Source organism: Myotis yumanensis, unplaced genomic scaffold (genome assembly GCF_028538775.1).
Source record: "Myotis yumanensis isolate MYYU_CA2020_CCGP unplaced genomic scaffold, mMyoYum1.0.hap1 SCAF_5, whole genome shotgun sequence".
Classification (NCBI taxonomy): Eukaryota; Metazoa; Chordata; class Mammalia; order Chiroptera; family Vespertilionidae; genus Myotis; species Myotis yumanensis.
This window is the reverse complement of record NW_027223756.1, coordinates 93,751,746-93,803,301: the sequence shown is the minus strand read 5'-3', so window position 1 is coordinate 93,803,301 and position 51,556 is coordinate 93,751,746. Positions and strand designations below refer to the sequence as shown.

Here is a 51,556-nt window from a genome sequence, read left to right as displayed (position 1 = left end):
GGGCTGGGGAGCGCATGGGCAGGCTTCCTCCAGTCAGCCCCTCCTCCCTATCTCCAGACAGCTGCTCTCCGCCACGCCTGCCCTGCGCTGCTAGAGGTGCCGTCAGACCACGCTGGGCCAGGGCATCTGGAGGAGTCTGCACAGAGGCCTGCACGGGAGCACACACACACACACACACTCACACACCCTCCTTGAGCTGGATTGATTTAGAAGACAGCCTTGCTGGCCATAGAGAGCCGAAAGGTGAGGGACAACCTTGGGCTGCAGTTGTCTCTCTATACAGCAGGGGCCCTGAGTTAGCCCTGCTCCAGGGCAGGAAGGGAGGGAAAATGAGGTGGTGGCCACCCAGGGGCACCTCTGACACAGCCAACATATACACATAACCACATCCACTAGTGCTCCCAACACACACACGCACACGCACACGCACACGCACACGCACACGCACACTCCCAGACATCTCCTTCCCTGCCCATTCCTTTCCTCCCGGGCCAGCATCTTTCTGTGAATCCTGGATGGAGTACAGCCCCCACACACATAGCGGGAAGGGATGTGCCTGCTCGGAGAACCCTCACAGTTGCATTTGGCTTCAGTATGTGTCTCTTATCCATGTTGGGAAAAGAGGTGGCTGGGGTCCCAGGCAGAGGGACAAGAAGGGACCATTCCCCAAAGTAGAGAGAGGCCTTCAGGAAGCTGAGCTGAGGTGATTGGCCATAAAACAGCTTGGCCACAGCATCTGGAGGAGATTGGAACCAGATGTTCCTGGGATGGGGGCAGGGAGGATGTGGGGCTGGGAGGGGGCTGGAGCAGGAGAAGGGGGCTAGTCAACAGGAGGCTGGGTGAGGGGCCGCGTGGCTCTCTGGGGAAAACATCTGGCTGCCCTCTGCCCCTCTCCCCGTTGGGCACTACTATTTTTGCAAAATGGAGCAGCAAATCTTTTCCAGGACTCTAGAGTCAGCCCTGTGTGTAGGGACAGTCAAGCACAGGGTGGGACTTGGGAGGTGCCCAGAAAGGCTAGCCAGAAATATGTCCCCTGCTCTGTGAGCCCCGCCTTACTGTGGGTTAAGCATGGTCTTTTCTGACAGTAGTTCTGTGCTACGCTCCTGATGCCCACCTAGAAACTTGTGTGCCAGAAGTCTCCTTTTATCATAGGAAAGGAGTGGTCCAGGAACCGGAAAATTGTCCCGCAGAGGAAAGGAAAAGAAGGCCCATCTACAGGCTGTCTTCAAAGGTTATCTCATTCCCTCCTTGAAACCCTGTGAGGTGTCATCATCCTTTGTGTCTAGATAAAGAATCCGAGGTTCAGAGCGGTGAAGTGACTCACCCAGGGACACAAAGCCACCAAATGGTAGAGCTTGTGTTTGCATTCAAATTTGCTGGGGGGAGGGGGGTGGGGGTGGAAGCGGGATCAGAGAGAAAAAGGAGCGAGGGGCAGTGCAGGGCCAACAGTTAGCCCTGCAAGCCCCCACTGCTGCTGAGGATCCCAGGGGCCTCAGGAGCCTGGCCCAGTCCTCTGGCTGCCAGGAGCCTGGGCCCTGGGTTTTCTCCTTGCCTGTGGCAGGAAAGGTTGCTGGGCAAAGGCAACAGGCTGGGGAAGCAGAGGCCCAGAGAGGGGCAGCTGGCCAACGTCACAGGGCGAAGCCTGGCAGAGCCAGGTCTGCTGACTGCCGGCTCGTGCTGTCATCCTGTCCTCCCGGGCCAGAGAGGTGCTCCCAGAGGGAGGAGTCGGAAGCTCCAGGCTATGCGGTCATCTCAACCTGGGTACCACGGTTGGGAGCACAGTCCGGGCAGGTCCATCCTCGCTCTCTCACTGGTCGTGCACTCAGGATCCAGGGAAACCCAGGGTCCTCGGGGGCTTGGAGACAGTTGGAAGAGCGAGGGTGCCTTCCTCCCACGTGGGACCACCTGAGTGGATGGGCGGCTGCACTGAAGCTGGTCTAGTTTAGAACCCGAAGCAGCCAGAAGGGGAGGGTGAGCTGGGCCCTGAGAACACATTAAGTTGTGGAGTATCAGTGCCCTGCAGGCAGCTCCTAGGCAGCCTCCACTGCCTGGTGGCAGCCTCTGAAGATGGGCCCAGGGAAGACTGGAGAACCTGCCAGCCCGAGCCCCTGAGTCATTATAGGGTCCGAATCTATGGTGGTGATGGTCTTGGGACTGGTGCCCAGGGTGGCTGCAGAGGGCGATCCTGAGCTGCCCCAGCTGTGGTGTTTATTCAGAGGCCCTGTTTGAGGTGGAGAACCAGGGACTCTGGGCTGGAGCCCCACAGTCTAGACGGAGTTATGATCTCGGTTCCCTCTGTACCTGTGGCTTGTGACCTGGGAGTGCGTCCTCCGAGCTTCAGAGGAACCCGGAGGGCTGGTGAAGGGAGCTGTGACCACTGACTACAAATTTGGCCGTGGAGGAGCTGATGCCAAGTTGGCTGGCAAAGTGTCTGGGTGAGATGCCCAGGCAGCTCCAACAGTTTGGGGGGCTTGCCATCTGCTCAGCCCTGTCCACCTGCGGTCAGGGCTGGAGGACAGGGCTGCAGCCTGACCGTGGAGGGGGAACTGTATGCAATCAGATGCTAGCAATGGGTCTGGTTCCCACTGCTGCTTAAAGGGCCAGTGTGGGGTGCACCATGCCCTACTGCTTCCTGGGCATGGGTCCCCACACATAGTCCCTCTATCTGGCACAACACCTGCCCTTGCTATAGGGAGGAGCTCGGAGCCAGTAAAAGAACTACAGCCCCACTGAAGGCCCTCAGGGAGCCCTGGGGCCTGGAGCAGGCTGTCGATCTCCCCGGAAGCTGAGGGTGGCAGCCTCAGTGTAAGAAGCTGGGTTCTTTCCCCCTGAGATCCATGTAGAGAAAAGGCAGAGAGAGACTCCTTTGAAGGGAAGGAGCAGGGATATGGTTTCTCTCCCTCTGGCCTCGGGGAGACAGGTCTGCGCCTCTGGGCTGGCTGGGAGGGAGGCAATGGCAGGAAGGAGGAGGCCAGACAAGACACAACCTTGTCCTGTGGGAGAGGGGGCCAGAGCTGGAATGTTTGCTCAGCGTCTGGCTCTTGTCTCCATGACAAGAGGACCCACGCCTGACCTTCAGGGTGGCAGGCTCTAGTTAACGGGTCTGCTCTGGCTGATGCCAGTTTTCTGGCTCCTGGTGAGGTTCCCTGGTTGGACACCCTGGCAGCCCACACACCCCTTTCTTAGACACAGAGACAGAAAACCCAGATGGACACCGGATGGACAAACACACGCTTCTCCCCTATTCCATACCTCCTCCCTCTCCACGAAAGAGCCTTTTACAGAATGTTCCACCCCTCCCGTTGTGTGGGAGGGCTGTGCAGTGTGTGCATTTGGTGCGCCCGCCTGCAGGCTGAAGTGTGCGAGGTGGCGGTGTTTGTGTGTGCCCAAGTGTGAAATCACACCCGCAGGGGTCCTAAATAGAAGGGAGGAAGGGCAGCCAGGGAGGCCAGATGTCCTGGCTGTGGGCCACTCCAGCAAGCCTGCACATCTGGAATGAGACACCCCCACCCCCTCCCACCATGTCCCAGACAGCATTTGGCACAGGATACTGGCTGTAACACTTTCGGTTTATTGGCTGGGATGCCCTGGTGTGGCTGACCAGCCACTGGGCCTGAGAGAAGGCCTGTCTCCTTCCTCACCCTTCCCCTTCCTCTCCCCACCGTGCTCCTGTGGGACGCGTACGGAAACTCATGCCCCAGGAAACAGTGGGAAGTGGAGGCTCAAAATAAAACCAAGTGAGGCCGGGGAAGGGCCGGGACATGGATATTACAATGAAGATATGCACCAGCTATACACAATCCAGCACGCAGAGGTGGGCAGGACAGGCAGGAGGGTCCCGCTGACAGACCCTCCCCCCACCGGCCGGCCCCCACAGAGGAATGGCCACTTCAAGTGTCTCAGTGAAAGCTCTGGCCCCCCGGCCCCCCGGCCCCTTGCTCAGGTAGGGCCAGCGGGGGAGGGACCTGGGGAAGTGGCTCATGAAGGAGTCCAAGTCCCTGCCTCCTGAGGACAGCCTCGTCCAGACCATCGGGGGTGGGAACGGGTGCTCCCACTGTCCGGTCCAGGTGACTGGGGGCGGCGGTCACTTCCTGCTGTGCAGTGTGTCCTGGAACTTGGTGCTGGTGTAGCGCAGGTGGAAGCCTTTTTTGGTGATGGTGTCATCGGAGTGGAACCTCACCAGGACAGAGTCTCCCGCCGAGTACACCTCCTCAGGGGGCTGATGGAGGAAGGGGATGTGTGAGGCTGAGGACGGGCCAGGGCTGCGGTTTTCCCTCCCTAAGGCCCCCTGCTCTATGGAAGGCAGGCTCCGACTTCCACCAGGTCCCCCGACCCCTTGAAGCAGGAGACTCTTCTAGTGGCTGTTTAAGGGGTGCCTGGGGGAGGGGAGAAAGCAGGGGGCAGAGGAGCTTGTCTTAAGTCCAGAGTAAAATGTCCATTCTCAACCCGGCTCTGTTACTAACTAGTTCGTTGTGAAGTTTTGGCAACGTACTACCTTTCTGGACCTTGCTTCCCGCAAGTACAAACAGGACCAAAGGCTATCTGCTCTCTAAGCCTAGAAGGTCTGGGGGAGGGGGCACATGAGCAGGTGGCTGTGGAGGGTTCTGCAAAGGAAGCAGATTCTCTGAGTGGCTGCCTTCTTGCTGCCCAGCCGACTCCTGGAGAAGACTGGACAGCTGGGTTCCCCGAACCTGGCTCGGCCAACCCCCAGTCCCCTCCCCCACTTCTGACCATCGTCAACGCCAGGTGATGCCCCTTCCCAGGCTCCTGCCAGCCCCTCCTCACTTCTGTACAGACTCCCAGAGTGAGAGCCACCCGTAAAGCATCAGCACAGATGCCCTGCCCTGAAGGCGTAGGAAGGATCATTTCGTAGAACGTTAGGGACATTTCTGGCAACCACGCCAGGAAGCCCTGATGGGACTGGGCTCCTTCCCCAGGTCCCCACCTGCTAGCTTCTGTCTGTGGAAGTCTCTGGAAGAAGCCACCCAGGGCATCCGAAAGTGCCAGATCAAGGAAGTGACAAAGGCCAAAGTGTATGAGGGGTGCCAGTTTGGCAGCCAGGGGACTCCCGAGCCTCTAGCAGGGCAGGCAGGGGGACTGTGTGCCCCGCTTCCCGCTCCACCTCCCCACCTCTCACCCTGCCCAGCCCTTGCCATTCAAGAGGCTGAAGCTCTGCTCGAAAGGAGACTTGCCACAATGTTGGGTCCAGCTCTGGGAAGTTTCACCCTTCCTGGGGCGCCCAGGTGGCCTGGAGCACGGCCCTGAGAGAGGCGGGGACCAGGAGGTGATGGGAGGACAGTCTGGGTATGCGCATGAGGTGAATGCATGTGCAAACGTGTGTGTCTGTGTGTGGTGGTGGTGGTGGGGAATGGGCAGAGAAAGACAGCATTCTCTGAAGGAGGACAAGATTAAAAAAAGAGAGGAGCCACAAGCTCTGACTGGGAGGAAAATAGATCCACCTTTGTGGTTTTCCTGTGGCCTCAGTTAAAACGCTATCGAGCACACTCTTGCCACTGCCTCTAAAAGGCCAAGAAGTGGTGCTCAAGGCCTGGTCGGACAGCAGCACCAACAGCTTGGGAACCACTGGCCTCTCACCAAGAAGGGAAGCTGGCCATGCGAGAGAGGAGGGTGTTTTCGTGGCTCAGCCAGAACGGCTGGTCAGCATAGCTCGCTTAGGCGCTGGTCCCTGGCTCTGGCCCCCACCTCTGAGTCCTGGTGAGCTGCCTTGGGCTGGAGCAAGGGATGGGGTTGGGGCATCCTCCTCCCAGATGCAAGCTATGCTGGAGGCCCAACCAAACTGGTGCTGGGGAGGCTTGAGTCAGGGCAAGGCCCATCCCAGAGGCTGCAGGAACCTGTTTTGCCCTAAAAGGACCAGTTGTCCCGGGTGGGGATGGCCCAGCACAGGGCAGGCCTCTGTGATCAGCCACCCAGCAGGTCTCTGGGCCCTGGCCAAGGGCCAGTAAATGCTGCCACCCGCCATACCGGCACCCCATGCCTGCAGAGGCACAGGGCTGGCACGGGGCCTCTGGATTGGGGCGAGAGTGGGACCTCACCCCGGAGCCACAGTAGCGCCCTAGCCTGGGGGCTGTGCTGTCGTAGCCATCAAAGAGCTCCATGTAGTCGTAGCCACAGTCTGTCTCCTCTTCTACCTCGAAGGTCTGGAACACGAGCTCCACACCGTAGCCTTCCTCTGCCACGATGACCCACTCGCAGTCCACCCCTCCGGGGTAGTTGTTGTCGCCAAACTGGGCGTGGGAGTAAAGGTCCTTGGACTTCACCTCGGCTCGCACCTGGCCTCCGCACTCTGTGGGGACAAGATGGGCCATCACTCGCTGAGCTCAGCCGCAGCGGCCGGCGCCTCACCGCGCAGCTTCCAGGCCGGCTGCAGGCCCTGCGAGGCCACATGGCTAGTGAGGGCTGGGTTTGGACTTGGCTCAGGACTTGGCCCAGAGCATGGAGGCCGGGGGTGCACAGGGTGGGGCGGCTCAGAGCAGAGGCGTGGTGGAGGGCATGCTTGTTGAGAGGGGACACGGCTAAGTCCTCCAGTTGATGGATGTCATGGAAGAATGTGGGCCCTGCGCTGCCAGATTCTATTCTTAAGAGAGAATAGGATCATCTAGATTTTATGTGAAAACTCCTGATTTTTAAATGTTGGCTCACATTTTTAAAAAACACAGTGTGGGCCAAGCACTCTGACGGCCAGATGGGGTTCCGGGCCTCCAGCCTGTGACTTCTGTGCTGGGAGGGGAGAGAGCATGCAGGGCAGGGCCACGGGCAGCGACCTCCTCGGGACGCCCTCTGGCCTCCAGGACACCTGGTGCTCACCCTTCCCTGAGGGGTGGGGACGGGGCGGGGGGGGGGGGGGTACCTGGGGCAGGGACTGAGTTGAACGTATTGAGGGGGGACTGTGACACAGCCGCTCTGGAGAGACCCCAGCAGGTGGCTGGAGGCCCACAAGGAGCCTGCAAAGCCCTGATCCAATGCCCTGGGTCTGACAGACGTTCTAGGCCTCCCACGACTGGCCTCCAGCCTTTCTCTGCAGCCAATGTCCCCACTTCACTGCTGGCCTCACACATCCTTGCTCTGGCCAAGCTGAGTGATTTGCTAGCACCTGTCCCCACTCAGAGCGGCCTGGGCTGGGCTGGGCGTGGGCTCCTCCCCTGTGACCCACCAGTCACACCCTGAGCGAGGCCCTTATCATGTTTTCTCTCCTGCTGTAATCACCTGCGCAGTCTGTCTCTCTCCTGGACCACGAGTTTCCGGGGTGAAGGGCTCAGGTCTGAGGCATAACCATTGTCCCATAGCCTTCTTGCTCATGAACAGAGCTTGGTAAATGGTTGTTAAATAATGAACAAATGAAACAGAGGAAGCCCTTCAAGGGCTGAGTTGTTTGTCTGCTTCATACATTTTGTGACCCGCACTTAGAATGCTGCCTCATACATGTTACGTGTTAGTAAGCAGGTACTGAATGAATGAAGAGTGAATTTGGGGACAAAGTCCAGTGTCCTAGCATTGGGAAATCTGGGGATTCCCTCCCCGACCCAGATTCCCTACCCCCTGTCGTCACTGCCCTCCGAAGGGCCACCTCCCCAGCCCCCAACCAGGACCTCCTCTTCCTCCCCCAGGAAGCTCCCTCTCTGCTCCCCTGGCCTAGTCCTCAGCACACACCGTCTCTCCAGCCAGGCCCAGGCTCGGTCTGTCTGCGCCTTCACAGGCTCTTTGTAAGCCCACCCGAGCCGGGCCTGCCTCTGAGACTGGGACCAGCAGATGCCTCCAGAACAAATGCTGGCCCCCGGGCCAGCTGCCCGGGCCGGTGGCAGGTGTCCTCACCTGTGGAATGGGCCGCTTGGAAGCCCTTCCGCTGGACGGAGTTGTCGGAGTAGAAGCGCAGGAACATGCGGCTGCCCGTGGCCACGACCGGCTCGGGCTTCTTGCTCCCACAGAAGCGGCCCAGAACTGGGGCCTTGGCGTCACGCCCGTCGTACACCTCCAGGTGGTCGTAGGCACACTCGGGCTGGGACTCAATGTCCATCTCCAGGAAGGTCTGGGCATGGGAGCAGGACAGTGAGCTAGGAGTGTGGTGGGGGCCAGTGGGCTGGGCAGCAGGTGGCTCCAAACTCAGGCCTCCTGACCCCTGCTCACTGAGTCCAGGGGGAGCGGCCACGGTTGGTGGACGGCAGTGAGGGGGGATCCAGGAATGGGGTGATGGCAGGAACACCCCCAATGTACACTGAGGAAGGGCCTCTGTTGAGACCAGCCTGGGTTTCTTGCAGGGTGGCAGCCCTGTGGGCTCAGCCAGGCCATCAGCCTGCAGCCTGCCCTGCTCTGGGCAGTAACTCCAAGTACCCAGGGCTTTGGAGCTGACAGGAAAGAGGTGGCGGCTTTGTGGCATGGGGAGCAGGGTGCCTGTGCAGGCGGGGGTGTGGGCAGCTCACCAGCTTGACCCGGTGCCCGGGGGTGCTAGAGAGAGCCCAGGTGCACTCCTTCTTGCTGGGATACTTGTCAGGCCAGTTGGGGCTGGTGATGGTGCCGCTGGCGGATGTCACCTTGTGGTCACAGCCGGCTGTGGGAGGTGAGTTAGGGGAAGGGAGTCATCAATGCTTCAATGCCCCTCGGAAGCAAGGAAGCCACTCCCTCCCGCCTGCCTGCCTTCTTTCTCTTGCTTCCCACATAAAAGCTGACTGCACTTCTATCGCTTGTTCCCATTGTACCCACGCCCCGGGAAACCAAGCTGCTTAGTTCCAAGCGCAGCCGCACTGGCAGCATCCCCGGCACCACCCTCTCAGGCGCCCTGAGCAAACCCCTGGACCTTTGAGGCCACCTGGCAACACCTTCTCTGCCCTCTGAGACGCTGGCATCCTCTGACCTCCTGCCACGCCTCCACAGTCAGAGAAGACTTTGGCACCTGACTCAGTTCTCTCCATCCCACTCCCGCTACCGCCATCCTCGGCGATGTCAACCAACACGAGACGGTCCACCCAATGCCCTGCCCTCAGTGCCTGCCCTCAGCTCCACTGGGCCTTATCTCCGTCCTCTGAGGTGCACCTGCTCGTGACCTCACCCCAGCCTTTGCCATCACCACCGCTTCTCCAGGCTGCACTCACCACCCTCTCTGTGGCCCCTCCCGTCTCCCAGGGCACTCAGGCACTCATTTTCCTGTCCCCGATTCTTCAGCTTTAGAGACCTCCTCGCTGATCCCTCCAGTTTCTCCCAATATCCCTCCTTGTTGACTTCCTTCCCTATCCAGCTGGACTGCAGGCTGAGTCCCGACTGGTCATCCACACGCCATCCTGCTGAACCATCTTGGAAAACCCCATCCGTGGCCCCCCACCTCGGTGGGCCCCAAACCACTGGGTACTCTTTGATTTGTCCTTCACCAGCTCCATCTCTCACCTCCTCAGCAACGGCTCCAAACCTTCAGCCCTCTCCTCAACTCCCAGCTGACCCCCTCACCTCCTGCCTCCCTGAGAAAGTCGGGGCCTCAACGATGAAGGACTTTAACTTCTGGACCCTACCTGCAAACTCACCGCCCCCCCTCCCCCACCTCCACTTCCCCTCCTTCCCTGTCTCAGAGAAGGCGCCCCTCCTCTCGGGCAGGAATGATCTCCTTCTCTGACCTGGGGACCCTGGGAGCACACATTTCCCACCCTCCCTCTCTCTGCCAGCCTATGAGCCTTCCTGAGCTGTGCCCATCCTAAACCAGCCCTCCCACGGCCCAGCCTCTCTCCTTCTCTGCTCAGCCAACCTTCAAGACAGCTATCACCACCTCCTCACTGCTTGTGGCTCCTCGATCCCCTGCAGTCTGCTTTCTGCCTCTGAAAAGCGTGGCCTCACAAACAAATTTAAAAGCCAGTGCTCATTATTCATTATCATCCAATCTCACAGGCCCCTCTAGGAAAAGTGGGCAGAGGTAGACTGCTGGGCTGGGGAGGAGAAAGGGATGGATGTGTGTATGAGGGGCGGGCGCAGGGCGGGGAGGGGAGGCAGGCTGAATAGCTGTGCCTAGTCAGAGGCTCAAGATGCCTGCACGGTCAGGAGGACCTGGAGAAGAGCGGCACCTCGCAGGCGGGTGGAGGCAGGCGGAGCTCCTGGCCCTCCCAGCTGAGCTATGAGCTGTCTCATTACCCCTCCAGGACTTTCCATGTCCACAGACACTGCCCTCCCCCATCCTCCCCTGGTCCTCATGCCCTCGAACATGTCCTTGCACACCAGCTAGACTGCAGTCTCCTGGGCAGAACCCTGCACAGCGCTGTACCCGCAGGGGGTACCCTCTGACTGATCTGTAATTAGCCCATCCTTTAAGGGAGTAAGGAACCATGTGCTTCTAAAGCGAATCAGAGCTACTGTATACAGGCCCCCTTCCCAAGAATTTGAAACCCTCCCCAGCTATCTCGTTGATGTTGATGCTGAGGGTTCTTTAGCAAAACCCTCTTTTTCATGGAAGGTGCAAAGATAAAAACGCAGTTTGACAACATCAGAATTAGGTCCCCTCTAGCTAAACGATAGGGAGGGGGCGGCCCAGGAGTCAGGCCTTCATATTTGGGGAGCCTGAAGTGACCGGGTTGGAAGTCCTGGAGTGTCTGTTGGGTCGCAGTTGGTTGCTTGGATCCTGTTTATTCTGGCCAGCAGTTTGTTTGCACCTTGGTTGTCCATCTACTAATGGTGAGAAGAGGCATTTGCCAGCCGCTGTGCTAAGTGCACAGAGCAAGTTCTCTGAAGCTTAGTACCCTGCAAAATAGGTACCATTTTCAAAAATCATCTCACGGGTGAGGACACTGAAACTCAGGGAGGTGAAGTGACTCACTCAGGCCCCACAGACATTCAGTGGCAGAGGCGAGTCTGCGTTGTGCTGGGAGACAGGAAGTGCTCACAGGCGGGCGCCACAGCGAAGGGAACGCCTTGGAGCAGGCCAGTGCTGTGCGGTGCCCAAAGGGGTATCGGATAATGTCAAGGATGACGTGAGAGCTGTGTTCAAATATCTGCAGGGCTTCAGTTCCTGGGAGGCAGCGGCCCTGTTCTGAGTGTCCCCGGGGTCAGCAGTGTGACCCCAAACGGTGACATGCATGATTGTGCTGGCGATGAGCCAGGTGCTGTGTGGAGCCGTCACAGCCTCACACCTTTACAAGGCAGGTGCTGTCACAAGGAGCAAACCGAGGTACAGGGAGAGGAAGTCATTGGCTCAGGGGCACACAGCTGGCTGGCTGGCAGGACTGGGTCAGGCAGCCTGGCTCCAGTCTGTGCTCTTAACCAAGTCCCATTGCGCCTCTGCCAGAGGGAGGTCGTTACAAAAAGAAGGACCTGGACATGGATTTGAAGAAACACTAACTACAAAAACAGCCCAAAATGGAGCCTGGGGCAGCCGTGAGCTCCCTTTCCTGACATACAAGGAGAGCCCGGAAGTGCATGTGGCTTGGATGTGGCTGGGGCTGGGGAGACCTGTGCGCCAGACACGGGTGACGTGAGGTGACCCCAGGAGTCGCTCAGCTCCCTGAGTCTAAAAACTGACCAGTGGGGAGGGCACCTCTGACCTGGTGCTCCCCAGCCTTTGGTCCTGCAGGTCCAGTTGCTTTGGGCATGGGAGGTGCCCAGCGGGCATGGGAGGTGCCCGGCAGGCCTGGCGCCGGCCCTGGCTCGGCTTACCTTCCTTGCAGTCGTGTTTGTTGGCTCGGCTTACCTTCCTTGCAGTCGTGTTTGTTGTCGTGCAGGACGAAGCCGCTGCGGCACTGGCACTCGTAGCTGCCGAAGGTGTTGACGCAGTCTTGCTGACAGCCGCCGTTGTCCTTGGAGCACTCGTCCTTGTCTGCAGGGGAGCAAACAAGGGCAGACCCCGGGTCTGTGCAGGGCTGAGGTCCGGGCGGTCACCCCAGGGGAAGAGGGAGGCCTGGCTGGGCTTCCTCCCCCCGGGAGCTGGCGGGGGGGTGGGGGGGGTGGGGGGTGGGGGGTAAGAGTTCAAGGCGATGACAGGGTCCGGCTGTGGGGAGAGAAAGTAGAAGTGGGTGGAGGGAGGGCTGGGTCTGGAGCTGACCAGCATGGGAACCCTCTACCATTACCTGCTTACTGGACAGACGGACAAGTGGAAAAACAGACACACGGACAAGCAGACTGCAAGAGAAAGGAGCAGGACGCAGGGGTCCCTTTTTTACTTCACAACAGGAAATGTCACAGACACCATCAACATGGGAGGGTGTGGGGATGGGGAAGGTCCCCTGTCCATGTGAGGGGGACGCGGGGAGGAGGAGAGCACCAGTTCTGTCCGGCCAGAGGGAGGCAGGCCGGAGTGGCAGAGCGGAGGTGGGGGTGGGTGGCTCGGGAGCCCCCAACCCATTCTGTCCAAGGTGAGGTTCCTGAGTAACAAAGGGTCCGGGAGGCCTGGGGGGCCTCATTGGGGGGTCCGGTTTCTTTTCTGTACTCGGAATTTGAGCTGGTGGGGTCGTCCCCGAGGGGGCTGCAGAGCCGGCCTCTTTTCTGAAACGAGAGAGAGAGAAGGAGAAAAGGGACCGAGGGGGTGGAGGGTGGAGGGCAGGGATCAGACAGAGAGAGCAATGAAAACCAGACTCGGGTCTCGAGGCAGAGCCACGGGGCAGGCGGAAGGCAGGGGCACACACATGCAGGAGGCCATGTCTGCGCAGCCAGGGCACCGAGGGGTGGCAGGTGGGAGGAGCACAGCGACAGGGATGGATGGATGGATGGATGGATGGATGGGGAGGAAGCCTGTGGCAGGGAGAAGGCCTGCAGGGCTGGGCACGAGGCCCGTGCACTGGGGGAGAGAAACAGTCTCAGGCAGAGGGGCTCAGTCCAAGGAAGGGGGTGGGGCTTGGGGAGAGCTCTGCTCTCTCACTCTGGATGCTGCAGCTACAGAGCATGTTAGACACACACCCACACCCACAGGCTCCCCTCATGATGTACTGTCGTCCCAACATGGCAGCACAGACACTGACCCATAGGCTCACACCTATGTGTGCACAGGATACATGTCACACACAAACAGGGCAGACAGATACCACACGCGCACACATTATCAGCCATCCACCCATCTGTGTACACGTGCACACAGAGACACACACTCCAGGGTGCCCACTGACACAGACACCTGGTCACAGAGGCATGTGTCGGTCACGCCCACATGTTCGTGGTCACACTGGGGACCATGTGCCTGGCACTGAGGCAGGCATTCAGGAAGGTGTGTGGGCTGAATGGGCACCCAGAATTTCAGAGATGAACCCAAGGTAGAAAGATGCCTGTTGGCATTCACATGGCCAGTGGGGTCTGTGTCAAGGGGAGCCCTGCCTCCCTCAGGAGAGGGGCCCAGGGGCTGGAGCCCTGGCTCCCAGGACCTGCTTCTCCAATCCGTTCTCAGGTGGGCCAGACCCTTTGGGGCCTGCAGGAACCCAAGGCAAAGAGGTAGAGTCTCTTTGAAGGGCTCCTTCTCAGTTAGAACCTCACTGAGAGCCTGACTGAGGGCCTGGGGAAGCTGCCTTTGCATTCGCCCTGCAGGAAAGTGGGGGTGATGGAGACCCGATGACCGTCATGGGGTGTCACTGAGGAACTCACCAGTGACTATGCTGGGAGCTCATGGACTGAGCAAAGATTTCTCTGAAATGTTTTGACCACACCTTCCTCGTATTTGCACCCCAAACACCTAGTATAGGGCCTGGCGGATAGTAGGGATAAAAAACACTTGCCCAATGAATGAGTACGTGAATGGCTGAACGAATGAATGAGGGAAAAGTGAATCCTGAGGAAGACCTGCTCTCGCATCCCTGGGTAGGGCCCTGGCATGGTGGGGGTGGGGTGGGCAGCCTCCCCTTGAAGCCAGGGGGGCAGGTCGCAGGAGGGGCAGGAGCAGGGGGGGTGGACATGGGCCCAGACAAGAAGATGGCACTCACCCTCCAGTGCCAAATGCCCCGGAAGGTGGCTGAGATCAGACTGAAGTTCTTCAGGCTTTTTCTTCTCCTTCTTGGCTTAGAGTCTCCTTGCTCGGTGTCCCAAAAGTCCAAAGAGCCCCCCTCCTGGGGGGCCAGGGTCAGATGCCCCACGCCCTGAGGGCTGGACCTTGATGCCCACTGGTGAGGGTCCTTGGCAGGTTTCTTGTGCGATAGGTCAATACGCACGTGTGTGTGTGTGTGTGTGTGTGTGTGTGCGTGTGTGCCCACATGTGTGTATGGGCATCTCTGTGTGGGACTGAGAGTGGGTGGGCACAGTGCCATGCCAGGGCAGGGCAGTAACCATGGGTGGAGAGCCCTGGGCTCTAGGCCTGACAGATGTGGTGTCAGTCCCCTTCCCCCTCCACGACTGGAGCGACAGAAGGGCAGGAAGAGACGAGAGTAAGCAGGTAATGGTTTCCCTGGGGCCGAGCCCACACCTGAGTAGGTGTTACGTCCCCTCAGCCCTCTGGTGAGCACCTTGTAGTAGTTCCAGGTGGGCGCAGGGAAGAAAGGGGTTTGCACTGGAAGGGGAGGGTCTCAGCAAGCCAGGGGCAGGGACTATGGGCACTTTAAGCAAAGCAGGGTGGCTGGCAGTGCCAAGCAGGGAACCAGTGCACAGGGGCAGTGCATGGCATCCAGGTGGGGCAGGCAGGGGTGCAGGGCGGCCACAGAGGGGCTGGAGGATGCAGGACCCTGGGCAAAGGAGGGGAGAAGGAAGGCAGCGTGGACAGGCCGGGGGCTTCCTGCCTTCCTGCCGCCCGTGCCCCACCCACCAGGTGTGCTGGGGGTGAGGACCCCCCAGCTGCCCCCCACAAAGCCCTCCCCCTGCCCTGTACTGTCTGGGTCCCAGGTCCTACATGCCCCAGAAAGACCACCGGCCACCTCCCAGCCTGGCCCCAGAGTCAGGGGCAGAGGGATTAAGAAAGCAGGGAGAGGTCTCCTGGGACCCCTGGAGGTCAAGCTCAGAGGCTGGGCAGGGGCTGTGACTACCTTTTAGGTCACCTGAAGATGGGGCCATCAAGGGGACTCAACCCCAAGGCAACTCTCAATAAACTAACTAAATATATACAGATAGTACATAAGTAAATATAATAATATGATAAATAATTTTAAATGAATAATTAATCAAATAAATGCTGGCTGAACCTGAGTCCCTGACCTGCAGGCCTGGGGGGAGAAAGGCTTTGGTGTTGGAGGGAGGAAGGCTGCTTCCTAGGCATGAACCCATCTGGAGCCTGCAGGTCTGGTTAGCAGTCTGGCTACAGCCACCCTGTCCATGCAGACGCCCTCCTGCTCTCTGCTCGCAGCTCCTGTCCTCCAGCCACACTGAACCGCCTGTCCCCAGGGCCTGTCCGCTCTCAGACTCCTGACACCTGGCTCACCCTCTCCCTTCATTTCTGCATCTCTGTGTCCTGCCTGTGTCCTGCCCGGCCTCAGGTCAGCCTCCATAGAACCCTGAGGGCTCTGGAATAATGGGGTTCAGGGCGGAGGGGCTGGCCTGGTGGTGGAGGGCCAGTGTGGGAGCAGGGACAGACCCTGCTGCAGGTACCAGCAGGAAGCAAGAGAGCGGCTCGGAGCTGGGGAGTCCATGTTACCTGAGAAGAAGTGGGCCTTGAAGCCCTTTTTGGAGACGGTGTTGTCGGACTTGAACTCCACGCGCATGTTGTTGTACTGGGAGGTGATGACCTCGGGCTTCTCAGAGCCACAGAACTTGCCGTGCAGCTTGGAGTCAGCTGTGAGTCCACTGCGCACCTCCACGAAGTCGTACTTGCACACCTGCAGGGTAGTGCGGCTCCAGGCCCACCTCCTCCAGGAAGCCTCTCCTGACCACCCGGCCCAGGAGCCTTCCTGTCCTGTGGGTCCTTTCTCCTGCAGTTACCTGCTTTACCAAACCTAACAATTCAAATCGGTGCCACCCTGCTGCCATCAGATGGACCCAGCCCTGCCTCACTCCACAGGCTTCCGGACCCCATGTCCTTCATTCCCACATGCCACGGGCTCCGGGGTCTTCCCGCCTCCCCTGAGCGGCCCCTGCTTCCCTGACTCCCTCTCCTCTCTACATTCTTGGAGTATGTTTGTTTCAGAGGGTAGGAAGCAGGCATCGAGCCGAGTTCCCATGCCTCAGGCCTTCCTGCGTCTCCTCAGCCCAGGCAGCACTTACGTCGTTGCCCTCGGTCTCGAAGAAGTCGAACTGCAGGGAGATACGGTACTGGGTGGGGGCCACCAACTGCCAGATGCAGTTTTTGTTGGGCGGGTACTCCTTGGGCCAGCCCGGGCTGGTGATGGAGCCGTTGAGTTTGGTGAGGAATCCGCCACAGGCAGCTGGGGGCACAAGGGAGTGGCATCACCCTCCAGGGGTCCCCGCTCTAGGGAAGGGCACCCGACGTGGGCTGGGGTGCATTAAGGGTCAGGTAGGGGCCTCGGCCTGGTCTCTCTAGGACAGAGGGAAGGAGGCATGGGGTGGGGTCAGGGCGCCTGCCGAGAGGGAGGAGAAAGAGCAAGGGGCTCAAGGAAGGCAGTGAGGGCCGGTGGACAGTGAGGGCCGGTGGGCAGTGAGGGCCGGTGGGCAGTGAGGGCGGGTGGGCAGTGAGGGCGGGTGGGCAGTGAGGGCGGGTGGACAGTGAGGGCCGGTGGGCAGTGAGGGCGGGTGGGCAGTGAGGCCGGTGGATAGTGAGGGCCGGTGGGCAGTGAGGGCGGGTGGGCAGTGAGGGCCGGTGGGCAGTGAGGGCGGGTGGGCAGTGAGGGCGGGTGGACAGTGAGGGCCGGTGGGCAGTGAGGGCAGGTGGGCAGTGAGGGCCGGTGGGCAGTGAGGGCCGGGAGGAACCAGGAGGAACCGGGAGGGGCTGCCCAGAGGTGAGCAGGGAGAAGCCACTCGGCAAGACCAGGCTGAGCTGGAGCCCGTGAGCACAGAGCGCCACCAGCAGCCTCTCGGCAGCGTGTACAGGGAGAGGCTGAGGCTCAGTGCCTGCCCCAGGGCAGGGTTTCCAAATCGAGGATCATGACCTTCCCGTGGGTGATGAAATCAATCAGCAGGTCAAGATAAGCATTTAAAAAACATAGTAAGAATGAAAAAAAAACAACAACACAAAAACCAGAGTACATCAGCCCTGGTAACAGCGTGTTCTGGGGATTAAATTATGAAATGTATTCCTTATGCACGTGGTGAAGAAACTTTTAGGGAGTCCTCACTGTTCCAGGAATGGTTCTGTCCGGGGGCATGAGAGATCTGGCTGGACGGTTTGGGGTGAGGGAGGGGACAGTCATGGGGCGGTCTGGGGACACTCACCCTCACAGCGGCGCTTGTCAGGGGCCAGCTCGTACCCAGGGTCACAGCTGCACTTGTAGCTGCCCAGGGTGTTGAGGCACCGCTGCTCACAGCCCCCACGGTTGGGCCGAGAGCACTCGTCCACTTCTGCGGGTAGGAAGGAACGGGTATCAGTGACTCCCAGGCAAGAAGAGTCCCTCCTCCTCCTCCTGCTTGAGAGTCACGTCCAGGGCCCTCAGGCTTCCTGGGATGGCCCCCAGCCCCATTCTACAGTGGGCAGTCGGTCAGGAGCCACTCAGCTGGGAGGCCGTGGCCTCCTGGCCGCACCCAGCTCTCCATGGCTGCTCAGGACCCACTCAGTCCCCAGGGGGTACTTCTCATGAGAGCCCCGAAGGGACAGGCAGCACCCTGAAGCAGGGGCAGGAGGACCTCACACAGTCTTTTCTCTGACCACACCGTTTACAGGTGCCTCAGGCAGAACGCCGTGTCCGAGGTCGCATGGATGCCTCCTCCACGCTGCCCTGCTTCCTCCCTGAGCCCCTCGGTGCTTCCTGCCTCGCGGCCTCCTCTGCTCTCTGTACAAACTTCTGGGTGTTAAGGCAACGCCTGAATTGTCATTTCAATTCATAGTCGAGCACCTGCCACGGGTCAGCTACTTGTACTTGCTCTGTCATTTACTCAAGGAGGTATGCAGTTTTTCCGAGGGGTTGAGCTTTTCTCCCCATTTAGGCCATACGTTCCAGGGCAGGGCGCTAGGTCTGTGTGTCCCTCACAGTCTTTGTGTTGAATGAGTGAATGAAGAGGAATGAAGTCATCACAGCACTGTCTACAACAGCCAAGATGTGGATGGACACAGACTAAAGGTCCATCAGCAATTGTGCCTGGGGTCAGCCATACTGTATTGTACACTTAAAAATGTTCAGGGGGGTAGTTCACATGCTAAGAGTTCTTATCAAATAAAATAAAATTTAAAAAAAAATAAAAGAAGGAATGGAGAAGATGGATTGGCTGTGGAAGTGGGAGGGGGGAGGGACCAGGGAAGGCGGCACCTTTGAAAAAGTTGACAGCAAAACCGGCTTTGTTAATGGACCCGTCAGAGACGAACTTAAGCCAGAGGCGGCTGGACGTGCTCTTGATGTCATCAGGCTTCTCGTAGCCACAGTAGCGCCCGATGAGGGTGCTGCTCTCACTGTGCCCGTCACGCACCTCCAGGTAGTCATAGGCGCAGCTGTCGTGGCGCTCAATCTGGGGGTCAGGGGCTCAATCAGCAGAGGAGCTCTGGTGGCCAGCACCCAACACCCGGAACCCGTGGAGAGGTGGGCGGTCCTGGGGGCAGCTGGGGCGTGAAAGGATCACAGGGTCTCTGACCTACCTCGAAGGACTGGAAGGTGAGGCCCACGTGGAAGCCCTCGGACACCTGGATCCGCCAGATGCAGACTTTGCTGGGCCGGTAATCATCTGGGTAATTGGGCGACTGGATGTGGCCATTGTCCTTTTTCACATCTCCCCCACAGATGGCTTTGGGGACACAGTGTTAGGTGGGAAAAAAGGGAGGTCAGTGAGAATGCTCTGCCTTGCTTAGGAGTCCTTCTCCCCCCTCCTCCAGCCCTTCCCACATCCCCCCAGCTTCCCAGGGCCCTCCTTCCCATCCCAGCCAATCCCATGGGATCTCTTCTGGTGCCAGGAGGGGGTGGTTCTAGGATGCCAGGGACCCCATATATCTGACCACCCCCCCACCCCACTTTCACCCTCAGTACCTTCATAGACGGCAAAGAAGCCCTTCCCGACCCAGTTGCTACTGCTTCGGAATTCAACCCAGAGGCGGCTGTCGGTGGAGACGATAGGCTCAGGGAGTTTGCCCCCGCAGAAGCGGCCTGTGAAGATGGTGTGGGCAGAGGGGCAGTGAGGCCCGAACTGAGTTCCCCTCTCCTTCTCACACCAGCCTGTCCCTCCGGAAGCCCCACCTCTCCGAGGGACGCAGGGGCTTGGGCTCGGTCTGCACTGGGCACACATTCCCAAGACCGCACACCCTCCAGGGGGCCTGTGCCTGGTCCAAGGGCCAGCTTGGCCTTGAAGAGCCAGAGAGAGACCTTCTAGAGCAGCGGTCGCCGACCTTTCGGACCTCATGGACCACCAGTGGTCCACAGACCACCGGCTGGCGACCGCTGTTCTAGAGGATTTCACGCACTTGATTGAGGGATAAGACAGGAGTCTTTTTCTGGGAGGAAAGGTGATTCCGCACAATAACCAACTGAACATGTGTTTTATTTACGTTTTTTCCTTTTGTTTCTTTTTTTCTTATCCTGCCTCCTCTTCCCCCCCAGTATTTACGTTTTCTAAAGAGCATATTACCTTTGTTACTTATTTTTTCTTATTTGATCTCCATGTAAACAATAACCGAGAACCAAAACAGTTTTCCTTGTACGTTATAAAATGTGTCATTTGATTCAAAGCAGGCATTGCCACAGGACCCCAGATAAATCCCAGAATCCAGAGACTGGTTCAGAAAATGCTTCCTTTGAAATAAAACCCGACAAGAACCCCCCCAGGCGGATGAGGCTGCCCATCTGTGGGGTTCTTCACAGGCAAGGATCAACCAGGGATCTTCCTGGTAAGTGGGTGTTTTCCAGCTTTCAGCAAGGGACAGAGGGCGTTGAACTAGGAATGTAAGTTATGAAAATAAACGGCAGTCTTGGCAAAGCTCACATGTCTGCAGGACAATGTGTCGTAACAACAGCTGCTTTAGGTAATGAATAAGAAGTTTCAAACGCCAGAGACTGGGGGGAAGATATGGTAAGCAAGGATTTGTCAGCCTGTGGAGACACGGGCTGTGGGACAAAGGTCCCGACGCTAACAACTGGTCCCAAGCAGCCTGGGGGCCGGCCCACACTGGAGAACAAATCTCACAGCTCCTCAGGCTGGGCGCCAATACCATCTCATTAAGCCTCTCTTCAGCCTAACTCCATGTTTATTTACTTATTTATTTTGGTTAATCCTCACCCAAGGATATTTTTTCCATTGATTTCTAGAGAGAGGGGAAGGGAAGAGACAGAGAGAGGAACATCGATGTGAGAGAGACACATCGATTGGTTGCCTCCCACATGTGCCCTGACTGGGGATTGAGCCTGCAACCGAAGTACGCGCTCTTGACCAGGATCGAACCTAAACCCTTCAGGCCGAGGGCTGATGCTCTACCCACTGAGCCGAACCGGCTAGGGCTGACCTAACTCTATGTCTATTAAAGCACCTTCTGTTCTGCGGTCTGACCCACTCATTTCCTACTTACTCATCCCCCCTCAAGGAAAAAAGCACCCTCTGCAAATGAGTGTGGGCCTCTGCCACGTGGGGTGGCCCTCGTGGTGGACCAGGCAGCACCGCGGGCACCCTCAGGCCGGACCTTGCAGACAGAGAAAACAAAGCCTCTGAAATTGCCCAGGTGAGGAAGGGGACCCGGGACTTGGGATGTGCAGAATAGCGTGTCCATTTCTGCCAACTCAGGTGCCTCCCTGATCCTTACATTGACGGCCACCAGGAGGGGGGCCCGGAAGCCTGTACCAAGGACTATGAGGTCCAGACTGGGAAAGGGACTTGCCCGAAGTCCCCCCGCTAGTTAGTGATGCAGTCAGCGGGCTGGGTTCCCACGCAGGGTGTCGCCCTTGGCCAGGCGTTGGGTCCCAGGGGAGGATGAGGTAGTTGTAAGGAGCAATCAGCGGACGAGGAGGCCGGGGTGGACTATGCGTTACCTCGGAGGGGCGCCTTCCTCCAAAAGCCATCTCGGACCTCCACGTAGTCGTACCAGCACAGGCGGCTACGGTACAGGTCCATGGATGTGAAGTTCAGAATAATCTAGAGGAGAAGGGAGGAGGGAGAGGGTTATGTGGCTCCTCACACCTCATGGGCCTCGCCCTCCAGCCCCATGACCGCTGTCCCGCTTTTGTGAGGCGGTTTGCTCTGGGTAATAAATAGTTAAAGGTTCCAAAAAGGAGTTCCTGGCACAGAAATATCACCTCTCCCCAGCCGTCGGCCTGTGTCAGTCAGCATCCTTCCAGGTACCACAGGCCAGTCCTCACTTAAAATGCATGGCCTGGTGAGCATGTGTATGAGACCAGCAGGCTCAGCTTACTGATTCCCTTAGGGAGGAGCCGTTGCTTGGGGTGACACCCAGCTCTCCCTGTGGTCAGCTTAAATCATATAAATCACAGCACCTTTAGAGGAAAAAGGTCTCCTCAGTGAGAGGAAGGGCCCAGGTGGCAGGTGGTAGTGGGTGTCTGAAATGGGAAGGAAGGTTCTAGAGAGAAGAGGCACAGGGAGGACTGGCAGCCCCCCGTCATCACATAGTATTCGACACTGGTTCTGGGCAGGGGGTCATGCTAACTGCAGAGGGTTCCCTTCCAGATCTGAATCCTTCCCAGAGTGAGTTTAAGAAGCGTCCCTGTCAAGATGCTTAGGACTTAGAAGGATAAAACACATATGCATGGAAAGATCACTTGGTGACAAAACTCAGACTCCAGTCACACAACCTGGGTTCGAATCTCCCTCAGGATTTCCTGCTGTGAGTCCTTGGGTCAGTCGCCCAGCCTCTCTGAACTGCAGCTACCTTGTGTGTAAAATGAAGAAGAACATCTCACCCTGATGCAGTGCCTCACAGGTCCAGGCACTGACAAGCGTCTCCCACTCATTAACTCATTTCAGCCTCTGAACTCATCACATGTTCACCTAATACTGGAGGACTGTCTGACACCTTGCTAAGTACCAACTCTCCCAGCAGGAGGGCACATTCGTCCCTAGAGAAGCACACTTTTCAGGAGGGAAACGGCCTCCTTGGTAGTTTCCAGAATAAGCCCTAAAGCCTGTTGTGTATTCTCTGTCCAACAAGCAGAGACTCCCGGGAACAGCTCACCATGACTGAGGCGTATGCAAGTGGGCGCACGATGGCCCGAGAGGCCCACCTGCTAGGTGCCAGCTGGGTTCCCTGCTGGAGGAGAAGGGGACCAGGAGGTCTGTCTCCCTTCTGGATCACTGCAGAGTTTCAGGCAGACGGAAAAAGGCCAGAATGAGAAAGATCCCAAAGCAGGTGCTGGGACTGCTGTCCGCAGCCAGCGTCCAGCTGTGACCTGTGGCCGGTCAAGGAAGGGCTTCTGGCTCACGGTCACTCTCTAACACTGACCCCGTCAGAATTCTTGGTGATTTCACTATCCACCCAGATCAGTGATTTTTCAACCGGTGTGCTGCAAGAATTTTTAAAACATGCAGTAACTGACTATTTACAGTCAGGGACACTGACCTCTATTCCTAGATTGTCAAATAAAAAAATAGCAACAGCCAACACAACAATAGCAGTACGGTGTGAATGAATCAAATTATACCTATAAAAAGTTATACTTATATTTTGGCAGATTGGCAAAAAAAAATACAATATGTTTTTGGTGTGCCCAAGTTCAGGAATTAGCGTATGTGTGCCATGAGATGGATTGGTTGAAAATCGCTGACCTATATGATCCTTCCCCTGTCCTGGCCTCTCTGCCTCTCTCTCCCTCTCTGTCTCTTCTCAGCTATACAGAGCACAGATCCTAGACCTTATTACCCATAATCTTAAGCTCAAGGACTCCATTCTCCATCCACATGCCCCAGTATTTCCTGGCTCACTCCATCTGTACACTGAGTCCAATCATCCTTCCAGTTGACCGCGATCTTCAATCCACTGAGCCTGCGGTGTTTGACTTACACCTCTAGGTGCTCACATCCCTCCTTCCCTAGATAGTCCATCTTTCTTCTTTTCCTTCGATTTATGAGTTTAAGTATGTTTGTGCTTGGGAACCTTTTATTAATTGCGGTACTCTGAGATGTTATTGAGTGAATCCTGTTTTATAAAGTGCACTGATTATTCTTGATGATTCTTAATCATCACTGAGAGTCTTACTATAAAAATGTAAGTCCTAGCATACTGAAAAACTGAAGTTGAAAGTCCATTCTAGCTATGGAGCCAGTGTCTCATTACCCAATATTTTATCTTTTTAGAAAATGAGCAAATATGATCACAGAGGAAGTTTCATTCGCTACGCAATCCTCGGGGCGTAGCATGTAGTAGTTACTTAATACATATTTCTTGAGTAGCATTTTGCTTTTAGGAATCTGTTCTACAGATATACTTGTCCCAGTGTATAATGATATGTTTCAAGATATTTATGGTAGCATTTGTGAAAACTTGGAAAAACCTAAATTAATATCCATCACTAGAGACCCGCAGGGGATGATTAAATAACTAAGTTAAGGGTCACGGAGATGGTGGCATGCTGAGCAGCCAGGAAAATGACTGAGGTAGACCTCTGTGTGCTGACATGGAATAATGACCATGATTTACTGTTGAGTGAAGGCCAAGTTACAGAAGACCATACATATACACGTGTATCTAGAAGGTTCTGGAAGAACATCCCCAGTGTTACCAATGCTTAGTCACCTCTGAGGAGTGGGATTTGGAGGATCAAAGGGAGAATATTCACTTTTCACCCTAGTTCTATATTGCTAAACATTTTACAACATGCATATGTTATATCTAACAAACACCAAGAGTCTCTTTTAAAGAGTTGCTGGATGGAAGAAGAAATGCAGAGGGCCGAGTGGGGGCACTCGGGCCTCTAAACTCACACCCCTAACCAGCACTCCGTGTGCCTCTCCGGGCCTGCCAATCAATTTCGCTCAGCAGCTGCACTCAGAACAGCAGCAACTGTCCCCTCCCCCTCAGAAACAATCCTGGCTCTGTCCAGGGTAGATCAGCTCAGACCCTCTGAAGGAGAAACCACACATGCCCAGTCGGGGGAACCCAGAGGGCCCACCCAAGACCTCCGACGTGGCACAGGGACCAGAGGTTGCCCCACACAGGAGGCCGAGACCTGTGCTGGCGGTTGGGGGCATCCTATGGGGAGGTGCAGCCTTGGCTATATTGAGACCGGAGGTGTCTAATTAAATGTTGTAACAACTTGTCATGTGGAAACAGCTGTGCTCTAGTGGCAGGGACCCTGCCCACTGCCAAAGAAAACCTGGCCGGCTCCACCACTTCCTGGCGAGTGACTCTGGGCCCGTGGCCCGACTTCTTTGTGCCTCAGTGTCTTTGTCTGAAAAACGGAGGTGACCCTAATGGCTCCACTGGGGAGCTGGGAGCTGGGAGATTAAATGGGAGACGGGGTGCAGAGTCTCTGGGTGCACCCCAAGTGTGGGAAGTACTCCTCACGTTTGTTGGATGCTCTCAAGCAGGAATTGGGAGAACACGTCGGCCCTCAGGAACACACAGTCTGGCTTCAGTATGGCCTCGACATACAATCTTAGGCCCATCGTTTAACTCCTCTGTGCCTCCATGTCCTTATTTGTAGGATGGTAATGGCAATAGTACCTCCTCATAGGACTAAGGGACAATATAGGTGATTAATCGAGATCAATTAAATCAATATAGGTAAAGTCTCCAACAGTGTCTGACACATGTATGTGTCATACATACAACCAATATATATATATATTGCATATACATACAACCGTGTATGCCACTCCATAAATGTTAATTTCACTACTGGAGTGGAGTTTGCTTGAGATACTTTGGTATCTGAAATCCTGGAAGTAAGTCCAGAATCCTGGAAGTAACAGGGAGGCAAAGGGGCCCTGGGGAAGTTGGCCAGGGCTCGCTCACTTAACAGATGAAGAACAGAGAATGGTTAACAGCAGCTGATGCTGACTGCACTCCTGCTACGAGCGAGGCAGTGCTCTAAGCGCGTTACGTACATAGCCTTGTTTAATCCTCATATCAACCCCAGGAGGGAGGGACTATCATATCACCAGGCCCATTTTACAAACGGGGAAACAAAGACACAGAGTTTAAGCAACTTTCCCAGTAAGAGCACAACTGGGAGTCACACTCAGGTGCTCTGTCCCTCTTTTTTTTAAAAAAGAGAGAAACATCGATGTGAGAGAGAAACATCGATGTGAGAGAGAAACATCAATCGGTTGCCTCCCATACATGCCCCAACCGAGGATCAAACCTAAAACCTTTTGGTGTACAGGACGATGCTCCAACCAGCTGAGCCACCCGGCCAGGGCTCAGATACTCTGTCTCTGAAACTTACAACCTTAACCACTACTCCATGTGGCCTCCTCAGGCCTGCCAATCTATTTTTCCCAAAAGCTGTGCCAAAAAAAACAAAACAAGCATCAACGTTCCCTCCATCCTCAGTGCCCCAGACCCTTCAGTGCCTGAGAAGCAGGACTTAGAGGAGGGCCCAGCACAGGCCCAGCAGAGGAAAGGGTCATCTGCCCATTAGAGGACAGAAGGTAGAGGTCAGGGAAGGCTTTGCAGAGGAGGGAGAATTTGGTTTGGACCTTGAAGAACAGGCAGGATGTGAGAAGGCAGGGATGGGAATGGGGGTGGTAAGTCCAACAGGCCTCTTAAGTTTTTGTCTTCTTGGCTCCTCGGCAGCATGTGACCATGATCTCCCGGAATCACTTTCCTGCTCCTACAGGCTGGCTTTGGTGCTTGGAAAACACTGTAAATCCTCTCGAGGGCAGCTGCTAACTATGTGCAGTGCAGAGACGTGGGGACCCTCAAAGAAACTTTCCCAAGTGGCTCTTTCCGTTTGACGTACCCCTACGAGCACAGTTGTATAGGATAAGCTCACATTTCTGGCCATAAGCGGAGAACTGGGAAGACAGTGGAAAACAACCTCTCGGCAGCCAAAGAGATGTCAAAGTCCATCGGCTAACACAGGTGGGTTTATTTAAGGTTTGCTGTTGAAAGAGTGTAGACTTTGGAGCCAGACAGTCCTGGAATCGAGCGCTGGTTCCATCACGACTACTGTGTAAACTTGGGCAGATTTACTCATGCCCTTTGAGCCCTGGCTCCCTCATCTGTCCAGTAGGGATATTGGACCCACATCCCAAAACCGTTGTGAGGAGTAATGAAATCTCTCATGTAATATGCCTGGCACATAATTGTTAACAAAGAGCAGCTTTTATTATTGTATGATGTCATCTTCTCCCAGCTCCCCAACCTCTGCGAGCCCTTTAAATGCTCTATCCCCAGGGTTCATCTTTTTTTTAAATAATATATTGATTTCAGAGAGGAACGGAGAGGAAGAGAGAGATAGAAATATCAATGATAAGAGAATCATTGATCAGCTGCTTCCTGCACTACTGGGGATTGAGTACAAAACTTGGGCATGCGCCCTTGACGGGAATTGAACCTGGGACCTTTCAGTCTGCAGGCCAACACTCTATCCACTGAGCCAAACTGGCTAGGGCCCCAGGGTTCATCTTTGATTCTCTTACAACTCTAACAATTCATCCAGGGCCGTGGGTGGGTTTTATTTTTTGAATTTCTACAACCATGCATTGATTAACCTGAAATTTCTATCTATAGACCACATCTCTCCCTGGACCTACTGGCAGGCCTCCAAAATAAGATGGGAAGTTTTCTGGGAATTATGGAGGGAGCAGGCTGGAGGCAAAGAGGCTCCTAGGGCAAGGCCATGAATCCACTAGAGACCAGGGCCAGCCCACGCCAGCCTGGAGCAACAGGGTCAGAAGCAGATGCTAACCAAGCTACCAAATCCCTGCTGGCCCAGCAAACCTCCTGAACAGGAAAGAAAGCAATGCTCAGTTTATGCTCCTTGGAACTGTCTCATGCCCCTTTTCATCCATAATGATCATATGCTCAATAATCATTAAGTATTATTATTATTCTCTGTGGTGAGATTTCCAAAGGCTGAAATAGTGAAGACCCTCAGCAGAGGACTGGGAGAAGGCAGGGCATGGTCAGTACAAAACAGCAAAAAGGATTGCAATTTTTGAGTTAGATTCAGAAAAAGAAGAAGAACAAGGAAGGGGTGGGTTCACTTTCGAGAGAAGATGGTAGAACGTTAACCAAGAGAGATGACGGAATTACTCAACCCTCAGTAGAAGTCTATTGTTAACAAAATAATCTTCAAATTATGAAAATAAAATAAGCATAGTTTGGAAAGGAAATGGAAGCTCGGTAACAAAGAAGGAGAGTCAGTGAGCAAAGTTAACTCTTGTGTCTAGGCTCAAAAATGACATCAGAGGACAGTCAAATAACTTGCAGATGTGATCAGCGTCTGTATTCTTGAGAACTCGGAAGGAAAGCTTTCCCAACTTCAGAAGGGGGGTATGTGATGTGTGCTTGTGTGCTGGGAACAGAGGTTGGGAGTGAATTCTGGGAATTGCAAACCACTGAGCTGAATGTCAATCCCAATTAAATAGATGGTCTGTGACCATTTAGAAAAGAAACACTTGATTACCAGGAGCCAATTCACTTGAAACAAGGCATGTCACAAATTTCACTTCCATTTTTAAAAGGGGTTTTACTGACAAGGGGATCAGTGGACTTGTTCGGTAAGGCAACCCATCCACATAGTAAGGATTTATTAACCACTTCCTGTGACAGGGATATACATATGACGAAGGTGTGGTTTCAGAAGAAGCTCACATCCCGGTGAACTAGAGGGTGACCTGTGGCTGGATGGCAATGACATTAAATGGGGTCATAGGAGGTAAAATAACTCTGCCCAGAGCCTGCCCATTAACGGGTCAAGGTCAGTTCAGAGGGAGATCTTAACTCTGCTTTGATTCATGTCCTCTTCAATAATTTGATCAAAGACCAGGTTCTGAAGACCCAGAAGGCCATGCATATCAGAATAAAAGGGATGGCCACCTGCTAGAGGGTGCAGTTTTGATTCAAAATGATCTTGAGTGCTGTTTGGACGAACAATGTCACCATGTTCCAACCCAGGAAAATATAGTCTTAGAACTGACTCTTGGGAGCAATAAAAATACAAAGGAAATGAAGCTCCTGAGTTCGGTGAGAAGCCTATACTCCATGTGAAAAGCCCGTGAATGGATCTCAGAAACACTAAGAAAAGTGCCTGGCACACAGTAGGTGCTATCTGGGAGCTAGCCTTCGTTTACAAGCAGTGGCGGAAGCCCCTCCTCACTGTAGTGCTGCGTCATTCTTGTGGGGTGGATGCGTTTATGATCCCCATGCAGGTCTCTCCCAGCCACACTGACTATGGGCTCCCACTCTGCAGTCCTGGCAGAAGAGGGGGTGCTCAGTTACCTTCTCCCCAGGTGTGACGGAGATGCGCCATACACAGTGCATGTGGGCGGAGTAGCCATTGGGGTACTCAGGAGAGGAGAAGTTGCCTGTGCTGTCTTGTAGGGTCTCTCCGCAGGCTGTCAAGGGAAGGAAATAACTGAGTGGCTGGCTGCAGGGGCCCAATCCCCCTGAACTTCTGGCTTCCCCACCCTGAGCCCTGGCATCTTTGCAGGAGAGGAAAATAGCTCAAGAGTGGGGAGTCTGGGATGGTCCTGTCCCTTTAAGACTCAGCCCTTTCTCCTCACAGATAAGCTCACACCATCCTACCTCCCTGCCTAGTGCTGCAGGATGTCCTGTTGTCAAGGCAACTAGGTTCCAGAGTTAAGGTCAGGTTCCTTTGGTGAGCCTCACTCGTCCTCACTCCCTGAGAATTGCTCTGCTCTCTCCATTTTCTGCTCCTGGTGCCCTTCCCCCCACCCCCGCCCGCACCAGATCCTCAGAAGGTGGGTGGCTCAGTGTTTCACCATCACCTGATCCTAGCACCAGTTTGGTCCATAACTTGAATACTACCCCTCCCTGGGGGCCCTTCCACCAAGCAGTCTCAGTGTTCTCTAAGGCTCTCAGCTTTAACATCCTTGGTTCCAGGTTCTGGTCTCTGCCTGCCTGGGGCCCTGCCCTCCGCTCCTCTCCGGCTCATCCCTCCCTGCCCCGACCTGGACACTTGTAGAGCTTGCGGGCCTGGGCGATGTCCCCCTTGCTGAGCCGGGTCCTTTGGCCGATGGGAGGTTTCACTCCATTCACCTCGTACTTGGGAACAATGGTGTCCAGGAAGATGCCCCTGAGGAGGACAAGCCCGACCTGGGTGAGCATCTGATGGAAGGAGGGGTGGCATGTCTGTGTGCACCCAAGGTCATGACCCTGCCAGAGCCCAGACATTCCTCAGCAGGGTCAGGGACGGGTGGAGACATCTCACCCTGTCATTATGCTGCCCACTGACCAGCAGCCACCCTGCTCCGTGGCAGCCACACCACAGGAGCCTGGGGGAGCCCCAGGAACACTTTGGGAGGTCAGGACACAGGCCCAGGATGCCCTGGGGACCCACTGGTGCCAAGCTCAGTCTGGCCCTGACTCCAAGCACCAGGAGTGCTGTGGATGTGCCTCCAGCCCCTGCTTCTGCAGCCCCTGGGCCGATTCAGCCCTGGCTGCACTTCTCCCAGGATGACCCAGTGCCAACGCTTTACCCTGTTGGCACAGCTGCTCTGACAGCACCTGGGACAAGGCCAAAGGGCAGGTTCCACCGTGGCCAGAACAGACCCTGGGGAAAGCCCCACCATCAGTCCTCCTGTCCTCCTAGTTCCTGCCTTCAAAAGCCTGGGTGTTTCCATCTGGGAGGAGGGGAAGCAGGCAGCCCTTCACCTCCCCAGGGCCCCTGACTCACACCAGCTGGGTGGGACTCAGCAGGAGGTGGAGAGGGATGTGGTGAGAAATGTATGGGGGGTGGGGGGCTGTGGGCGTGGGGGACAGGATGACCTCACCACCCTTCCTCGGTCTCTGTCCCTCAGGTCTGGAGGCAGGAAGAGTGGGTCAGAAGGAGAGCTGAGGACAGGGGGGAGGACTGCTGTCTGGGACAGAGCCGGAGGGGGGGCAGATAGAGGATGAGGAAAGCCAGGCCTGGGAAAGGCCAGGCAGGAAGGAGTGTGAGGAGGATGAGGGTCGGTTCCCACACTAGGCTAATGAGAAGCTGGGTGGGGATGACTGGCCCATTACCTCCGGGTTCTAGCAGTGACTTTGGGAGCCCGGGGATAGGAGTAGGTGTATATGTGCTTGTCAGGTGGTGAGGGGGCTGGTCCAGGGCAGGAGCTGGCCTTTGCACAAGTTAGCCAATTACAAAAAAGGCAGACAGATCAGAAAAATATGCCCCTCTCTGGTCTTCAGCAGAGGGGTAACCCAGCTCCTTTGGGTGGACACAGTTCTGAGCCACAGCACACCACCGCTGGCAGAGTAGCTGGATTTCAGCCCCATGGGCCAGGTGCCCTCGGTGTGCACAGCTCTAGGTGAAGCACCCAGGCTGTGTGAGTCCCAGCCCTGCCATGGGCCCAGGGTAGAAGAGGACAGCAGGCCAGGCAGCACCCATGGGTCCTCTGCTTGGGGGCTGCAGCTGCCCAGGGCCCACTCTTGTCCTTGCTGACAACCCCAGCAGGGCAGCCTGGTGCAAAGTGGGAGGCCCCAGGGGGCAGGACAGTCTCTCACCTGGAGAATGTGTTGCGGGCATAGTGCATGATACTGTCAAAATCGTAGGTCTCCCCCAGGGACTCTACCTCTTGGACCTCCATCTTCAGGAAGTTATACTCCTGCCCTGAGAAAACCACGAAAAGGGGGTGGGGGTGGGAGGAGGTAGATCTGTGTGGGACACAGGGTGGGAAATGGGGTCCTCCCTGTACTTGCGAGGTGCCCCCCTACCTGAGGGTCCTGGGAGCAGCCAAGGAAAGCCTGGGGGGAGGGGCAGTCTCCAGAAGAGTGTCCCGCAGAGGGGCGGGGTGAAGGAGGACTTGCTGCAGGGAAGGCTCAAGGGAGTATGGGAAGGAAGCACCCATTTCTAGAACCACAGCAAGATGAAAGCAGTGAAGAGTGGAGGAGGCTGGGAGAGAGGGCGGAAACAGGAAGGGAGGGAAGAGCATAGCTAGGAGAAGGGAGAGGGAAAAAATCCTTGGAGGGCAGAAGAGGCAACGTGCAGAAGACTGGGCAAAAGTGAAGCGAAAGACTCAGCACGGAAGTGGGCTGACCCCTCCCCAAACCCCACCCTGAGGGCCAGCTGGGTTCTGGCTGCTGCGGATGGTTCCTGTGTCCAGGATCTGGACCTGTGGTGGGGGTGGGGGTGCCCAAAGTGGCTTCACAACTCTTCTGTGGTCCCTGAGCTGCTACTGGCTGGAGCAGATGCCTCAGGGGCGGGGTCTGGGCCAACCTGGGCCCTAGGCTGGGCTGGGACTACAGGCTGAGTTGATCAAAGGTGATGACTAGAGGGAGCAGCTGCCACCCCCAGCAGGGGCCCTGGAGAGGGGGCATGGGCAGGAGCCACGGCGTCCCGCCCCTACCCCACCCCCCAGGTCGAAGTGCATACCTGGCTGGATGTTCTCGCGCACGATGGAGACGTGGCGGTCCCGGTCGGGCCGCGTGTGCTCGTGCCAGAAGCCGATGACGTGGCCCAGCTCATGCACCACGATTCCAAACTTGTCACAGTTCTTGCCGATGGAGATGGCCTGCGGGCCCCCACCACGGCGACCCACGTAGGAGCAGCACCTGGAGGGCGGGGCCAGCTCAGGGGGGCGGTCCCGAGCTGGGGGAGTGCATCCACTCAGGGGCCGGGCTAGGCTGCCAGGGGGGCGGGGAGCGGAGGGGCAAGGGAGGGGCTGGCAGGTATGCTCCGGATGTGTGCAGCGTCACAGCACGTCACAGCCACATCCTGGGGAGCATTTCTGGGGAGATGCCTCAAGGCAGGAGGGAACGTTGACGCAGATCTGTGCGCAGGTGGGGCAGCTGCAGGGCCCAGGGCAGAACAGGGGTTGGGACATGGCCGAGGGTACACTGCCCAGGGGCCCCTGCTCACCCGCAGGGTCGATAGGTGAATACAATGTAGCTGTCCTCATCGGTGCGCTCCAGGAAGGTAACACAGGTGTGCTTCTCCCAGTGCCGCATGGCCTGCCGGAAGACTGCCCTCTGGCTGCCTGCGGGACAGGGGCGGCCAGGCTGTCACACTGTCAGGTGGGCCTGCCTCCACCCACTGCGCAAGAGTTCCCGCCTGATGGGCAGGCGCCACCGCCATGCAGCCGGACTGCTCACCAGTGAAGTTTCCCCCAATGACAAAGGGGATGACCCCATCAGGCCACACGCGCTCGGGTCTGGACGTCGCCGCCCGACGGCTCCGGGACCTGCTTCTCCACCTCCCTGGGCTTCTCCTCCGAGGCTGCCCGTTAGCCTGCTGGCAGCTGGGGGTAGAGGTGTTTCCTGGAATTGAAATAATAAGACATTGGTAGCAAGTGAGTGAAGGGGGAGAGGGGGAAAGAAATTACAATCATTCTTCATTTGGGGGGGATTCCAGATTTACCCATCCACTACCATTTATTTGTAGGCCCCAAATCAGTACCCTTTAACTCTTTCTTTTTTCTAAGAGTTGAGACGATTTGAAATTTAACTTAAAACCAAGTTTAATTGTAGAGAGTTACCCATCATTTAGGCCACATCTAAATTTACTTTAATAAGTAATACTTTATACTTATTTCCTAGATTGAGGTTCAGTGTTTTCATTTTATTTGCCATGTCTAGGGTTAAACATTTATTACATTCCCCTCCCTTTTTTTAAAGTTACTCAGTTTTCAAAATATGTAACTGAGAGTCAGCAAAGCACTGTATTAGATTATTAGGGTGATTCAAATATGACCAAGATTTTGATCTTGTCATTAGGGAGTGTGTAATAAATACACTGGTTGGTAGGAGAAATGAGACAGGTACTCAGGTAATTCCAGAACAAGTTAGAAGATGTAAAAACCAGTCTCAACGTGGCTTCTTCTGTGTGCCCGTAGTTCCCTCCGCTCTTTCATGGTCGTTTGCTGACATGCACAGGGCAGTGAAAAATCTGAGTCACTCAACACGCACCTTCCCAGTTGAGGTCCTACGAGATGGTGAACAAGTATGTTTCCCCGTCTACTTAGTGCCATGTTTTTGGCATTTCTGAGCTTGTTCTGTTGGTGATTTTGCTGTACAAAATGCTGCACTTTCCCCACTGCACTGAAGTGCTGTCTGCTGTTCATATGTAAAAGAGGCTGGTGATGTGTTTTATGGAGAAAATACATGTATCAGATAAGCTTCAGTCAGGCATGAGTCATAGTGCTGTTGGCCATGAGTTCAATGTCAATGAATCAGCTGTATATTAAAAGGGTGTCTCTAAACAGAAACACACATAAGACAGGGCTACATATATTGGTGAGTTATGAAAATTTTGTGACCACAGGCTCACAGGAACTTAACTGTATTTCTCTTAGTGTTCGCTAATTCAGTGTTCAAAGTGACTGAATAGAGTGACTATAAAGTTATTCCATAACTTCGTGCAGAGCTACCACGCACAGTGAGGGTTGATTGTAACGAAAAAAGGGAACAGTGGGGTACTGGGAACTGTGGGGACCTGAGACTGGGAAATGTTCCCTCTCGTCCAATAAACCTTCATGTTTGTGGCACATATAGAACTTGATACATTCTTGTAAGTATTCCCAAACACATGTTCTCATTGGACACCGTAGCTCTCTGGGATGGACAGGGAACGTCACTATCTACCTTTGACAGATGAGGAAACTAAGGTCAAAGTCACGTGATGGGTTAGTGGCGGCCTATGTCAGTGATGGCGAACCTATGACACGCGTGTCAGAGGTGACACTCGAACTCATTTTTTTGGTTGATTTTTCTTTGTTAAATGGCATTTAAATATATAAAATAAATATCAAAAATATAAATCTTTGTTTTACTATGGTTGCAAATATCAAAAAAATTTCTATATGTGACACGGCACCAGAGTTAAGTTAGGGTTTTTCAAAATGCTGACACGCGGAGCTTAAAAGGTTCACCATCACTGGCCTAGGTGATCCAGCTCCATCCTCCATTCTGTTCTCAGGTACTCAGGTAATTCCGGAACAAGTTGTCCCCTGTCTATTAGTTCCCACTAAGGTCTAGTAAGACTTGCTAGTTACCAGGTCATCCTCCAATGCCAGCTGCTCTCTGGGGTAGTTTGATTTTCACTCCATGAACTGCCCATGCAAGGGCAGCTGGACAAGACAACTGCCTGGCACCACCAGAGTGTGCCCAGAACAGGCTCCAGGTGAGCATCCGCACCCTTTGGTAACAGGAGAGCGACCGTGCTCCAGGGCAGTGAGGAGGTTGAACAGAAGTGAGCTATCCCAGGCCTCATCCATCCCACCCATTCACAAGTACCAAGTGGGTTGGTAGGTGTTTGGACCACATCCAGGAATAAGAAGGACCCATCTCTGACGTTGAATAGCTTTGAGTCCAGCTGGGAAGACAGACACATAAACAAATCGTTGCAATGTAGAGCAGTAAGTGAGATGCTAACAATGTCAGCGCAGAGCAGAGAGAGCATGGAAAGTGGAGGCACAGTCATGTCTGGGGGGGCGGGGGGCGATCAGGGAAGTTTTCACAAGAGAAACTCTTGCAATAGGCCTGGGAGGATGCAAGAAGCTTGCAAAGTGGGAGCAGGAGGAGAAGCCAGGGGGCATTGTGGGGGTGAGGGAAGAGCCTTGGGTTTGGAGTGAGAGGCTTGGTTCCTGTCCCACCTCTGCCACTGACCAGCTTTGTGATTTTGAGCAAGTCACATTACCTCCGTGAACCTCAGTGTCACGGGAGTTGTCCTAACAGTTACCTTTGAAGGTGGTTGGGGACAGTCCAGTTAGATAGTGCTTTTGAAAGTACTTTGTAAACTGTAAGCAAAAAGAAGGTCAGTTCTTAGCTCCTGGGAATGTCTGGGGAAGGGATAAAGATATCCTAAGGCAGTGGTTCTCAACCTTCCTAATGCGGCGACCCTTTAACACAGTTCCTCATGTTGTGGTGACCCCCAACCATAAAATTATTCTCGTTGCTACTTCATAACTGTAATTTTGCTACTGTTATGAATCGTAATGTAAATATCTGATATGCAGGATGTATTTTCATTGTTACAAATTGAACATAATTAAAGCACAGTGATTAATCACAAAAACAATATGCAATTATATATGTTTTCCGATGGTCTTAGCGACCCCTGTGAAAGGGTCGTTCGACCCCCAAAGGGGTCGCGACCCACAGGTTGAGAATCGCTGTCCTAAGGGAAGACAAGCCCTTATGCTGAGCTCAAGCTCATGGTCTCTGTCCCGGGAGGCCAGGAGGGTCCTGGTTTCTCCAATTCTGGAACCCATTTCTGAGACACAGGAGGGCGAGTCCGTACCCAGTGTACCTGCAGCTGTGATGGAAGACCTGCGGATCGTACGCTGTCTGAAGTCCGAGGCTTGCTGCACCTGGAAGGCCCTCAGATCCTCCTCATCCAGGGCGATGTCCCCGAGGAAGGCAGCTAGAGGGGAAAGAAGAGGCCAGGTGCTGAGTGAGTCCTCCTACCCAGCACTGACAGCCCCAAACCTGTGGGCACACCCCAGCCCCCACAGCAACTTTACTCCTAACCCTGAGGAAGGCGGGCAGTGGGGGCTGACTCGGGATATCTTGGGAGACTCATGCTTCCTTTTTAGTTGGGATCCCAGCAAAACTGATGCCCAGCCCCTAGAGACCTTTAGCTCCAGGAAGACACAGTTATGTCATTTATTCCATTGTTCTTGCGCAAATACTTAGTCAGTACCCACTGTGGGCCAAGCACCACTCCAGTGATTAGCAAGACAAATGAGGTCCCTGCTCCCGTGGAGCTGACCTTCAACAACACACAAGTAAACAAAGACTGAGTTTGAGAATTCCAGACGGTGGTGGGTGCTATGAAGGAAATAGAAGGTCAGATGATAGAGTGCCTACTTTATGGGCCCATAACCTTGGCACTGTGCTGAGCATGTGGTAATCACTCCACAAATGCTGTGTCAATTATAATGGGGTGGGGGGGGGAGGATAGGAATAAAAAGTGGAACAGACAGGAACTTTAGGAAAACCGGGACACGTGATGGGAGCTTCCCAGCCAGGAGGAAAAGGGTTAATAGTTCAAGTGACTTCTATTCAGTCTCAGGGTCCCCTCTCTGGAGGAAGAAAGTACTGGGGGGAAGGAGCGCCCAGTGTTTCTGGAGAGATGGGCTAAACAGTCTCTCCTTCTTGAGAAATTAGGAGCCAGAGGAAACAGGCCGCAGAGCTGAGCGCTCTGGAAGGAGCTCAGACGTAAGCTTCACGCAGGGCTGGGGTTAGGGGGGGCGGATGCAGGAGGCGGAGCGGAGGGCAGCTTCCCTACAGCTCCACCCTGGCAACATCTGCTTCTCATCCCAGTGCTACACGGGCCTGGTGGGCAGCATGACACAAGTTGTTTTAACCTTGAGGCCTTGCACACACACAGGTTCCTCCTCCCCAGATGGCCAGCTGGGTGGACACAAACACACACACACACACACACACACACACACACACACAGAATCAAGATACACGGGGTTCGTGCTCCTACAGACACAGGGTGACATCCACATTCATGCCATCCAACAGGCTCCGCAAAGTCACAGGAACACCCCTGCACACATGACCAGTGCCCGCACCTCCCTGAAAGGCGTGCGGCACTGGAGAAGGCTTGTCAGAGTGAAGCATCATGTTGCTATTCTCTGGGCCTGCAAACATGTGCTCACAGATACACACTCTTCTGTAGCTGTGACCGAGAGCTGGATCGGCAGAGTGTGGGAGTGCCTTGAGCAGTTATCGAGGTCAGCTCTCCCTTTTACAGATGCAGAAACTGAGGCCCAGAAGGGAAATGATTTAGCCAAGACCATGCTGATAGACACTAGACAGGGAGGATTTATAATTCAGGCCTCCTGGTTCCCAGTTCAGTGCTTACTGCACTCAAGGTCATTACTTTTGTCAAACCCATATTGTAAATACATAGACACAAAAACAGACACTCGAACACACACACACACACAGACACACACACAACAAAAAATACACACACGGTCACAGACAGTCCCAAAAAACACACATGCACAAGCTCCAGCACACACAAACCGACTCTAAGTTCTGAACTCATTAAGCCAGTAACAGTAGCGATAATGATGCCTGTATACTAGTAAATGTCTGTTGAAATTTATGTGGTGTTTTCCAGTTGACAAAGTACTTTCACAATAATGAATTCGTTTAATCCTGGCCCACCCAGTACATGCCCATTAAGCCATACTCCACCCATGCACTTGCTTAGGAGTGTCCATTACAAACTCATGGAGAGATAACCTCCCTGACTTTAGAGATCAGAATACTTGGGCCTAAGAGGGGAAATGACTTGTCCAAAGTCACCAGCCCATAAATGACCCAGGATCTCTTCCACCACATGGAAAAGATTCTCTTATTAAAAATGCTACCCCTGGCTCAGCAACTGATGGGACAGCAACAGAAGACACTTCTCAGCTGACATGCAAAGGTAGCCTTAGCAAGGATATGGGATGCGAGGTACCTCCCAAGGGAGCAGTGATGGGTTTCTACAGGCCAACCTTCACACAGGCCTCACAGGCCACATGAACGGCCCCAGACACTGCACTTCCAGGCTCACGCACCCACAGCCATGGACATCACCATATACACGTGTGGCTGGACATTTAGTCTCCTCTTTGGACATAGCAACGAAGAGCAAGGTCTTTGGAGTCAGGCAAATCTGTCTTTGAATCTCAACTTGGCTACTTCTGGCTGACAAGTCATATAGACTCTGCTAAACCTCAATTTTCTCTTATATTTAGAGGAGCTAATAAAAGAATCTATCTCCTAGGATTTATTGACATGAAAGAAGGCATGTAAATAGAGCACCTAGCACAAAGCCTGGAGCATAGCAAGCACTGTTAATGGACACTGTTAATATTACCCTGATAACAATCCCATAAGCTCCAGTTCAGCTCTCCACTTTCTGGGGGCACACGGGTTCACCCACAGGGGCCTCCTGGCTGAGTGAAGCCCGAGTGCTCAGAGCTGTGCTGGCCTGTGGGACAGGGGCAGTGAGTGGAAGGCTGGACAGGCCCTGGGCTGGCCACAGAGTTTGTCTGCATAGCCAGTGCCCTGGGGTGGGGATGTCATGACTGAAGAATGCGTGGGAACTGTGGGGGCGGGGAGAGATGAGGTGGGCAGGAGAGCCTGAAGGCCAGGAGCTAGGCCTGAAGGCCCTGCCCATTTGGGATTCCCCACTAGGGACTCTAGGAAATCTGGATGCTGGGGAGTCCAGGACTCCCCTCCTCTTATGGAAAAAAGCCCTGGGGTCAAGGTCAGGATAGTAGTTGTTTTCAACATGGAATCGAAAGTTTTTGTTTTGTTTCCTGGCTGTAAACCAGCCAGGAGCACTCATGGCTGCTCCATCACTAGGTCTCAGGAGTAGGAGAGAAAAGAAGAGAGCCCACTGGATCCCATGTACCCATCCTTCAGGTTGGCCTCTTGACTTTACAGTCTCTTCCTCTGGGGTGTGGCAAGGCACCTCTTTAGGGGTGACGGAGAGGAGCTGTCTGGTGAGATGAAACCCCAACACCGTGTGTACTGGGCATACACAGGTCCATCACACAACTGCAAGCTTCTAGCTGGGACAAGGCATGTTCAAGCTCCCACAAATGTTCATACTTAATCACAAGTGTCCACTATGCACAGGGGCATATTTGCACACACATGCACTCAGAAGTACACACATGGATAGCTGAAGAGAAGACTTGCCCACAAAACAGGGGCACATCCACAAATGTGCAAAAACACACTCAACCACTTTCCAGTGTAAGCCCTAGTATTTTCCTGCATGCAAATAACTGTATGTGCATACCCCATTTCCTATGCCATGCCATCGAAGGAGAAGGGTACCTTTAGAAATAGTGAGTGTGGGAGGTAGATAGGTAATTAGTCGAATCCTCTGGATATCCTTAGGAGGTCCTTAGTGGCCCGAGGAATAACATATTCTACTCCTCCCTCTTCCCCCCAAATCTCTGGAGAAACCAGACTATTTGAGAGTTCCTTCTCCCTGGGGAGTCCCATTGGTTCCCCTCCATCTGGAGCCCAGGGAGATTGTCTTTTCCACCTCCCTTGGGGCACGTAAAAGAGAAGGTGACTCAGGGGGCAGGGGCACAAGTGGGAAGGTGATTCATTCAGAGTGTCTGGAGGGGGAATGTGGTCTGGCAACAGAAGGGATTGCAGCATCCTAAGCTTGGAACCTATTCCTCTGAGGCTGGGCCACGAGGCTTCTGGGGTGAGGGTGGTGATGAGGGCTGGTGAGCTAATGGCCCACCTCACCTCCCAAAGCAGACCTCTGAGCTGCCAGGTGAGGCTGAAGTAAGGCCCTCGCTGGCTAGGGAGCAGTGCTATGATCTTCCCTGCTTATGGGAGCAACTGGGTCTCAATTCCTGCCTCCAAGTTTCTCCCAGAGCCCTGCCAAGTCACCCGGGCAGCCACATGGAGCTGGGTGTCTCGGGGAAAGACCGCCTTGACGGTTTGGCAACCTAACATAGACGAAATCAGGACTTGCAATCTCCCTGGGCAAGAGTGAGTGAGCAAAAGTGGTGGTGGGGGGGGGGGGGAGCAGTGCTCAATGGAACCAGCTCCCAGCACACACACAAAGACCAGCTCGGTGTCCTGCTTATTGCTCTGGTTTTGCCCAGAAGATCCAGAAACCTCTCCAGGGCATGAAGGGTCTTCATTTTGCCCTTACAGCAGAGTTGTGTCTGCAGTAAGGGCAAATAGTGTTGTGTCTGACAGTAATAGCAAGAGGTGACCTTAAATGAAGCAGCCTCGCTATCCTGAGAGATCGCAGGTGAGCCCGGAGAATCAATGGGGCTTTCATTCTTGGTCCTCTGTGCGCAAGGAGGAGGAACAGGAAGAGGAGAGACCTGGAGAGGGTCGTGTGAGCGGGGTAAGCAGGCACATCAGGTGCATCCAAAGGAAGTACAGGCATGCCTTGGAGATGTTGCAGGTTTAGTTCCAGACCACCGTAATAAAGTTAATACCACAATAAAGCAAGTCACATGAAAATTTTGCTTTCTCAGGACATATAAAATTTACGGTTACGCTATATTGTAGTCTATTAAGTGTGCAATAGCGTTGTGTCTAAAGATGTACGTACCTTAATTAAAAATATTTTAATGCTAAAAAATGCTAACAATCATCTGAGTCTATTGGGAAAATGGCACTGACAGACTTGCTTGACATAGGGTGTCACAAACTTGCAATTTGTTAAAAACACAATTATCTGCGAAGCACAATAAAATGAGGGATGCCTGCAGGGCCACCTCCAACCTGGAGGTCAGGGATCAGAGGGAGCAAGAGGCAGGGCCTGGCAGGAGAAACAGAGAAAAGAGCCTGGGGACCTGAGGGCTGAGGATGTGGGTGTGGGGTCTTAAGGATTCTGGGCGGAGGGAGGCAGGGCTACACCAGTCACACCCAGGAGGGAGGCCTGATCTGACCCTGATTCTTGGCCTTGTCAGGCTCTTGGGCGCTCTCAGCCACCCTCAGGTCTGGCCCAGCTCCCCACCAGCCTCACTTCACCCTGGTGTAGAGCTTTCTCCAGAACCCTTGTTTGAAGTTCCAAGTCAGCCAGCCCCACCCTAGCATGAAATCTGAGACTAGGGATACAGCCCTCAGCCTCCTGCTGCTCTGAAAATCACTCCCAACTTCCAACTAGTAGTGAAATATGTCAGATTGACTTCCTACCCATTCTTTAAGGCCTTGCGCCAGCCTGCCTCCTCCATGAAGGCGCCCAAACCTTCCCAGCCTGCTCTGCTCCCCGTTTCTCCACCACCACCACCACCATACCTGGGCTGCAGGGGGGACGGAAGCTCCTTGAGCCTTGAGGGTCTTTCCCTCCAAGGTAGCACACACACCTCTTGGTTTGTGCTGTTGGTTACTTCCCCATGTATTGTCCCCTCCTGGACAGCAAGGTCCTTGAGAGCAGGGGCCATGCCTGCCATTTCTCTGCGTCTCCCACAACTTCAAGCCCAGGGCCTGACACATACGAGGCATTCAGTAAATGTAGATCAGTTGAGTGAATAAGTGACACAAAGACAGAGTTGGGGAGACACTCACTTTTCCTGAAAACCAAGCCAATCCGCTCAAAAAAAAAAAAAAAAAAAAAATGAAGTGAGAGTGTGGGACACAGAAAACGGAGTAGACAGCCAACATTTATTTAGTGCTTATTTATTATTTATTTAGCGTGCGATAAGCTCTAATAAGTGTTTTATATATGTTCTCATAGTTACCCCTTACCACCAACTCTGCAGAGAGGTGTACTGTCAGTTCCATTTGACAGGTGAGAAAAGTGAAGTTCACAGATGCTAATTAACATTCCCAAGGTGGTACATCTAATGAGTTGAGGATGGAGGATTGACAGCTAGGCCTGCCTGCCCACGCTCTGTCCACTTAGCCTCACGCCCACTCGAAGCCCAGGGAGAAAGATGACAGCTAACTCGGTGGTTTACCCACAGCCCAGCAGGGGTGGGGGATGAAGGGCAGAGGGATTCGGTTTCTCTGTGGGAAGAGGTTCCTATTCTGCAGTTTTCTGTGATCCATCCACCCAAAGATGGGTCCCCAGGGTCAGGACTCCAGCAACCTGCCCCCCTCCCACCCCTTGCGCCACACACAGGCACTCCTAGAAGTCCAGGAGCTGTGCCACTCACTGCCTCTGGCTCTGGCTCTTTGGAGAAAGGCTGAAGTCAGAGGCAGGAAGTCAAGGAAAGGTTCTGATATCTTATGCCCTGTGTGTTCTCTTGTCCCAAGCAGCCTATTCAGGGTCATCAGATCAGGCAAATAGCCGGAGTGCCTGGCCATCTGGTCACTGCTGGGGCAGGACCTCTCTGGGCCTAGCAGGAGTGAAGAGGTTACACAGTCTTCATGGACAAAGAACACACACACACACACACACACACACACACACTCCGGGCCCTGACCTCAGCTAATAACTCTCCAGTGTCTATGGACAGAGAGAGCGGATATGCAGCGTCTGAGTTCTCTGTGTTTCCCCCCAGCTGGGCCTTGGGGAGCTCCTGGCACACAGGGGCAGAGGTAGGTCCCCTCCTGCACTGGCTTCTCTGACTTTGACAGCTGTCTCCTCCGCCCCAGGACGGCTGCTGTGCTGGTGGGGACCCCCGAGACACCCAGGGACCATGATCTCAGAGGATCCCTGGAAAAGCCTTCTCCCACTTGTGCCGGGTGGGGGCCTCAGGAGACCTGCTCCTGGGAGATGTGGGTCACCCCAAACCGGACCCGGAGACAGATGTGCATTCCCAGGGCAGCCCAGGCAGACAGGCTGGAAAACATCAGTGTCCTAGAGCCAGAGGCTAGGGAGAACTATCTCTCTCTCTCTCTCTCTCTCTCTCTCTCTCTCTCTCTCTCTCTCTCTCTCTCTCTCGTTTGGCCAGAAAAGTTTCCTGCGGGAGGAAAAGCCTCCTTGGCTGCAGGTTTCTCTCAGGACCCAGGGAGCTTGCCCTCAGGAATCCTCTAGGAAGACAAGAGGCATCGGCTTCCACCAACGGCCCAAAAGTTCAGTCTTAAAAGTCCCCCAAACTTCCCCTCCCTCTCTCCCTCCTTCTTTTGTTCCCCACAGCATTGCCAACCAGGCAGCTCCAGCATTCCCACACCGGACCGTCCTCCCCCCACCCGAACCCCGGCAGCTCGCGCCTCCCGGCCCGCCGGCCCCCGCCGGCCCTCGCGCCCCGCAGGCCGAAGGAGGAGGGACGCCTACCCGCCTTGCAGGGGTCTTTGTAGTTCAGGGGCTCCGCGTCGTCCTCCTCGCCCAGGTCATAGGTGTAGTCGGCCAAGTCCAGCGGGCGGCCGGGGCGCGGGAGCAGCAGCAGCCCGAGCAGCAGCGGCAGCGGCAGGCGGGCCACGCCGGGCATGCTGGCGGCGGCGGGCGCGGTGGCGGCGGCGGCGGCGGCGGCGGCGGGTCGCGCTCGGACGCGGGAGCGGGCGAGGGGAAGCGGAGCGCTGGAGGCGAGGGGGAGGCGCTCCCCTCCCCGCCCGCCGCTCTCCCCGCCCGCCGGCTCCCCCCGCCCTCCCCACCTCTCTCCTTCCCTGCGCCCGCCGCCCTCCTTCCTGTCCCCCGCCCCTCGGCCGCCCGCTCCGGCCCGCTCCCTCCTCCAGCCGCTCGCCTGCTCCCTTCCCTTCTTTTTCTCCTTCCTTCTCTCCCTCCCTCCCTCCGTCCCCTCCCCCCCGCTTTAGGGAAATGAGCTCGCTGGGGGGCGGGTTTTCGGCCGGAGTCCGGCCCCCTTGGGGCTGGGATCGCGACCCGCCGGCCGACCCGGCCCCGCGCCAGCCGGGGCGGGGAAGGGAGCTGCGGGCCCGCGCGGGGAAGGGGCTTGGGGGGCCGGGGCGCGGGCCGGGGCGCGGTGCGGGTCCCGGGTGCCGGCGGCGGCCGCCCCCGCCCGCTGCCCTCTAGCGGCGCCTCTCCCGTGCGCGCCCGGCCGGAGCTGCTCACGGTGCGGGACACGTTGTCAGGTCGCTCGCGCCGCCTCTTCCTCGCTCTGTCCCCGGTTCTCTGCCCTGGCTTCTCCGCCTGCGCCCCTCGTCCCTCCTCGGATCCTCGCTCTCTCCCATCTCGGTCCCTGTCCCTAGAGTTCTCTCTCGCACTCCCTGGGGAGGCACCACTGGAGGGCGCCTAAAGCCCGTGGATCGCTCCCCGCGCCCCTCTTCCCCATCATCCTGGGATGGGGACCGGGAAAGCCCCCCTTTGCTCCCCAAGGCCCTACCCTCCCCCTAGCCCGCCCCCACCAAGAGCAGGACCAGGGCTGTGGGACTAGAGAGGAGGGACACCATTTATTTTTCGATCAGGCTGCTTTATTTTTGTGTGATAGGTCCCCTGGCCCCTAGTAGCCACCTCTCCCCGGCTGGCTGCCACCTCTCCCTACAGCTCCTTACTCCAGGGCAGTCCCTATCGTGTAGCAGGAGCAGCTTCCTGCCTGTTTGCCAAAGACCCTTTGCTCACGGATCTCTCCTGTCCTTTTTGGGGGTCCGCAGGCTCTGCGAAGCAAAGAAACACTGTTTATTATGTGAGGGAGAGGGATTGGGGGGTGGGGGGCTGAGAATGTCTGTGGACCTTCCCTCCCCTGATCTCCCTAAGTGAGGGGCCTCAATGGATCCCCCTGTGCCAGGTCAGCTGACCAGGCAAGGTGGCCCAAGCCTTCCTTTGGCACTGGTGCTCCCGTGCTCTGGTGGTCACACCTGCTCACCTGCGGGGCCTAGATGTAGTAGAGGGGCACCTCGCCACACAGGGTGCTCAAGGTGGGACCAAGGTAGTCCAGGTTCCTGGAGGACTCCGAGCCAGGGTCATGACCCTCCGGCTGGCCCAGCTCAGAGTGAGGCACTGCAGGCTTGACCTGGAAAGAACACCTGATTTGGAGCTGAGCGTGGGAACTGAGTTGCTGTCTCACTCGAGGCCCTCAATAGAGGACCGCAGGTGTGCCAGGCAGTCTCTCTGACCGGTAAAGAGGGGGCTGTACTGGAGTCAGAAGCCCCCAGGTGGTATGTGGGTTCGAAGCTTGGTGGTGGGTGGTGTGGCAGCAGTGGGGAAGAGGTAGGGAAGGTGTGAGGCAGGTGAGTCTAGAGAGGGGCCCTCACCTGGCAGCCTCCCAGGAGTCGTGCTCTACAGGTGACAGATAGCCATCACCTCAGGCATTCCTCCCAGCAGTCCCGGGTGGGAGACAACCCATCCTCACCCTCGCACCCACCTGGAGGCTCTGGAGCTTCCTAGTGAGGGTCTCGAGGCTGGGGATGCTCTCTGGTGCCATCGACATGATGCAGCAGTAGGTTCCCGGGGCTGGCTTGTAGGCAATCAGGAGCTGGGCACAGGAACCGAGTTCATTCAGGGAGGCCCTGCCATGCTCACTCTCTAACCCTTATCCTGGGTCCTCTCCCTCTAGGTTGGGTACAGGCAGGAGCCATACTGAAAGCTGGGGTGCAGGCATACCCAGGGGAGGCAAAAGGGCTGGGGGATGAGGAGAGATGGGTTTGTTTGAAGTGTCACAGCTGGATGGGTCTACTAGGGGAATCTTGTCATTGGTCCCCCAGGCCCAAGGTCAAGAGGTCCAGGCATACTCACCCGCTGGTAGTCATACACTACGATGCCAGTGGAGCCAATGGAGAAGGTGGCAGTGGTGCCGGCACGCTCACTCAGGGCCAGGCGTTGCTGGGCTTCCGGCCCCGCAATGCTCATCTCCAGGACCTGGGGGAGGGCAGAGTGCTGCCTGGCATTCCTCTTTCCCAACTTGTCTCTTTGGTACTCATGCCCATCCTCAGTCCTCTGTACTCTGACTAATTCCTTCTTCCCTGACAGCTCAGAGAGCGAGTGGAACCAGGTGCTGGAGGGACCAGGCCTCCCACCATGGGGCAGGGGCAGGGGCAGGGGCAGGGGCCTGGTGGAAAAGCCCAGGCCAGGTTTGCCAGCCTGTTCCTGCCTCTGTCCTTCCAGGAGGTGTCCCTTGCCTTCTCCTGTCATCCCTCTTGGGCAGTTTGCTATCCCAACTGCTCATTCTGCCCCCCCCCACCCCCACTCCCACCCCCATCCCACCTCTCAGACATGTCCTATACTGGCTGCCCACCCCATCCTAGGCCTGCTCACCATCTCAGTATGTTTCTGGCTCATGTGAAGACCCATGAGCAGGGCCCCTACAATCACCACGACGACAAGGACCACCACCACGACTACGATGAGAAGGCGTTTGAGGTGCACAGGGCAGCAGGGGATGCGGAACCGGCCCTGGGGGGCTGCGGAGTAGTCCTGATGTGGTAGGGCAGGGAGGAGACAGGCGTCAAGTCATGAGGATGCCCCCTCTCCTCCCTGCCCACACCTTTCCAGGGCTGGGCCACCAATGCTATGAATGTGGAGGGGAGGGATGAGGAGATCAGAGAAGACTTCCTGGAAGAGGTGCCCTGGATTCCAATAAACCCATAGATGGTTAGAAGTGAGGTTTCGCTTGGAGAGACCCAGGAGAGCTTTTTCACCGGTCATATCTCCTGCTGTTTCCTCCAGACCCCTGGCACCCCAGCCATGCCCGGTCCCTCTCCATTCCCCAAATAATCCATGTTCTCCCACATCTCGGTGCCTTTATAAATACCACCCTTCTTCCTGCAGTGCCTTCCTCCTTCTACACCTGGGAGCTCCTACTTATTCTGGAGCCAGCTCCAATGCCATTGTCTCTGTGGAGCCTCAAGTGTGTCTCCCTACTCAGCGTCCTCTTCAGCTCTTTCCACTAACCTTATATTGGAATCACTGGTTGCCGTGCCTATCTCCCCCAGGGACTCTGTCTTTAGTGGTTGACGTCCCTACCCTAACTGAGCACAGTTCTAGCTTGACTGAGCACATGAATTTGGATGAGGGAAAGAGGTTGGAGGCGGCAGGCCCACCACGTACATGCACCCACACGTGCACACACACGTGATCACACTCACCGGCGGGCTCTCCATCAAGACCTCTTTGCTGCCCAGGTCCATCTTGCTGCAGGACCTTCCTCTCCTCAGCTCCCAGATGGGACTGGGGTCTTATATGTGCCGATAGGGACCAGCCCTCCCCTGCCAGCCAAGTCCTTGGCTTTGAAGCCTGTTTGTTCCTGGCCCTCCAGAACCAAGGCCCTGATAAGCCAGCTGCAAGAGCGCCCAAGGGCCCTTGGCCCTGGCACATGAGTCCTCTTGGCCCAGCAAGAGCAAAGCTGGGTGAGCTGAGCAAACTTGCCCTTGGGCAATCTGTGCCTCTCACGATGGGTGTCTTCCTGGCGCGCCTGCCTTTCTTGCTGGCACCTGCCCTTGTAGTCCTGTGGCTTCCACTGTTCTCCTGCCAGGCTGAACCTCTCAGGAAGCCAAGAGTCTGCCACAATGGGGAGTCCATCACTTTCCCCAACAGAATTTCCCCCAAGCAGGGATGAGCTCCAGGGTGGGGAGCGAGGAGATAGTGCCTGTGGACCCAGAGGGGACACCGCTGAAGGCATGGGTGTGCAGACTCATGAATGGTTCATAAATTCTATCGGAGCGTCAGATTTTCATGTGAAATACTCTACCTGCCTCCCCATCACCCACACTTCTGTATCTAACTTCAGACTTGCCCCCTAGCCATTCTTTTCCGAATTCTGAGTACTCTGTCTCCTCTGGTGACAAATGCTTATGTACTAACCTGAGGATTTTCATTCTTTGCTATGGGTTAGTTTGAAAGCTGAAGACTCTCCCCCCTGCATCCTGCTTTTATTTTAATTGCATTTATTTTATGCTAAATTTATTCCTGGGTCATATATTTTTGTTTTTTCAATTTCTTCCAGGATGTCTTTTTTATTTATTTTTTAATTCTGTGCAACCTCTTCTTCCAGTTCACGGACAGCTGCTCTTTTTCAGTAAGATCATCTCACGGTGGCAGGGGGAGCTCATCCAGGGATTCTTCAGCCCAGGAGCTCTGTGAGGGCTGCACCCTCTCGTGGAGGCTTTGTTCACCTGGATGTGCTCAATGGCCAGAGAATCTACTTCTAAACCCTGCAGTTCAACATTACTCTCTTCATTTTTAAGCTTGTGCAATAAAAATTCAGGGCTCTTCTTGGGCCACCGACCCTGTGTCCAGCCCCACTGTTTGGATTGGGCACACCTACCTCCTCCAACATTGTAACCACGGAATGGCACACACTGCTTCTGTCAAGTGACATCCTTCAGATACTTGATGGCTTTGGGGATATTCATACCCTCTTGGTGGTGGGAGTAGTTTCATGAGCATTTTAAAAAGTGGACATGAATCCCTGGCCGGGTGGCTCAGTTGGTGGAGCGTCATCCCATACACCGAAAAGGTCGCGGGTTCGATTCACAGTCAGAGCACATACCTAGGCTTCAGGTTTGATCCCAGTCGGGGCATGTATAATGGATCGATCTTTCTCTCTCTTTCTCTCTCTCTCCCTTCCTCTGACCCCCTCTCCCCCTCTCCCTTCCTCTCTAGCTAGAATCAATAAAAACGTATCTTCGGGTGAGGATCAAAAAAGAAGTGACCATGAAGACTTGAACCTTTTGATTTGCATGACTTAGTGGGGTCGTCTGTGTCAAGTGGATGGCGAGCCATTTTCATAGACGCAGCTGAAGGCTTTTGATAGCAGATTCCAGGCCTGACGCTGCCTTCTTGCACCCAGCCAGGCGTGTACGGGGCTGGGTGCGGTGACTGCTGGACTCCCGATCTCCTCATCCTTGCATCAGCCCACTTGCTGGGTGCTGCCATCACCCTTCCTCCCTGCACTCTTTTTATATCTTCTGATCCTAAATCTGTCCTGAGAACATTTCTCACTCAAATGGGATTCACTTTGTGGACCTTCCTCTTCTATCTTTCTTTATCTCTTGTTTCCTATTCTTTCCCCAAAGCCATCTCTGTTGCTTCATTGTGCTAAACCAAGTCTACTAATGGCGGTTGTTAGGGTCGCCAAAGGAGGAACGCACAAGGCCAAAAGGGGTAAAGAATTATGAATTTATTAGGTCATCGGGATACCAGATGGGCTGAGCCCCAAAATGGCGCCAGCCCCCAAACACTGGGAGTCAGAGGTTTTTAAACGACTCTAGGCAGGCTTTTTCTGGGCTGAGAATTCTCTGTGCAGGTCTGGGTCCTGGGAAACTCCGGAGGGGAGCCACAATGGTCTTAGCAAGTGGAATGTGGTCTAAGCAAGTGGAATGTTCATTGTGAAGTGGCCTGAAGGTCAGTTCCCAGGGGAGGGGGCATCGATTCAATTCTTTGATCAGACCTGACATTGGCATCCTTTCTCTCAGGTTGCCCTCTGCTGGCTGGGCCAGGGGCGCCCCAAGGAACCTTCACCTCTAAACTTTCATGAGTGTGTAAGTCTGAGCCCACACCTTGCTCCTCTCTGGGTCTCACTCCCTTATCTTCCTTGTAATGTAACTCCAGCAGTTCACCCCAATTTCTGACCTTTGCCTGGGGGCTTCCTCACACTTGGCCCTGCTCTTTGATCATGAGCAGACTCCCAACTCTCCAACCCTGGCAGGTTCCTTGTCCCCACAAGGGCCTCCACTCCCCTTTGGGGGCCTTTAGCCTCCAGGTTGCACAACAGCCTGGCATCTGAGCTGAGAGCCCCTGAGAAGCTGTGGTAGGAGGAAGAGAGAAGGAAGCAAATGTTTGCTCCCACCACCCTCCTCACCCCCCAACTACTCCTTTAAATATTTGCCTAAGTCTCTAGCAGCAAGTGTCCTAGGAGGCAAGAAGGAGAGGGAGGGGGTCTGAAGGGAGGGGGGAGGGTCCTCTGGACTGTGTGAGGCCTCAGCTGTGTGCAGGTGCCAGATGCAGGAGACAGCTGCCTGCAGTACCCACCCCTGCCCACCCCCAGGGCCCCTACTCCCATCCCCAGTTGTCCTGGCAACACTGGGATTGATGGGCCGACTCATACATGCTGGGCTGATGCCAGGTGGGCAGCGGGCCAGCGGGAGAGCCAAGGATAACTGCAAGCATCTTGGGGTCCCTGTGCGCATCTCTGGGGGCTGCCTAGCCCAGTTTGGGGGCTTGTTCTGAGCAGGTGCTGTGTGTAGGGCTTGCTATTATTATCACTGGATCAGGGAACCAGGGCTCTTTCTTGGAGAGAAGCCACTGCTCTTGGGGCCTCAGTCTCCCCTGCAGGCTGCCTTCAGGCTGTACTTCTCATAAGCTTTACAGATTTTTCCTCCTTTTTTCTCTCTTCTGGTTATTTATTTTTGCCTGTTTGGAGGTTGGTAAGGAAAGATGCCCTCCAGTTTCATGAGGCAAGTTCGGATGCTGGCACCAACTTGATGGAGGTCTTGGGAACCTTGGAGAAGGAAGGAGGGAGGGGCCTTTAGCTGGGCATAGCTGTTCCCTTGCCCCCCACCCCAGCCCTCTGCTGTGGCCTTCTCCTCTGTTGGCCTTTCTTAGGCTGTTTCTCCCTCCTGGAAGGCTCACCCTCAATGCCTCTCCAACTGTCAATACCACCCACCCTAAAAGGCCAAGCAAGAAGCAATGGCACCCACTCTGTGACCTCACCGCCCCAGCCCACGGTGCCGGTGCCTCGTTCCTCCTCCGAAACCTCCCAGCCTCCCTGCTGCACATTCACTTGCCACTTAGCACGCACTGTTGTTTTCACCAGCTGCGCACTGATGTTCTCATCAGCTAAGTGGGTGCCTTTATCTTCCCAGCCTGGCTGCCAGCCATGTGACCAGCCCTGAGATCCAGTGTTCCTGAAGCTTCCTTGTACCTGCTGTAAGGCAAGCAAGGGGCATGCATGCAGCCAACAGTCAATGATAAGACTGTCGTCACCAAACATGAGGGGGTGCCTGGCAAGAGGTCAATAGTTCATTCCTTCGGTATGTGAAGGTCTCAGTGCCTCACTGACCAGCTCTCAGACCCTGAATGAGACGTTCTGCCTCTTTCTAGACTTCAGAGCGTTCATCTGTGAGATGGGACTAGTGGGCCTGTCCTGTCCCCCTCTCCAAGCTGGCGTGAGAATACAATGACATCATCATGGGGAAATCCAATTGTCACGATTATCTTTACCTCCCAGGGAACCTCTTCTCACTAGAGTAGGACCCAGCCTCTCCCTTTCTGTGTGTCTCTGGGTTAAAGCCTCCAAGGACGGTGAGAGTGGATAGCCCCATGGTAGCCACTCTTTCTGTGTGTGTCTCCCTTTTCCCTCCTTCCAGCTGCTCAGCTGCAGGGGCAGAACAGGATTCACTCTGCTCTTTGTGTCCTGGGCAGAGCCGTGCCAGGGACAAGCAGGGGTGGTTGCCCAGCTGCCCCAGCCATCCTCCCCACCCCCATTGCTTGTCTTCCCACGAGCTGGCATGGGGAGGGCAGCATGGGCAGCTGGACAAGCAGTAGCAAGTGGGCATCAAAGGGCAGGGGCATCCCTGGCATGGATTTAAGCTCAGACCAGACAATGCCCTGCTGGCAGAGGCCGGGGAGGCATCTTAAACCCAGTGATTTGATGTGGAAAGAGCAGACTGGGAGCCCAGCCACCTGACTTCCAGGCTCCCCTTGTCCTATACCTGGGAGTTCTTGGGACAATCACTCCCATCATCACCACATACACACACCCCTGAGAGGTAACACGGTATAGAGCAGCAGTTCTCAATTTTTTTGGTTTCAGGATCCTTTAACACTCTTCAAAAGGATTGAGGACCCCAAAGAGTATTTGGTTTATGTGGGTTATATGTATGGATATTTACCATATTGATATTTACTGAGACATTTAAAATATTTATTAATGAATTAAATTAAAATAGCAATAATAAATCCATTATATGTTATAACATAAATAACATCAATTTTTAAATGAAATGTACTATTTTATAAAGAAATATATATGTATGTTATATATTATATATGATATATTATATATTATATATTTGGAGAGAGAGAGAGAGAGAGAGAGAGAGAGAGAGAGAGAGGAGTGTCATTGTTTTACATTTTTACAAATTTCTTTCATTTCTGGCTTAATAGAAGATACAGCAGATCTTTGGGAAACTCCAGGGCACTTTGGGAGAGCATGAAAGTGAAAAGGGCAAATGATGTCTTAACATTAATAGGAAGATTGTTTTGACCTCAAACAGCCCCTGAAAGGTTCTCAAGGGCCCCTGGGCCGCCTG

The 51,556-nt window shown here is 55.1% G+C and overlaps 2 protein-coding genes across 7 annotated transcripts; both read right to left on the bottom strand.

The window, feature by feature from the left end:
- Positions 1–3,555: 3,555 nt before the first annotated feature.
- On the bottom strand, positions 3,556–43,111 carry BMP1 (bone morphogenetic protein 1). Of its 6 annotated transcripts, none has more exons than XM_070416561.1 (22): positions 42,690–43,108; positions 35,265–35,387; positions 34,704–34,761; positions 34,259–34,337; positions 32,120–32,284; positions 31,887–32,004; positions 31,401–31,616; positions 30,533–30,638; positions 28,996–29,120; positions 28,304–28,419; positions 20,934–21,036; positions 18,948–19,064; positions 18,563–18,708; positions 18,240–18,435; positions 17,212–17,337; positions 16,087–16,247; positions 15,521–15,701; positions 11,675–11,800; positions 8,436–8,563; positions 7,831–8,044; positions 6,054–6,304; positions 3,556–4,219 (listed from the first exon to the last, which is right to left on the bottom strand). In XM_070416561.1, the coding sequence occupies exons 1-22, from the start codon at positions 42,841–42,843 to the stop codon at positions 4,085–4,087; spliced, it is 3,144 nt and encodes a 1,047-aa protein (XP_070272662.1). In that variant the 5' UTR covers positions 42,844–43,108; the 3' UTR covers positions 3,556–4,084. The 6 variants fall into 6 exon arrangements, with proteins under 6 accessions (XP_070272662.1, XP_070272663.1, XP_070272664.1 ...); XM_070416562.1 differs by having other exon boundaries at positions 35,274–35,387; XM_070416563.1 differs by lacking the exons at positions 34,259–34,337; positions 34,704–34,761 and having other exon boundaries at positions 31,401–31,579; positions 42,690–43,107.
- A 647-nt stretch (positions 43,112–43,758) lies between these two features.
- SFTPC (surfactant protein C) lies at positions 43,759–46,496 on the bottom strand. The gene is made up of 6 exons (XM_070414084.1): positions 46,391–46,496; positions 45,561–45,719; positions 45,042–45,164; positions 44,671–44,781; positions 44,173–44,319; positions 43,759–43,963 (listed from the first exon to the last, which is right to left on the bottom strand). The coding sequence occupies exons 1-5, from the start codon at positions 46,430–46,432 to the stop codon at positions 44,182–44,184; spliced, it is 573 nt and encodes a 190-aa protein (XP_070270185.1). The 5' UTR covers positions 46,433–46,496; the 3' UTR covers positions 43,759–43,963; positions 44,173–44,181.
- Positions 46,497–51,556: the final 5,060 nt, after the last annotated feature.

Excerpts from the sequence above, each read along its gene's own strand:
- BMP1 (XM_070416561.1), bottom strand. The coding sequence starts at position 42,843 with ATGCCCGGCGTGGCCCGCCTGCCGCTGCCGCTGCTGCTCGGGCTGCTG. Across the intron at positions 19,065-20,933 it reads GAGGAAGGCGCCCCTCCGAG|GCCGCTTCTGCGGGGGCAAA; the intron begins GTAACGCATAGT and ends CCATCTTCACAG. Across the intron at positions 8,564-11,674 it reads CAAACACGACTGCAAGGAAG|CCGGCTGTGACCACAAGGTG; the intron begins GTAAGCCGAGCC and ends CACCTCCCACAG.
- SFTPC (XM_070414084.1), bottom strand. The coding sequence starts at position 46,432 with ATGGACCTGGGCAGCAAAGAGGTCTTGATGGAGAGCCCGCCG. Across the intron at positions 45,720-46,390 it reads TCTTGATGGAGAGCCCGCCG|GACTACTCCGCAGCCCCCCA; the intron begins GTGAGTGTGATC and ends CTACCACATCAG. Across the intron at positions 45,165-45,560 it reads GCCAGAAACATACTGAGATG|GTCCTGGAGATGAGCATTGC; the intron begins GTGAGCAGGCCT and ends GCCCTCCCCCAG.